General features: G+C 42.9%; 3 long non-coding RNA genes across 5 annotated transcripts; 2 read left to right on the top strand and 1 right to left on the bottom strand.

Annotated features, from left to right (window-relative positions):
* Positions 1–22,870: 22,870 nt before the first annotated feature.
* Positions 22,871–23,954, bottom strand: LOC122153347. Its single transcript, XR_006165237.1, has 2 exons — positions 23,804–23,954; positions 22,871–23,702 (listed from the first exon to the last, which is right to left on the bottom strand). It is a non-coding gene; the product is annotated as an uncharacterized LOC122153347 (long non-coding RNA).
* A 3,237-nt stretch (positions 23,955–27,191) lies between these two features.
* On the top strand, positions 27,192–60,559 carry LOC116964325. Of its 3 annotated transcripts, XR_006165233.1 has the most exons (5): positions 27,192–28,362; positions 31,392–31,455; positions 47,866–47,941; positions 56,461–56,467; positions 60,549–60,559. It is a non-coding gene; the product is annotated as an uncharacterized LOC116964325 (long non-coding RNA). The 3 variants fall into 3 exon arrangements; XR_006165234.1 differs by lacking the exons at positions 27,192–28,362; positions 31,392–31,455 and adding an exon at positions 33,361–35,903; XR_006165235.1 differs by lacking the exons at positions 27,192–28,362; positions 31,392–31,455 and adding an exon at positions 46,863–47,061.
* On the top strand, positions 39,618–40,943 carry LOC116964329. Its single transcript, XR_004408710.2, has 2 exons — positions 39,618–40,361; positions 40,451–40,943. It is a non-coding gene; the product is annotated as an uncharacterized LOC116964329 (long non-coding RNA).
* Positions 60,560–71,586: the final 11,027 nt, after the last annotated feature.

Raw genomic sequence — 71,586 nt, 5'->3', positions numbered from 1 at the left:
TGCTCGTCTTGCAAGCGGTACCCGAGCCTCAACGTGACGACCTGTAAACAGTAGAGGCAGAGCGGGTGAGTATGTAAATGAAGGGGGAGGGAGATGGTTATAGGTATGGGTGGGGTGCAGTTTTGGGCAGCATCTTGGCAAGTGCTGCTACTTTGTTTTTTTGTAGGTGACGCATGTAGCCTCGGAAGGGTGAAGGAGCATGCCGATGAGCCATCCGAGAAGGTGAGGTGGTCGTCAGCCAGGTCTGAGTCTAATAGCGCAGTTTTATATGGCCACTCGGTTAAACAATTACCTTGGTTTTGCAGGTGCCAAGTGAGCCACCTTTGGGATCATCTGAGCATCCGAAAGCAGCCAGGGTAGTAGCAAGGACGAGCACGGGGTCGGTGACTTGTCCCAAGTGCAACGGTAACTTTGACTCTCGGTAAGTTAGGTACCGCAGGAGGCAACGGCTGTAGTATCGGAGTCCAAAACGAGCAGGTGAGCGGAACACCGCGCTGCTTCTGAGGATGGGGGTGGGTTGCAGAAGAGGTAAGCGGGGAGCAGCATGATACTGACCAGCAGATGTGCTCTTCTTGCTTTCTTGCAGGCAATAAAGGAATCTGGCCACCGCAGGAACATGCTAGTCAGCTGCTGTGCTGCTTTTGTCGAAGATGGAATCGGACCTCCGGTCCTCTGAAAGCTGAGTCGAGCGAACGGGGCCGAGAGGAGGGGACGAGGTTGGGAATTGCAGGGAAGTGTTTGAAAGTTAGGATAGGGGAGAAGGCTGTACAGGAGCGGGGCCCTACGGTCAGGTAAAGGGAACAGATTACTTTTCCCCTCGATGTTAGCGTGTCCCAGGCAGGGCAGTTCTAGCCTCTGCGTGTGTTATCATGTAGTATGTTTTTTTTGTCTGCCGTGTCTTTCCCCTTCCTCGGATCTCTATGTTCTCAAATCTCTTTGTGCTCGAGGAGCACGGCACGCGTCTCAGGGGCCATCCCTAAGGTGTCGAACGCCCATCTTCATCGGCACGCTGCCGATCGGGTGCTTTTTTATTCTTGCGTTATGAGCTTAAAGCGTGGGTAGGTCTTGGAAGTTTCCGGTCGGGAGTCTTTTGCGCAGCATCGTCGCAGGCTCTGGCGTCAGCTCTGCTATTTAGGCATCCGTTGTTCCTGCCGGTGACTTCTTTCCCGTATCCTGACGTTCTTAGGTCTTGAAGCCCATCTTCTTGCGTACCCATCGTCTCGGTTTTGACGGTAGCTTCTCGTAAGGGGCCGTTCCACTTAGTGCTTCTTGTAGGCTGCCATATAGCCTCCTCACGTCGCCATCGTGGCCCTCTGAGTCTTCTCGCCTTATGGCATACCCTTCTGGGTGTCCTTATCGCTTAGCGTTTAGTCATCTTTGAATCGTGTCATTTGTAGTATTTTGTGTGTGTCTGTGTGGCTCGGAGCTGCTCTGCCTGGGGGTGTGGAGTCTCAGGGATAGGTGGAATAGAGTTCACGGGCACACTGTATGGGTTTGTTTTAAATAAGAAAACAAATCCTCCAACCGGGTGACATCTTTGTCTCCCCGGTGGGGTTTATTTTCACCCAGTCGCAGATGCTCTCTGAGGGTGACGGTCGCGGTCAGCGTCTGGGTGAAGGTCAGGTTTGGGCCGGGATTTCCTCAGGCTAGGCGCTCGAGTCCCCCAGGAACGGTATTCAGGGGGTGACTGCCCGTCGTGACGGTTGGGCGGAAGGATGGGCCGGTGGAGAGCGGGGGTTGGTTTTGGCGGTAGGTAGAATAGCGGCATGTTTAGAATGTGTCTAGCTGTGTAAGAGTATTTGTCGTCTCTTTTCTTCCAGGATGTAGGCGGGGCTCAATTTGACTACGTAGACTGGATTTAATGAAAACCTCTGTCAGGGGAATAAACTTCTGTTTTTCCTGTCTCCTGGCTGGGTAGTTTTTCCCTGGTCCCGGCCGGTGTGCGATGCAAGGATCGTTATCTGGATTTGGGTGCAGGTCAGGCTCAGGCTGGAGTTTTTTCAGGCAGGCTGATTTTTTGAGGCCCCCGTACCTGGTGTTTCTGAGGATCACGGAGGGTGATGGCTTGTGGCGGTTTTGGTGGTAGGGTGGCCGAGGGGAGAGCGGGTGGTGGTTTGAGTGGTAGCTGGCTGTGTGGTGTTTAAAATGTGTGTAGCAGTGCCTGAATGGTTGATGTTTTGTTTTTTCCTTACGGGCTGTAGGTTGTGTAGCTTTTGTTTAGAGGCAGTAGACAGACAAAATAGAAATTAAAAACAAACAAACAAACAAACAAAAAAAACCAAAACAAAAAAAAACCCCAAACCACACAAAACCAAAAATCCAAAAAAGCCAAAAGAGCTGGGGGACAAGAAATTTTTTCTCTTCCTGTCCCCTGGCTGGGTTTTTACTCCCCGTTCCTGGCCGGTCTGCGAGGCGACTGTTGTCGCCTATGTTTGGGCGCAGGTCTGTCTCAGGCTGGTGTTTTTAAGGCAGTGAAACAAAAAAGGGCCGAACAATAGGCCTCAAACCAAGGTTGACTTCTGAGTGAATCCCCCGACCAGCAACCAGCATCTTATCAGCGTGAAAATGCACCCCTGGGAAGGATCCCTGGGAACAATCAGTAAACGACAGGAAGTAACTATAAATCCCAAATGTACCGAAAAAGAGGAACTCCTCAGACATGCCCGGATCCTGGCCAGATCCGGACGTGCCCGAGTGAGGCATATCAACCTCCCAGATATCTCCAGTGCATTTTGTATAGACTTGTTTGTTAAACTGTATAAAAGCCGGACCCTCTCGCAGCAAAGACGGAGACCTTACCTACGAGTGGACGCACTGCGTGGGACTTCCCAATTGCCGGGAAAGGCTCTCCGACCCTTCGCTGTGACGGGGCTCCCCAGCTGATGCACGGATCTGGATGATGGTAAAGTAGGAGGGCAATTGGTGATGTATCTTTCTTAATCACTAGAGCTAGCTTTATGTAGTAATGACTAGATGCGTTACCTCGCTTATTCTTTCTGCTGCTTTAAACCAAAGTGAAATAAGCCTATTTCTTTAGCTTGGTGTCTGTGTCCTTTGTGTTAACCCCGTCAACTGGCAAAACAGGCAGGCAGAAATTTTTTCGTGTGGCCTCCCCGGGAAGAGCCGGTTGTGTTTTCTCCCGTTTGTTTTTTCTTGCAGGTGAAGAGGAAGGCGTCAACTGCAGGAACGTGCTAGTTAGCTGCCGCGCTGCTTTTGTCGAGGATGGAATCGGACCTCCGGCCCTGTGAAAGCTAAGTCGACCGAACGGGGCCGCGAGGAGGGGCCGAGGTTGGGAATTGCAGGGAAGTGTTTGAAAGTTAGCACGGGGGAGAAGGCTGTACGGGAGCGGGGCCCTCCGGTCAGGTAAAGGGAACGGATTACTTTTCCCCTCGATGTTAGCGTGTCCCGGGCAGGGCAGTTCCGGCCTCTGCGTGTGTCATCGTGTAGTTTGTTTCTTCTGTCTGCCGTGTCTTTGCCCTTCCTCGGCTCTAAACGTCCTCGCGTCTCTTTGTGCTCGGGGAGCACGGCACGTGCCTGAGGCGCCATCCCTAGGGTATCGAACGCCCATCTTCATCGGCACGCTGCCGATCGGGTGCTTTTTTTATTCTTGCGTTATGAGCTTAAAGCGTGGGTAGGTCTTGGAAGTTTCCGGTCGGGAGTCTTTTGCGCAGCATCGTCGCAGGCTCTGGCGTCAGCTCTGCTATTTAGGCGTCCGTTGTTCCTGCCGGTGACTTCTTTCCCGTATCCTGACGTTCTTAGGTCTTGAAGCCCATCTTCTTGCGTACCCATCGTCTCGGTTTTGACGGTAGCTTCTCGTAAGGGGCCGTTCCACTTAGTGCTTCTTGTAGGCTGCCGTATAGCCTCCTCACGTCGCCATCGTGGCCCTCCGAGTCTTCTCGCCTTATGGCATACCCTTCTGGGTGTCCTTATCGCTTAGCGTTTAGTCATCTTTGAATCGTGTCATTTGTAGTATTTTGTGTGTGTCTGTGTGGCTCGGAGCTGCTCTGCCTGGGGGTGTGGAGTCTCAGGGATAGGTGGAATAGAGTTCACGGGCACACTGTATGGGTTTGTTTTAAATAAGAAAACAAATCCTCCAACCGGGTGACATCTTTGTCTCCCCGGTGGGGTTTATTTTCACCCAGTCGCAGATGCTCTCTGAGGGTGACGGTCGCGGTCAGCGTCTGGGTGAAGGTCAGGTTTGGGCCGGGATTTCCTCAGGCTAGGCGCTCGAGTCCCCCAGGAACGGTATTCAGGGGGTGACTGCCCGTCGTGACGGTTGGGCGGAAGGATGGGCCGGTGGAGAGTGGGGGTTGGTTTTGGCGGTAGGTAGAATAGCGGCATGTTTAGAATGTGTCTAGCTGTGTAAGAGTATTTGTCGTCTCTTTTCTTCCAGGATGTAGGCGGGGCTCAATTTGACTACGTAGACTGGATTGAATGAAAACCTCTGTCAGGGGAATAAACTTCTGTTTTTCCTGTCTCCTGGCTGGGTAGTTTTTCCCTGGTCCCGGCCGGTGTGCGATGCAAGGATCGTTATCTGGATTTGGGTGCAGGTCAGGCTCAGGCTGGAGTTTTTTCAGGCAGGCTGATTTTTTGAGGCCCCCGTACCTGGTGTTTCTGAGGATCACGGAGGGTGATGGCTTGTGGCGGTTTTGGTGGTAGGGTGGCCGAGGGGAGAGCGGGTGGTGGTTTGAGTGGTAGCTGGCTGTGTGGTGTTTAAAATGTGTGTAGCAGTGCCTGAATGGTTGATGTTTTGTTTTTTCCTTACGGGCTGTAGGTTGTGTAGCTTTTGTTTAGAGGCAGTAGACAGACAAAATAGAAATTAAAAACAAACAAACAAACAAAAAAAAAAACCAAAACAAAAAAAAAACCCCAAACCACACAAAACCAAAAATCCAAAAAAGCCAAAAGAGCTGGGGGACAAGAAATTTTTTCTCTTCCTGTCCCCTGGCTGGGTTTTTACTCCCCGTTCCTGGCCGGTCTGCGAGGCGACTGTTGTCGCCTATGTTTGGGCGCAGGTCTGTCTCAGGCTGGTGTTTTTAAGGCAGTGAAACAAAAAAGGGCCGAACAATAGGCCTCAAACCAAGGTTGACTTCTGAGTGAATCCCCCGACCAGCAACCAGCATCTTATCAGCGTGAAAATGCACCCCTGGGAAGGATCCCTGGGAACAATCAGTAAACGACAGGAAGTAACTATAAATCCCAAATGTACCGAAAAAGAGGAACTCCTCAGACATGCCCGGATCCTGGCCAGATCCGGACGTGCCCGAGTGAGGCATATCAACCTCCCAGATATCTCCAGTGCATTTTGTATAGACTTGTTTGTTAAACTGTATAAAAGCCGGACCCTCTCGCAGCAAAGACGGAGACCTTACCTACGAGTGGACGCACTGCGTGGGACTTCCCAATTGCCGGGAAAGGCTCTCCGACCCTTCGCTGTGACGGGGCTCCCCAGCTGATGCACGGATCTGGATGATGGTAAAGTAGGAGGGCAATTGGTGATGTATCTTTCTTAATCACTAGAGCTAGCTTTATGTAGTAATGACTAGATGCGTTACCTCGCTTATTCTTTCTGCTGCTTTAAACCAAAGTGAAATAAGCCTATTTCTTTAGCTTGGTGTCTGTGTCCTTTGTGTTAACCCCGTCAACTGGCAAAACAGGCAGGCAGAAATTTTTTCGTGTGGCCTCCCCGGGAAGAGCCGGTTGTGTTTTCTCCCGTTTGTTTTTTCTTGCAGGTGAAGAGGAAGGCGTCAACTGCAGGAACGTGCTAGTTAGCTGCCGCGCTGCTTTTGTCGAGGATGGAATCGGACCTCCGGCCCTGTGAAAGCTAAGTCGACCGAACGGGGCCGCGAGGAGGGGCCGAGGTTGGGAATTGCAGGGAAGTGTTTGAAAGTTAGCACGGGGGAGAAGGCTGTACAGGGAGCGGGGCCCTACGGTCAGGTAAAGGGAACGGATTACTTTTCCCCTCGATGTTAGCGTGTCCCGGGCAGGGCAGTTCCGGCCTCTGCGTGTGTCATCGTGTAGTTTGTTTCTTCTGTCTGCCGTGTCTTTGCCCTTCCTCGGCTCTAAACGTCCTCGCGTCTCTTTGTGCTCGGGGAGCACGGCACGCGTCTCAGGGGCCATCCCTAGGGTATCGAACGCCCATCTTCATCGGCACGCTGCCGATCGGGTGCTTTTTTTATTCTTGCGTTATGAGCTTAAAGCGTGGGTAGGTCTTGGAAGTTTCCGGTCGGGAGTCTTTTGCGCAGCATCGTCGCAGGCTCTGGCGTCAGCTCTGCTATTTAGGCATCCGTTGTTCCTGCCGGTGACTTCTTTCCCGTATCCTGACGTTCTTAGGTCTTGAAGCCCATCTTCTTGCGTACCCATCGTCTCGGTTTTGACGGTAGCTTCTCGTAAGGGGCCGTTCCACTTAGTGCTTCTTGTAGGCTGCCATATAGCCTCCTCACGTCGCCATCGTGGCCCTCCGAGTCTTCTCGCCTTATGGCATACCCTTCTGGGTGTCCTTATCGCTTAGCGTTTAGTCATCTTTGAATCGTGTCATTTGTAGTATTTTGTGTGTGTCTGTGTGGCTCGGAGCTGCTCTGCCTGGGGGTGTGGAGTCTCAGGGATAGGTGGAATAGAGTTCACGGGCACACTGTATGGGTTTGTTTTAAATAAGAAGACAAATCCTCCAACCGGGTGACATCTTTGTCTCCCCGGTGGGGTTTATTTTCACCCGGTCGCAGATGCTCTCTGAGGGTGACGGTCGCGGTCAGCGTCTGGGTGAAGGTCAGGTTTGGGCCGGGATTTCCTCAGGCTAGGCGCTCGAGTCCCCCAGGAACGGTATTCAGGGGGTGACTGCCCGTCGTGACGGTTGGGCGGAAGGATGGGCCGGTGGAGAGTGGGGGTTGGTTTTGGCGGTAGGTAGAATAGCGGCATGTTTAGAATGTGTCTAGCTGTGTAAGAGTATTTGTCGTCTCTTTTCTTCCAGGATGTAGGCGGGGCTCAATTTGACTACGTAGACTGGATTGAATGAAAACCTCTGTCAGGGGAATAAACTTCTGTTTTTCCTGTCTCCTGGCTGGGTAGTTTTTCCCTGGTCCCGGCCGGTGTGCGATGCAAGGATCGTTATCTGGATTTGGGTGCAGGTCAGGCTCAGGCTGGAGTTTTTTCAGGCAGGCTGATTTTTTGAGGCCCCCGTACCTGGTGTTTCTGAGGATCACGGAGGGTGATGGCTTGTGGCGGTTTTGGTGGTAGGGTGGCCGAGGGGAGAGCGGGTGGTGGTTTGAGTGGTAGCTGGCTGTGTGGTGTTTAAAATGTGTGTAGCAGTGCCTGAATGGTTGATGTTTTGTTTTTTCCTTACGGGCTGTAGGTTGTGTAGCTTTTGTTTAGAGGCAGTAGACAGACAAAATAGAAATTAAAAACAAACAAACAAACAAAAAAAAAAAACAAAACAAAAAAAAACCCCAAACCACACAAAACCAAAAATCCAAAAAAGCCAAAAGAGCTGGGGGACAAGAAATTTTTTCTCTTCCTGTCCCCTGGCTGGGTTTTTACTCCCCGTTCCTGGCCGGTCTGCGAGGCGACTGTTGTCGCCTATGTTTGGGCGCAGGTCTGTCTCAGGCTGGTGTTTTTAAGGCAGTGAAACAAAAAAGGGCCGAACAATAGGCCTCAAACCAAGGTTGACTTCTGAGTGAATCCCCCGACCAGCAACCAGCATCTTATCAGCGTGAAAATGCAACCCTGGGAAGGATCCCTGGGAACAATCAGTAAACGACAGGAAGTAACTATAAATCCCAAATGTACCGAAAAAGAGGAACTCCTCAGACATGCCCGGATCCTGGCCAGATCCGGACGTGCCCGAGTGAGGCATATCAACCTCCCAGATATCTCCAGTGCATTTTGTATAGACTTGTTTGTTAAACTGTATAAAAGCCGGACCCTCTCGCAGCAAAGACGGAGACCTTACCTACGAGTGGACGCACTGCGTGGGACTTCCCAATTGCCGGGAAAGGCTCTCCGACCCTTCGCTGTGACGGGGCTCCCCAGCTGATGCACGGATCTGGATGATGGTAAAGTAGGAGGGCAATTGGTGATGTATCTTTCTTAATCACTAGAGCTAGCTTTATGTAGTAATGACTAGATGCGTTACCTCGCTTATTCTTTCTGCTGCTTTAAACCAAAGTGAAATAAGCCTATTTCTTTAGCTTGGTGTCTGTGTCCTTTGTGTTAACCCCGTCAACTGGCAAAACAGGCAGGCAGAAATTTTTTCGTGTGGCCTCCCCGGGAAGAGCCGGTTGTGTTTTCTCCCGTTTGTTTTTTCTTGCAGGTGAAGAGGAAGGCGTCAACTGCAGGAACGTGCTAGTTAGCTGCCGCGCTGCTTTTGTCGAGGATGGAATCGGACCTCCGGCCCTGTGAAAGCTGAGTCGACCGAACGGGGCCGCGAGGAGGGGCCGAGGTTGGGAATTGCAGGGAAGTGTTTTAAAGTTAGCACGGGGGAGAAGGCTGTACGGGAGCGGGGCCCTCCGGTCAGGTAAAGGGAACGGGTTACTTTTCCCCTCGATGTTAGCGTGTCCCGGGCAGGGCAGTTCCGGCCTCTGCGTGTGTCATCGTGTAGTTTGTTTCTTCTGTCTGCCGTGTCTTTGCCCTTCCTCGGCTCTAAACGTCCTCGCGTCTCTTTGTGCTCGAGGAGCACGGCACGCGTCTCAGGGGCCATCCCTAAGGTGATCGAACGCCCATCTTCATCGGCACGCTGCCGATCGGGTGCTTTTTTTTATTCTTGCGTTATGAGCTTAAAGCTGTGGGTAGGTCTTGGAAGTTTCCGGTCGGGAGTCTTTTGCGCAGCATCGTCGCAGGCTCTGGCGTCAGCTCTGCTATTTAGGCATCCGTTGTTCCTGCCGGTGACTTCTTTCCCGTATCCTGACGTTCTTAGGTCTTGAAGCCCATCTTCTTGCGTACCCATCGTCTCGGTTTTGACGGTAGCTTCTCGTAAGGGGCCGTTCCACTTAGTGCTTCTTGTAGGCTGCCATATAGCCTCCTCACGTCGCCATCGTGGCCCTCCGAGTCTTCTCGCCTTATGGCATAGCCTTCTGGGTGTCCTTATCGCTTAGCGTTTAGTCATCTTTGAATCGTGTCATTTGTAGTACTTTGTGTGTGTCTGTGTGGCTCGGAGCTGCTCTGCCTGGGGGTGTGGAGTCTCAGGGATAGGTGGAATAGAGTTCACGGGCACACTGTATGGGTTTGTTTTAAATAAGAAGACAAATCCTCCAACCGGGTGACATCTTTGTCTCCCCGGTGGGGTTTATTTTCACCCGGTCGCAGATGCTCTCTGAGGGTGACGGTCGCGGTCAGCGTCTGGGTGAAGGTCAGGTTTGGGCCGGGATTTCCTCAGGCTAGGCGCTCGAGTCCCCCAGGAACGGTATTCAGGGGGTGACTGCCCGTCGTGACGGTTGGGCGGAAGGATGGGCCGGTGGAGAGTGGGGGTTGGTTTTGGCGGTAGGTGGAATAGCGGCATGTTTAGAACGTGTCTAGCTGTGTAAGAGTATTTGTCGTCTCTTTTCTTCCAGGATGTAGGCAGGGGCTCAATTTGACTACGTAGACTGGATTTAATGAAAACTTCTGTCAGGGGAATAAACTTCTGTTTTTCCTGTCTCCTGGCTGGGTAGTTTTTCCCTGGTCCCGGCCGGTGTGCGATGCAAGGATCGTTATCTGGATTTGGGTGCAGGTCAGGCTCAGGCTGGAGTTTTTTCAGGCAGGCTGATTTTTTGAGGCCCCCGTACCTGGTGTTTCTGAGGATCACGGAGGGTGATGGCTTGTGGCGGTTTTGGTGGTAGGGTGGCCAAGGGGAGAGCGGGTGGTGGTTTGAGTGGTAGCTGGCTGCATGGCGTTTAAAATGTGTGTAGCAGTGCCTGAATGGTTGATGTTTTGTTTTTTCCTTACGGGCTGTAGGTTGTGTAGCTTTTGTTTAGAGGCAGTAGACAGACAAAATAGAAATTAAAAAAAAAACAACAAAAAAAAAAACCCAAACCACGCAAAACCAAAAATCCAAAAAAGCCAAAAGAGCTGGGGGACAAGAAATTTTTTCTCTTCCTGTCCCCTGGCTGGGTTTTTACTCCCCGTTCCTGGCCGGTCTGCGAGGCGACTGTTGTCGCCTATGTTTGGGCGCAGGTCTGTCTCAGGCTGGTGTTTTTAAGGCAGTGAAACAAAAAAGGGCCGAACAATAGGCCTCAAACCAAGGTTGACTTCTGAGTGAATCCCCCGACCAGCAACCAGCATCTTATCAGCAGCATGAAGCAACCAGCATCTTATCAGCGTGAAAATGCAACCCTGGGAACGATCCCTGGAACCAATCAGTAAACGACAGGAAGTAACTATAAATCCCAAATGTACAGAAAAAGAGGAACTCCTCAGACATGCCCGGATCCTGGCCAGATCTGTACGTGTCCGAGTGAGGCATATCAGCCTACCAGATATCTCCTGTGCATTTTGTATAGACTTGTTTGCTAAACTGTTGTTTTGCCAATTGACGGGGTTAACACAAAGGACACAGACACCAAGCTAAAGAAATAGGCTTATTTTACTTTAGTTTAAAGCAGCAGAAAGAATAAGCGAGGTAATGCATCTAGTCATTACTACATAAAGCTAGCTCTAGTGATTAAGAAAGATACATCACCTATTGCCTTCCTACTTTACCATCATCCAGATCCATGTATCAGCTGGGGAGCCCCGTCACAGCGAAGGGTCGGAGAGCCTTTCCCGGCAATTGGGAAGTCCCACGCAGTGCGTCCACTCGTAGGTGAGGTCTCCGTCTTTGCTGTGAGAGGGTCCGGCTTTTATACAGTTTAACAAACAAGTCTATACAAAATGCCCAGGATATATCTGGTAGATTGATATGACTCACTCAGGCATGTCTGGATCTGGCTAGTATCCGGGCATGTCTGAGGAGTTTTTTTTTTTTTTTTTACATTTGGGATTTATAGTTACTTCCTATTGTTTACTTATAGTTCCCTGGGATTGTTCCCAGGGTTACATTTTCATGCTGATAAGATGCTGGTTGCTTTATGCTGTTGATAAGATGCTGATTGCTGGTTGGGGAATTCACTCAGAAGTCAACCTTGGTTTGAGGCCTATTGTTTTGGCACCTTTTTATTTCTATTGGTCCTTTGACTTATGAGTGAAGATCACAACCGTTTTGGAAGAGCCCAATATGTTCGCTCTATCTGTTTGATACGATACCATACATAACTATTATTTAAAGTAATAATAATAATGATAAACTAACAATATTACAAGAGGATGTATTAAGAAATTCAACACTTGGGTTGCAGAGGATGAATATCCAGTAAAGATGTCCCACCTGTGGTGTGCAGTCTCCTTCTCCATTTGGCTAGCTAGCGACATAAGTTGATTCTTTGTCATTACAGTCTCTATCACAGAGTCTGACAGAGTTTTATTTCGTCGTTCTAGGTGTCGTCGCAAATGTTCTGATTGTTCCATGATGGTTTTCTGTGGAGTCAGGGATAAGCTGATTCCATTAAGTCCTAAGCTTTGGGGATGCCAGTACACGTTTAGTTGTTCTTCATGCGTTGAATAAAAAGTATACATCTGTCCGTGCCAGATGAGATAGAATACATTTCTGAGGCATCCCGAAAATGGAGCACTTAGATTATACATTTCTATAATATTTTTATCATTTGTTACTATACAAACATGCTTAGCACTAATTTCTACTAACATATCAAAGCTTTTGGGCAAAATTGTTCATTTACACAGATTCACTGAATGTTCCAATAAACACGGTTCATATAACCACGAGCTTTGTCCACACAATAAACCATTTGCTGTGGACATACACAAATCTAATTTACGGGTTCGATTCCTAGAGTCTATATAATCTCCCTCCAAGTGGGGCAGCCAATATTCCGGTTCAAAGGGTGGTTTTTCCCCAAAAATTACAGGCAGTACTAGAAATTTACACGTAACTTCAGGTTGGCTAACATCGTAGTGGACTATTGACCAGCACAGAATAAATCTGTGCACTGCACTGTCTGTGGAGATAATTTGACCCAATGGGTTTGAGGAATCCATTTCTTAAATATGTTTCTCCGTAACAGCTCATTATTAGCCATTAAGTCACTCTGAGCTTTGTTTCGTTGCATAAGGACATGTAAAGTCTGCAGGGTACATGTTGTCCAATTCATAATCCGGCTAAAGTTGTGGTCAACACGCCACTGATTAATTTGAGTCCTATTGAAGAACTTTAAAAATTCTGTATCGTAGTTCAGTGACCCAATTTGTGGGGTAATGGTAGTTGGAAGCCACCGAGCCTGCAACCTAATTCCTTCCGCCACATCATAACCAGCATTCTTTACTTTGTTTGTTAAGGTTTCGATATCAATAGAATTTAAAACTCCCATTCCTGCCCCAGTTCCTCCTAACAGGGTATCATAACATGCCCTTTTCCATATACACGATGGTAGCAGGGGGAAAGAAATATTGAAATTAATAACATGTTTCTGATATCGTTGAGCTACCTGAACACAAGTAGACGGAATGCGGTACAAACGATCAACAGAAATATGAGGTTTAGATTTTAACATAGTAAAGAAGTCTCCCCAGTGTAACTGATCTTTCATTACTGAATTATTAAGGCATATTAGTGTTTCTATTTCTTCCACGGGAAGGGTTATCGCATGAGCAGCATTCACCTCATGACCATCTGTTCGATTAACACATTTATAATAATCTTTCGAACCGGGCAGACCTGATACATTACAACATTTAAGAGATACTTTGCTAGATATAGTGACATTTGAATTATCTGTAGGACAGGTTACAAAAGGACGTCCACGATCTCTCCATCTTGATGCCGGTCCTGAAGGCCAGCAGTATGTGCACGTTTCGTTATACTGAGTACTGAAAGTAAGATTGGCTATAATACAGGCAGAATTGGCTTTGCGTCGGAAATCATCCCGTTGTCTCGTCTCTGTTGCATTTTTCCGTTGCCACCTAAGCGGTGTCTCTCGTGGACCTTTCAATGGCCATCCTGGTGTAAAAGCCTTTCCCAAATGGACCATGACGATACACAGGCAAATCCATCTTAGCAGGATCTAAAAGATAGAATCTTAAGACATCTAGTTCTTCTCGCAGATAACATTTAGTTGCAGGAACATATTCCCGTTTTTCCTGTCCAAGTTTCACGATTAAAACAGTATTGTCTTTTCCTGTGGCTATTACTTCAGCTGGTTCAGGAGGTCCGCTCGAACTCTGGACCCATACTTTAGCTCCGTTATTGAAATTAGTTGATCCAAACCCTTTATCTCCAAGAACAGCGGTGACTCGAGGTGGATCCCCTTTTTTCACAATTGCTTTCAAAACCGGCAATATAAATAGTTGTGCTATTCTGTCACAGGGATGAATAATCAAATCTCGTTCACCACTGTTTAACAGAATTAGTTTAATTTCTCCCTGATAATCCGCATCAATCAGTCCTTCCATGACGTGAATACTTTTCAAGGCTAGGCTCGAACGGGCAGTTATCAAACCAAAGCGTCCCGGAGGAATTTTAATTCCTATCCCAGTATTGATAACTTTCATCTGTTTTTGATTTATCCCGATCAATTCCAATGCATAGAGATCTAGCCCCGCAGCCTCTGGAGCGGCCCGGTAGGGGGCCATCGCACCCGGAACAATTTCCCAGTAAGTCAAAGTCTCACTTACCGTCAGAGGTTTTATTTGTAAATTGGGTGTAGTCATGCGCATCAAAGGGGTTTCCATTTCCCCAATGGGCCTATCGTTAAGAATACGTAGCGCATCTGTGAGATGAGTTTTCCATCGGGATAGATTCCCATCTCCTAACTTCTTCAGCCGCTCTTTCAACAACCCATTCATTCGTTCGATCAATCCCGCAGCTTGTGGATAGTACGGTATATGAAAAAACCCACCGAGTATTTTGCTGCACAGCATACTGTTGAACAAATTCGTTTCGAAAATGAGACCCATTGTCACTTTGAATCTGCAATGGAATTCCATAGTACAAAATGATTATGCCTATAGTACAGATAGTACTATGATGAGTAGCTTTCTTATGAGGATGGGCAATCAAATATCCAGAATATGTATCTACAGCAGTGCAGACATATTTACACCCTAGGTTCTGGGGTAAAGGTCTGATATAATCCATTTGCCAAGTTTGTCCGGGCAATTTTCCTCTTCCCAGTTGTCCTTTCACAATATTAGGCACTGGACGTTTGCGAGTATGTTGGCACACGGGGCACTGGGCGATTATAGTTTTGATCATATCACGTGACATTGTTATGCCACGCTCTTGGACCCACCCGTAAGTGGCTTTCTTTCCAAGGTGCCCACACTTTTGGAGTGCCCTTTTTGCCAAGCCTTCACGATCATCCTTCCGAGGGAATTCTAATCCAGCTTGGGAAATCTTTGCCCCGTTGTCTACGACAGAGTTATAAAGTCATTCTAAAGTATCCACATTACTATGAGCATCAACATGAAACACAGACACCTTAGTCCTCTATACAATTTCCCAAATATCCTTCTACAATTCCTTTCCCCAGACTTCTTTGGAGTATATTTTCCAATCTTTGGCTACCCACGTTGTCAGCCAAGTAGCTAACCCATTAGCTACCGACCAGGAGTCAGTATATAAATGACATTCTCCTAGGTCTTCTCATTTCAAGGCCACATAAGCTGCATATAATTCAGCATACCGGCCTGCTTTTCCCTTCTCCTGTAGTTTCTAAAAATTTTTCTAGATGGGGATAGTAAGCTACTGCTTTCCAAAACCTCTTCCCTCCTATATACTTAGCAGATCCATCAGCGAACCAAGCATGTTCCTTTTCAGAGGGTGACGATCGGTCGAAAGCTTTTCCCCATCGTACTGGGGCTTCCCGTTCAACTGTGAAATCAGGGTTCATTACTCGATCACCTGTGGGGGCAGTAGCTACTGTCTCGTGGAGGGTAGGTACTCCACCAACCCCTACCTCGGCCCTATCCCGAATATACCATTTCCACTTTACGATACTCGATTCTCGAGCGTGCCCAATTCTATGGGTTTTAGGAGAGCTTTTAACCCATTGCACGATGGGAATTTCAGGGCGAAGGGACACTTCACGTCCTATCGTAAGCCGCTCTGTTTCTACCAACGTCCAATAACATGCCAATAGTCGTCTCTCAAAAGGCGTATAATTATTTCCTGCTTCTGGCAGCTTTCGTCCCCAAAAACCTAAGGGAACCTTTTTCTTTCCCTGTTTTTGCCATAGGCTCCAATTGGCATGTAATCCATTTACAAACACATTTAACTCCACTCGTCCCTCCTGCAGCGGCCACAAATCTAGGGCCTTTTGAATAGCTTCCTTTGCTGACTCAAAAGCAGCTCGCTGTTCATTTCCCCATTCAAACTCATATTTTTTCCTTGTTACTTTATGCAAAGGAGTCAGAATCTGTCCTAAATGGGGAATAAGCTCCCACCAAAAGCCAAACAATCCAGTAAATCTCCGTGCCTCATTTTTACTTTGCGGTACTGCAAAATCCAAATTTTTTTGTCGAGCTTTGGGTAATATTTCCCCATGCCCACAATGCCATTGAATTCCTAAAAATTTTACCATTTGGGATGGTTCTTGCATCTCGTTAGGATTATTTTCCCAACCTTTCTGTCTCATACGATCTACCACCCGTTCAAGTATTTGTTGCGCATCCTTCTCATCGTTTCCCTGAATTAGGATATCATCAATATAATGCACTATTTGCATACGAGGAGGCAATTTTATCTTATCCAGATGCTCAGCCGCTGTCCGATGGCAAACGGTTGGACTACGCAGCCATCCCTGAGGCAATCTGGTAAAGGTAAACCGTCGTCCTCGCCAGGCGAAGGCAAATTGGTCCCAATGCTCCTCTGCCATTGGGATAGTGAAAAAGGCGTTAGCTAAATCTATTACAGCATACCAAGTCCCTGAATGCTTTTGAACCTTTTATATTAAAGTAATAGTATCTGGTACAGCTGCTGTAAGCGGTGGGGTGCGTTTACTGAATTCCCTAAAATCTACCGTCATTCTCCATGACCCATCACTTTTCTCGACAGGCCATACCGGATTGTTCCAAGCTGCGGTAACTGGTTTCAACACTCCTGCATCTAATAAATCTTTAACTGTCTGCGATATCTCCTCACGCCCTCCTGGAATTCTATATTGTTTCATAGTCACTAATTTAGTAGCAGCAGGAATCTGTACGGGAGGCATTTTCACTTTTCCTACTAAAATCGTTCTAATACCGCTATGATTTTTCACGCCAAACTGGTACTGACCGTCTGGGAGATTCAAAGTTAGTCCCTTCAGAACGTCTATTCCGATTACGTATTCAGGAACGGGGACAATCATGAATGAATACAGTCGTTTTGGGAGGTTTCCTATTTTCATTTCAATTTGAGTTTGTACAGCTTCAATTTGTTTCCCTCCCAGACCTGTTATAATTACGGGTTGTCCTTTAAATTTCTTTGGATTCCCATATATCAAGGAGGCGTCCGCTCCTGTGTCAATTAAGGCTTTTACTGTTTGTGAGGACTGTTTTTTCCAAAATATTTGGACCTCCGCATGGGGCCGTCGGTCCTTCCGTGCCCATCGCACCAGAGCTCGGCCATAATTTAATTCCCGTTTACTATGCTGGACAATTTCCCTAGTCTCCTTCCACGGGTATAAATCAGAATACAGCTCCCAATCCCCCTTTTCCCCCGGAACAATCGATCTGCCCGCGGAGGGCCCACCGTGCGCAGATGGGAAGTCCCGTCGAGGCTCAGGAGGAGGTGTTATAGGCCGAGTTACCCCCGGCTTCTTCGTTTCAGAACTCTGCACTCTCCTGCTAGGCTTATTCAGCCCTCTTTGTTTGTATATTCGCCACAGCTCGTTAGTTGGAACACCATCAATCTTTTCACGAGACAGGCCATCCTTCAATAAAGCTGTAAACGTTTCTTTGCGAGAAACTGTGTTGTCATTTTCTTTAGGGCTGTCCCGAGTATCTCGGTTTCCTGCACTTCCTCGGGGGCCCCATTCTCCAAGATCACCTAGCTGCTGTATTTTTTCAATTATTTCATCAATGGGATTTCCCGTCTCATTAATTAAGAGAGTCATTATTACATTTTTATATGCTGGCGGGGCAGTTTTAATCAATCTGTTTCTACGAGTCAAAGACAAGGCAGCTTGCATCATTCTGTCAGGGTCTTCTGTAAAGACAGCAATTTCGTACCTTCCTCCTTCATCCGCCGTATACGATCTCGCAAAGTATACCAGGGACGTTCCCCACCTGGCCAATCGTTCTCCGTGGGGTATTTATTATTACATCCCCGGGCAGCCAAGGTTAACAAATTTGTATCCCGAGGATTATTTCGGAATGCATCTTGCACAAAGGAGTCAGAACTCAAAACTAAAAACTTCCTAGAGTCCTCTGGATCTAGGGTTACCCCTGCTGCTCCCAGATCGTGCAAACGCACCATCCAAGAGAGCAGGGGTTTCCCCAGTCTCTGCTTAAATCTTTCAATTATATCATTTATTTCACGCCGAGTATAATCTTCAATCACATCCTTCCTTACTTGTTGCCCGTTAGTATCCAATTCTATTTTCTGTCTCCACACTGGTTTTACATCCACAGGTTCATTTGAGGAACCAGCCTCATCAGAACCCGTAGAATCCCAAATATCTCCATCCCATCTGTCAGGATCCCACCCTACCCCTGCTTCTGCAATCACAGCACGCACTGTCCTAAGGTTTACTCGTCCCCTTCTTTTCTTATACCGTGCAACTCTTACCGCAGCTCTTTCAGATACAGTCTGATTAGTATCCAACTTATCGGCAAGCAACTTGTTTTGACACTGTAACATTACAATTTTATTCTGCAAATCACACATCTGTCGCTCCACGTGGGAGCGCTCTAACAACAGTTTTTCTTTCTGTCGGTGGTGTTTCCGATATGCTATTAACAAAACCCATCCCCGTCTTCCCGAACACGCAATTTCTTTTCCTTTTTCGATAGATAACTTTTGGATAAATTTTAATACATCCAGCGGTTCAGCTTCTTTTAGCTGACTTTCCCACTGTTCACACGGTCCTCCGAACTTAGCCCACTCAAGAGCCAGTGAACTATAAGGAAGGTCTTCCCATCCAGGAATTTCAGATGGAGCCGATTCATTACGTTTAGGTTTAAAAAATGACATTTTGTTCTAATCCTGTCCGTGAGGCCAAATTTGTTTTGCCAGTCGACGGGGTTTAACACAAAGGACACAGACACCGAGCTAAAGAAATAGGCTTATTTTACTTTAGTTTAAAACAGCAGAAAGAATAAGCGAGGTAACGCACCTAGTCATTACTACATAAAGCTAAGTAATATATAGTATAACTAATATATAAGCGATATAATATACAGAAATATATATTACTTATATAAGTAGGATTAGGCATTATATATAAGCAACACACATCATCGGCAGCGCATTCTATATGCAATACATCGGCAACGATACATCAGCAGCGATACGTCGGCAGCGCATTCTATACTCCATACGTCGGCAGTGAATTCTATAGGCCATACGTCGGCAGCGCATTCTATAGGCCATACGGACCACGGACGGAAGAATTGGAAACAGCTTTTATGTCCATGAAGACTGCCTCGGTAAATGCTTCAGCTCTTGGGTTACCAGATTACAAAAAACCTTTTAAATTATACGTAACAGAGAACAGAGGAATTGCAAAGGGAGTATTAATTCAGAAGCACGGACCCTATGAACGTCCCGTAGCATATTATTCTGTCACCTTGGACCCAGTTATCAGAGGATCTCCGTACCGTCTGCGGTCTATCGCCGCAGCTGCCGAGCTGGTGGAAAAGGCAAAGAATATTGTGCTAGGCCATTATCTCATAGTCGCTGTTCCCCGTGAGGTTGAACTTTTACTAACTAAATATGCAGAAAAAGCACTTTCTGCACAAAGGACGCACAGATATCAAATTATCCTGTCGCTAACGGAGAATGTCAAGCTCGAGAGATCAAAGACTCTTAACCCTGCTACCTTACTCCCAGTGACTGAACCTGAAAGATCGCACGACTGCGTAGCTGTCTTGAAAACTATAAGTAAGACTAGAGAAGATTTGAGGGACACTCCGGTGGAACACCCTGACTCGAATCTCTTTACTGACGGATCTTCCTTTTATCTTCACGGTAAGAGATTTACGAGCTTTGCAATAGCTACCGAAAACTTTGTTCTCATCGCCGAACCCTCGCCACCGACGTTAGGAGCTCAAGCTGCAGAATTGATAGCACTAACCAAAGCGGCATCGTACGCTAAGAATAAACTAGTTAATATTTACACTGACTCGAAGTACGCCTACGGCATTTGTCACGCAGTCGGTGCATTGTGGAAAGAAAGAGGCTTTCTAACATCTGCAGGTAAAACCATTGCACAGGGGTCTTTGATTAATGACTTATTGTCGGCGATACAAGAGCCGAAGGAAGTTGCGGTAATTTATATACCCGCTCCTACGAAGCGCACCGATCAGCTTGCAACAGGTAATTTTCTTGCAGATGCCGCAGCACGAGCCGCCGCTACTAAAAATTACCCCACGACTGAAGTCGCGGTTGCTAATTTCTTTTCTATCCCAAACCCCGATAGCATTTATCGCAATGTCCCGACCACCGAAATGGAAGAACGGAAGAAGACGCAAGCCGTGCAAGATAAAGGGACCTGGACCCTGAACGGTAAACCTCTATTGCCCGGAAGGTATGTGCTGCCGCTTGCGCGTCGGTATCATGAGAAGGGGCACGGAGGTCCCGAAGCAGTAGCCTCAAAGGTAACCCAGCTACGGGCAGCACCAGGAATCTTTTCAGCAGCTAAGAAACTGACCGAAGGATGTTCTTTGTGTAAGAGATATGGAGATATAAGGCCAAAAGTAACGCCAGGGAAGAGGCCGCCAGCAGTCTATCCTTTTCAGAAACTTCAGATTGATTTTGCGGAAATGCCAGCCGCTCTCGGATATAAATATTTGCTGGTAATAGTAGATCAACTCTCCGGGTGGGTAGAAGCTTTCCCTACCCAGAAGAACGATTCAAAAATAGTTGTAAAAATCTCGCTTAAGGAAATCATTCCTCGATACGGCGTACCTGAGGTGATAGACTCTGACCGTGGACCGCATTTTACAGCGGCTATTTTATTACAAGTTTATGTAACCCTAGACATCAAAGGACAGTTTCATACTCCGTATCACCCACCTCCATCAGGGCAAGTAGAAAGAATGAATAGAACAATTAAGGAGAAATTAGCGAAAGTATGCAGCGAAACTGGACTAAAGCGGCCAGAGGCATTAAATTTAGTTTTATGGGATCTTAGAACTACTCCAAAGCAGCCGCTAGGAATTAGCCCAGCAGAGGTCCTATTTGGACGAACTTTAGCTGTACCCGGTTCGTATATTTCAGCAAAAACTGCACTACTGGATGGAGATGAGAACGTCACTCAATATTTATTATATTTACAAGATTCCTTTCAGAAAATTAGAAAATATGTATATTGGTACCAAGGTGTGACACCAGAAGTACAGGTTCACGATTATAAGGTGGGAGATGAAGCGTCGGTAAAAACATTTAAACGGAAGAATCAGATGTTGCCAAAATGGGAAGTAAGCCATACGATGCAAGTTGCGCAACGAGACAATGTATCACGGGGCGTTAGTGATTTATGGCAATGGGCTACTTCTTGGATTCCTGATTTTCCAACTTTAATCAAGAAGATTCTAACGGTAGTTGTTTTAGTCATAATCATTTTGATCACGGTAACGTTTGCGTGTCAGCGTTGCGTCTCGCGTTTATCTCGAAGTCCCACCATACCCTATCGTATTCGATAGGATAGCGAGTATCCTAAAAGAAAATGGGGGCCCGTTGGGAAAACGTTTCAATGCAGTGCTGCTGCACAAGGTGTTCTATCGGCTCTGTCCCTTGTATAGCCCCAGCCCAGGGCTGCAAGCGCAGTCAACCGAATAGAGCATCGATAAAATGTTGTAACAAAGGTAACGATGGGCCTGACAGTTCAAAGGATGTTGATGTATGAGAAACTGACCTCTAGCTACCGAAGCGATGGGAGATCTATCATTGTGATCGCTAAGAACCGATACGTACAGAACTGGAGGTAATTGTCCTTGAAGACTAAAGAAAGAAGAAACAAAACAACGAAGCGGTCGGACTCCAGAACAAGATGTGAAACCCACTGTCAAGATAATAATGACCGATAAAGTATATTTCTGTGTATTTTGGATTAGGTAATGCTTTGTAGGTGCATAAATACACGTATGCAAACTCACGTAAGCTGTCACTCTCTGTGGAGGTGACCCAACGCCGCTGGACCTGAATAAAATCTAGAGTAACCCACGACAGAGTTCGAGTCTCCTTTAACAGCCACTTCTCTCGATCTTCTAAAACGTACAGCGGCCACCAACGATTACAATAGTCAATTAATTGTTTCCCAGATAAGGGGTTCGCTTCCCACGTCCCTCCAATATTTTAATATACATTCCAGAGGTGAATTTTTGAAAAGACCGCTCTCAGACCCTTAGACCTGTCAGGAACCCACATTAAACAAAATAAACAATTACGTACACAAAACTATGACACCGCCTAACAGACTAAACAAGGCTGTTATACAAGATAATAATTAGACATGTACAATGGCCAATGCCCCGCGATACCCTAGCCTGCATCTTACGCGCAATCGAGGCTTTCTTCTGACCCCAGGCGACACTCCAGGCACGTCACCAGTAATAACGTGTAATCTCGCCTTTCTTCCCGGGTTTCCCTTAATAGCAGAGTCCTGTGGGAATTTCTTGCGTCCAGTCTTACGGACAGGCTTTTCCAGTCTGTGTTACCATTGGTAATGCCTGAAAAAAAACACAAACAAACCAACCAACCAAAACAACCAAAAAAAAAACCCCACCAGGGCTCTTACTCCAAACTCACCGGATCAGGGGATCAGAGGATCTCCCCGAAAAACCACTTAGGCGATGCCAGTCTTCACCATCCCGTGGGTTCGTCAAGTTTCCGAGGCAGCATCCCATCCGGGTCGCCGAAATTCTCTACTGAAATCAGGAACGAAACCTCCTTAACTCCAGGTTTAGCGTTAACGCATGGGGATTACTTTATCCGGCTGGGTACGCGAGGGAATCGTTCTGCCTAACTCGCCTGTCGTACATAACCATAGCCAAAGCTCACATCATCCCGTTATGTGCCTATTCATTAACTCATTATCGTCGTTATATTACTATTATCCTGTGCGATTTAGGTCCCTGAGGGGCTTCCACGGAGGTCCTCGGCAGGTCTATAGCAGTTTCTGGAGAGGATCCTTTCTCGAACTTTGTCTAGGTTTTAGAATGGGCCTTTCTTCGGTTTACATCTGCGCTTTCTTACATCCGCCTGCCTTCAGATAGTTTGTTCTTTTTCAGAGGGCCTTGACATTGAAGGACAAGGGCTTCCGATTAGGAGTCTCTCAATGAGACACGGAGCCTCTCCACATACGCGTTTCCGGGGAGGCGTTTATCACGCTCACCTAGCCGATGGATCTCCGTGTGACAGATGACACGTCATAGGCGTTTGACCGATCGCTTAAGTTTTTACGCTACGCTAAGCAATTATTTTTGCTCGGCCATTTTGCAACAGCGGTGTTTCGGTTTGCCATCGGTATTTTTTAATTCTTTCGTCTCTTCATCCCTGGGCTTTTACAATTGGCTAGTATCTCGGTCACCGCATTTGTTTTTAAATTATTTTGTCTCAGTTTTCCCCGTTGCTGACCTCTTAAATTTTATTTCTACATCTCCCCTGTAATTTGCCATCAATATTTCTTATTTATTTCATTATTTCTTTATTAACCATCGCTTTTAATGTACCCTGTCTACCTGTATTCCATTCGCGTTTTTTTCAAATTATTTTTTGTCCTTTGTTTGTCTCCACACCCACGTTCCCTCCGCTCCCCGGAGCCCTCTCATTCTCGTCATGATGTCTTTCGAGACAATCCTCGTATCTGACAGCACCGTTTGAGCTCCACGGCTCTCCGCGTACATCTCTTACGCGGACAGATCCCTTCCTCGGGCTTTGTCCACACCCCAGAGCTGTCTTACTTAATCACCGCCATTTCGGATGCATCCGTTTGGTTGATTGTCCCCCGAGAACCTCCGTACGTCGCGGGGATGCCTTCTCGAGTTAAGCATCCTGTGCGAGAGCCGTCTTTTATGTTTGACTCTTCTCCCGATGTCAGCGTGCCTCCCGAGGCCATGCTCGTGCTCCGCTGCCCTTTATCGGCTCTGCTGTCAAAGTACCGAGGCCTGAACGACAGGTCTCGAGCCAAAGTCACCCTCTGGACGAATCTCACGACCAAACGTGTTATATACTGACTGTATCCAATCGTTACTGACATACGTAGCTTGGATAGAACATCTCATTATTGAGATATGTAACTTAGATAAAACAGTACAGGAATATACCGACATTTCCTAGTTTAGGAGCCAATTATTGAGGTTGATTACGCAAACTCCCTCGGTTCCTCTTATGTTGACATTTCCTCGTTTAGAAGCCCATTATCGAGGTCGAATTCCTCGGTTTGTCCTCAAGCCTCGGCCAGGCTCGGGAAAGAATCTCAAAGGAGGACGACGAGTCGACTCAATCCACCCGATGTCTTGCGTGCATTTTGTCAATTCTACACATTTACAGATTTGTTCGTTAACCCATCTAAAACCGGAACCCTCGCACAGCAGACGGAGACCTCGTCCATGAGCGGACGCACCATGTAGGACTCACCAGTTGCCGGGAAAGTCTCTCCGATCCTTCGTCGTGACGGGGCTCCCCGGCTGAAGCACGGATCCAGGCGATGGTTAAGCACCAGGACGATCGGCGATGTATCTTTCTTAATTGCTACGACTCACCTGGTATAGTAAGGACTGGACAAATCGCCTTATTTTTTAAAGCACCTCGTTTCTTACCTATCGCTTATTACCTTGAGACAGCCAGCAAAATAAGCCTATCTCTTTAGCTCAGCTTTTGCGCCCTTTGCTTTAACCCCATTGATCGGCAAAACGGTGGCGCGCTTTGTGCCCTCCGTGTGCCAAGAGGACCTTTCTGGACGCTATAGTTTGTCTGCAGAAAGTTCACTTCTTCCTCTACAGTAGCTAGGAGGCGTCTGTTCCATCCCCGGTGCTCAGAGAGCACACGTAGTCCATTCAGATCCCCTCCAGACTTCCCAGAGGAGGGATTCTCGTAGGATCTACCCCCACTTTCTCATTCAGTTTCATCCACAGCATAATTCCAGTAGAAGCTAGCTCGCGTGCGGAGTCTCGGTAGAAACGAAGCGTAACCCTATAGCATTTTGGTTGTTTTCTTGGAAACTAAAGCACATCGTTGTCGATAAGAGTATCACTATTGCCTTTATTCAACTCTTTTGTTACAGAGCCTAATCAAATACCCATCTTTTTCTACGTATACCCTGGAAAAATTAAGCAGAACTCCCTACCGGGTCGCATCGCCGACACAACAGGCCCAGTAAAAGAGCGGGTATCGTCATTTCTGGTACAAGTCGCTTTCTCCACAGAGTGCTACGCGTGTTATAAACTTTAGGTAGAGGAGAAAAATCCCCTCTGCTCCTCTGGCTGACTTTATACCTGCTGGGGGTTGGCCCCTGCCCCTTTCCCAGGGGATTGTGGGCAGGCTGGTGGGTGGGGCCCGGGGTATATAAAGCCCCAGCCGCTCGACAGGAAGCTCATTCCGCTCCTGGGTTTCTTAGGAGTCAGGGATCTCTCAGTTCTGCAGTCAGGAGCAGCTTTTGAGCCATTTAAGCTTATGAGACAGATGTGTTTTGATGTCTCGAGGGACAGAGTCATCTGAGGTAAGATTTTCTGGACCGGTCAAGGTTCAGGCAACATATGTAGTAGATAGAATGTTTATATGTAGCTTGGTTTTTTGTTTTTTTTTTTTTTTTTTGTTTTTTTTTACTTTAGATTAGTTATTTTGTTTGGGAGGGTAAGAAAGTTTAATAAAGCGTATTGTATAATTTAATTTCTAGGAAGAAGCACGGATCCTTCATCAGCAATTGAGGAGAAGAGGATTTTGTACGGTTTTGAGATGGGGTGAGAGGAAATCTATTGTTGTTTCTGATGAGGAGGGTGTGGCAGATGAGGTGCACATCAATAGGTAAGGTCCTTACGGCTCACCGTGTTTTTATGCAGATGGCAAAGAGGAACCTAGCAACTGTCTGAATAACCCGGTTACTCAGCGCGTTGTTTTTTCAACAATGGATTCAGACTCCCAGCACCGTAAAAGATAAGTCGAGGGACCGGTGCTTGGGAGAATGCTCTGGGGGGCAGCCCAAGGTTGGGAATTGCAGGGAGAAGTTTTAAAGTTAATTTACGGGAGAGGGCCGTCCAGGAACGGTGCTCTTTGGGCAGCTGAAGCGGGGGTGGAAGGGGTTCCTTTTCAGCATGAGGTTAGCACGTGCCAGGCAGCACAGTTCCGACCTGTGTCTGTTGTCATGTAGTGTGTGTTGTCTGTCTCGTGTGTCTTTAGACCTTTCTTGGGTCTCGATGTCGTCGTGGCTCTTTGAGCTCAAGGAGCACAGTAGTTGCCTCGGACATCTTCCCTTGGGCCCGGAACACCCATCCTCATCGGCACAGTGCCAACCAGGCAGTTCTTGTTTTTGCTGTACTAGCCTAAAGTGTGGCTAGGTCTCAGAAGTTTCTAGTCAGGCTGCGTTTGCAATGTCGTTCCGGGCTGCATTAGCATCTCTTACGTACAGCGATCCATTTTCACAAATATCTTTTCTGGGAGATCTTTCCAGCATCTTGACGTTCTTAGGTCTTGAAGCAATGTTACTTGTGCGTGCCTTACCCCTGTGGAGGCTATAAGGTTTTCTCTCAGGCCATAACACTTGACTCTTCTCAGCCTGCCGCTCATTCTTCCTCACGGCCCTGTAGGTCTTCTTGTCTGAGAGCATCTCCGATCTGAGTCTTTCCTCTTAAAGAGCTTATTTTATGTCTCTCATCTTGTCTGTGTGCCGTGTCGGTCTGTGCATGTTTGTTTGTGTCGGAGCTGCTCTGCCTGGGCATCTTGGCAAGTGCTGCTACTTGTTTTTTTGCAGGTGACACACGTAGCCTCAGAAGGGTGAAGGAGCATGCCGCTGAGCAATCTGAGAAGGTGAGGCGGTCATCAGCCAGGTCCGAGCCTAATAGTGCAGTCTTATATGGCCACTCGGTTAAGTGAAGAGGGTCCCAATACGGAGAGTGGCCCGAGTAACGACAATCACCCTGATGCGACTACATGTCGTCCCACTTTATTGCCCGAATCTCTTTGTTATATACTTTGCAAAGCAAGCACCCACCGTTCACGCGCCCCATACCCCTTGATTATTGGTCATAAGCAACTTATCACGCACCCAAAGGGAAACTGTGATCGGCAAGCATCTTGCGGTTTGCTGCATACTTGTGCTTAGCTTAGCCAGATACATAGCTGAGAAAATTCCTCGTTAACAGATACAGTTCCTCACAACACAGCCCTTCAAGGTCATTCTCATAACACAGCTGTTGTTAGCAGTCTGATCTCAGGCCTGGATTGTCCAAACCTTGCAACAAAATATCGTGGCCATTCTCTGTCAGAAATTCTACTACAGTTAAGCATTTACCTTGGTTTTGCAGGTGCCAAGTGAGCCACCTTTGGGATCATCTGAGCATCCGAAAGCAGCCGGGGTAGTAGCAAGGACGAGCACGGAGTCGGTGACTTCTCACAAGCACAACGGTAAATTTGTCTCTCGGTAAGTAAGGTAACGAAAGCTACAACGGCTGCGGCATCTGAATCCAAAAGGAGCAGGTGAGCGGAACACCGCAATGCTTCTGAGGATGGGGGGGTGTTGCGGATAGAGGTAAGCGGGGAGCAGCGTGATACTGACCAGCAGTTGAGCTCTTCAGTGCTTTTTTGCAGGCGATAAAGGAATCTGGCCACCGCAGGAACGTGCTAGTTAGCTGCTGTGCTGTTTTTTGTTGAGGATGGAATCGGACCTCTGGCCCTCTGAAAGCTAAGTCGAGGGAACAGGGCCGAGAGGAGGGGGACGAGGTTGGGAATTGCAGGGAAGTGTTTGAAAGTTAGGATAGGGGAGAAGGCTGTACAGGAGCGGGGCCCTACGGTCAGGTAAAGGGAACGGGTTACTTTTCCCCTCGATGTTCGTGTGTCCCTGGGCAGGGCAGTTCCAGCCTCTGCGTGTGTCAACGTGTAGTTTTGTTTCTTCTGTCTGCCGTGTCTTTGCCCTTCCTCGGCTCTAAATGTCCTCGCATCTCTTTGAGCTCGAGGAGCACGGCACGTGCCTGAGGCGCCATCCGTAGGGTATCGAACGCCCATCTTCATCGGCACGCTGCCGATCGGGTGCTTTTTATTCTTGCGTTATAAGCTTGAAGCGTGGGTAGGTCTTGGAAGTTTCCGGTCGGGAGTCTTTTGCGCAGCATCGTCGCAGGCTCTGGCGTCAGCTCTGCTATTTAGGCGTCCGTTGTTCCTGCCGGTGACTTCTTTCCCGTATCCTGACGTTCTTAGGTCTGGAAGCCCATCTTCTCGCATACCCATCGTCTCCGTTTTGACGGTAGCTTCTCGTAAGGGGCCGTTCCACTTGGTGCTTCTTGCGGGCTGCCATATAGCCTCCTCGCGTCACCATCGTGGCCCTCCGAGTCTTCTCGCCTTATGGCATAGCCTTCTGGGTGTCCTTATCGCTTACTGTTCAGTCATCTTTGAATCGTGTCATTTGTAGTATTTTGTGTGTGTCTGTGTGGCTTGGAGCTGCTCTGCCTGGGGGTGTGGAGTCTCAGGGATAGGTGGAACAGAGTTCACGGGCATACTGTATGGGTTTGTTTTAAATAAGAAAACAAATCCTCCAACTGGGCGACGTCTTTGTCTCCCCGGTGGGGTTTATTTTCACCCGGTCGCAGATGCTCTCTGAGGGTGACGGTCACAGTCAGCGTCTGGGTGAAGGTCAGGTTTGGGCCGGGATTTCCTCAGGCTAGGCGCTCGAGTCCCCCAGGAACAGTATTCAGGGGGTGACTGCCCGTCGTGACGGTTGGGCGGAAGGGTGGGCCGGTGGAGAGCGGGGGTTGGTTTTGGCGGTAGGTGGAATAGCGGCATGTTTAGAATGTGTCTAGCTGTGTAAGAGCGTTTGTCGTCTCTTTTCTTGCAGGATGTAGGCGGGGCTCAATTTGACTACGTAGACTGGATTTAATGAAAACTTCTGTCAGGGGAATAAACTTCTGTTTTCCCTGTCTCCTGGCTGGGTAGTCTTTCCCTGGTCCCGGCCGGTGTGCAGTGCAAGGATCGTTATCTGGATTTGGGTGCAGGTCAGGCTCAGGCTGGAGTTTTTTCGGGCAGGATGATTTTTTGAGGCCCCCGTACCTGGTGTTTCTGAGGATCACGGAGGGTGATGGCTTGTGGCGGTTTTGGTGGTAGGGTGGCCAAGGGGAGAGCGGGTGGTGGTTTGAGTGGTAGCTGGCTGTGTGGCGTTTAAAATGTGTGTAGCAGTGCCTGAATGGTTGATGTTTTGTTTTTTCCTTACGGGCTGTAGGTTGTGTAGCTTTGTTTAGAGGCAGTAGACAGACAAAATAGAAATTAAAAAAAAAAAAAAAAAAAAAACCAACAAAACAAAAAACAAAGAAAAAAAAAAAACACACAAAACCAAAATCCAAAAAACCCAAAACAGCTGGGGGACAAAAAATTTTTTCTTTTCCTGTCCCCTGGCTGGGTTTTTACCCCCCGGTCCCGGCCGGTCTGCGAGGCGACTGTTGTCGCCTATGTTTGGGCGCAGGTCTGTCTCAGGCTGGCGTTTTTAAGGCAGTGAAACAAAAAAGGGCCAAACAATCGGCCTCAAACCAAGGTTGACTTCTGAGTGAATCCCCCGACCAGCAACCAGCATCTTATCAGCAGCATGAAGCAACCAGCATCTTATCAGCGTGAAAATGCAACCCTGGGAACGAGCCCTGGAAACAATCAGTAAACGACAGGAAGTAACTATAAATTCCAAATGTACAGAAAAATAGTAACTCCTCAGACATGCCCGGATCCTGGCCAGATCTGGACGTGCCCGAGTGAGGTATATCAACCTCCCAGATATCTCCTGTGCTCTGTAGGAGTAAATTGCATTCATGTGTGTCTTGAAAATTTAAACTCTGAGTGAAGACGATGTAGTATCAAAGTGATTAATAACTGAAAGGTACCACACAAATTCAGGTGGAGGATTAAATGCTGGGAAATGAGCTCTGATTCTGACTAGCTTGCTCTACAACCTTAAGAATACTAGAACATAGCTAACTTGAAAAGAGAGTGTTAAGGCTTTTCTGGGTATTACAGCCACCACTGAGCTTTTCTAATATTTGTGGGTTTAGTAGTTGTATTTTAAATTTATTTATATTTTATATATCTATGAGACATTTGAGAGGAAGCTGTAATAAAAACACCCAAAATGCTGGTTAGATTTTTTTTTTTTTCTGTTCTTTGATAATTCTAAAATTACTGCTTATCAGAACAGCATAAAAGAGACAGGTTTCCCATTGTATGAGGAAAAAATGAAATTTGATGTCTGTTTCTAACTTAGCTGTTTCATTTCCATCATTGGCAATGGAAAGCTGTTACAAGAATTACATTGATGGTACAAAGCACCATAAAGGACATGCCTTCAAAATCCCTACAATAATAATAGTATTATAAACACAAATAGGTCATAAAGCAAAAGTAAACATGATATAAAGATGGCTAATGTGTCAGAGCTGGGAATAATCAAAGGGAAACCTTGAGCTGTAAGAAAACTACCTGGTAAAAGGAAGTGTAAAATTTCAGTAGGCAGTCATATAGATTGAAACGCCAAATGATATGGCACAAATGCAACTGTACTATATACTCAGAAGTTTTACTTCATGAGGCTTGGAAACTGGGTTATTATACCTTTTTTTGGTTTTCCTTGTGATGGCGGCATTGGTGAGTTCACTCTCAGTTGCTTTTGTGCAACTTTAGGACCTTGGGTGAAAGTAAGATGTGAACAGATCGGCAAAAAATTAGAAAACAACCTAAATCATTACGATAATGTGATTTCCTTATGAAATGTCTAGCTAAAGTATCTCTGCAGGGTGGAGGGTATTCAGTATTAGTTCTTAACTTTAAGGGGTCTTTAATGATAGAGAGAAACTTTTTCCGGTGCTGGCAACAGAAACCTAGCAGTGATGCATATTTATAGTATGCTGATCACTGGGGGATTTTGAGCCTTGTGTAAAGGAATTCTTCTTTGGCTGATCATAGAGACTGTTTCAGTATTTCAAATTTGCAAGGCATTCCTGTATAAAAGAAAAAAGATTCTGGCTACTTGCTTCTTATAGTCAAATTTACAGTCTCAGGAGGCTGAGGGCACTAAGAACCTCGCAGCTCTGCAGAAATTCCACTGAGATCCTGTCACTTCATGTTTCAGAAACTTGGCTCATAAACTTTATGAAATAGTAAAATGTGTTTATACGGAGCTTGGCAAGCTGTTTGATAAAATGCTTGTAAAAAAAGTGGTTGAATTGCTTAGATCTCCATGAATGGCTTGGGTATAAAAGCAGTTTTTTTAAAAAGTAGCAGCTTAGTTTGCCTGTTTCAGTTTAGAGTAGAGTATCATTTGGGCATGTTCCTAGTGAGCTGATTGATTTCTATGACAGTTGAGAGAGGTATTTTTTTTTTTTTTTAAATAGGCAGTCAGCTTTGAACAATGTTGGTGTGACATTTGCGTGCACTACCTGAGAGTATTTTTAATGATGTTGAGCACCTGCAGCTTCCACTTAGTTTAGTAGTGTTTAGTAGTGTGCTCTGGTGAGATTTAGTGGTATTACCTGCATTATGCATTTAGCTAAATTAGGCACCTGGGTTTACAAAACTTTCATTAATATCGTTCTAGTCCAGAAAGGCTAGAAAATATGGGTCTTCATATAAGCTGTCTAGTGGTTTATTTCGGTGTACACAACAACTGGACCAGTGGCTTTGAGGGGGGGAAATAGTGATGTGTGTGAGTTTTTTTTTTTTTTTTGATGCTTGTTCACATTTGTCCAGTAAAACAAAGAATGCAATTTTACTGATCATGGCTAGGTAAGTGTGATTTTGTTTTGTGCCTTACCTCTCCTCATTACATTCCTCGATGCTTCTTTCATCACAGTTTAAGTCTGGATGTTGTGCTTAGTTGTTTCACTTCTTGTACCTCCTTATCGTATGGGAGGCAATTTTCAGGATGAAGCGAGGGTTGGAAATCCTGTTTGTTGTTCTGTGTGCCTGGATTATTTCCCTTTTACTCTCTGGGAAAGATCAGTCTATCAGTCCGGGCGACTACAGAGTATTTCTGTTCCTTCACCAGGTTGTCAGTTCGCCTGCAGGAGGATGTTTGGACAAGTCAGCAAGCTGGAAAGATACTGCTGCTGGTTAGTCACGAGTATGCAAGGAATAACGGGATGCAGGAGTCAAGGAGAAAATAGGCCACTGTGCTTCGTTCTGTAGCAGCGACAGCAGATGTAACACTCGCAGAAGCTGAAATCTTAGTGTGAATAAAACCTTTCTAGTTATTGCTGCTTCTGCTCACCTTTAAACAAACAACTGAGCTGGCTGCTTTCTCTCGTGCTGTGGCTATGTCACTTTTCTTTGACTCACTAATGGGTTTGGGCAACAGGAGGTTGTTAAAATAAAATTACAAACATATTTTTTTCCTTCCAGTTAACTATGTAGGTAATATTTTTAATCTGTATATTTCAAAATACAGCTTAAAAAGCAGGCATGTGCTTTTTAACATTGTTACAAAGGGAATGACAGAAATACAGAGTAATCCGCTTCTGAGCCGATGGCATCAGAAGGGCCAGGAGCTGTACCCCGGGCAGCTCCCAGGCTCTCTGCCGGCTCGGTAGCTGGTCCTGCCATGGCAGACCCTCCTGCCATCTTACCCTTTGGCTACTGTAAAAGATGTCACACTGCCAGGTGCTGTACAATGCATCAGCTGAATGAAACATGTAGATTTATATGCTAATTAGTAATACTTTTTTTTTTTAATTAAAAAAAGAAAGTCACTGTTTGTAGCTTGCCATATTATAAAATTCTTAGTGTGAATCTGAAGTGCTTACATCATCCAAGTCCACACAAGAGTCGAGTGAAAGTTAGGGCATGGGAAGAGAAAGGAAGATGAAGTACACAGCCAAGGCAAGTGTACCATCTAATCTAGTGATGCTGGCTGTGGTCCTGTACATGCAACATTTTGTTTTAGTTTTTTTATTTAATGAATCTTATTTTTTTTTGAAGCAGAAGTGGAAAAATATTGACTGAGAGAGGAAAAAATAGCATGCTGTGAGGCATGGCTCTATTGGAAAAAACAGGCTTTCTCTTGGGGCAGCTTGCTGTGGTTGGGATTCCTGCTAATATCGTTATGTTGTTCAGAGGTTGCATCTGGTCACACTTATGACTGAAATCACTGTAGCGGTAGAACACTTTCAAGTGTAGAAGAGGCAAAGGTAATCTGCTTATTCTCTTTAATCAGTATTCATATAGCAGTAATTTGTGTACTCTTCTCCCCATACTGCTATTCTGCAGAATTTAAATTACTGAAGTCGTATAGCACGAGTGTGTCAGGAAATGAAACTTGCACTCAAGTTGACTAAATGCTGCAAATGAACAATGCTGGCAGTAAAATCATGGGGGAATGGGTATGTGTGTACTGCAGTTACATTTGCTGCTAAGAGAGAGGCACCTCATCTATGTGGCAAGGATTATAGTCTTGAATGTGAAACTGGAGTGTTATGTGCCAATGCAAGTTCATACTTGTAATATATTTGAGAGTCTGTAATAATTTATGTATTTCTATCTTAGTATTGCCTCTGACATTGTATTGAATGTAAGTAATTTGAGTTTTCAGCTGTAGGTGCTGTTTACTAATGTAATCCTGTGACAGAGTAAATCACAGAAATACTGATCCAAGTCAGAAAGCAACGTGTTTCATCCTGAACAACTACCTTTCTCTGCAGCAAAATCTCTACCAGTGATGGTATCTGAAAAGCTGTGTTTTGCTCTTCACTTTAATTATTTTTTTTTCTTGATGAAACTTATTATTTTGAGGAAAATAGAATGGCTGAAGGTGTTCATGCCTCACTATAATCTCTTAATAGCTAAGTAAGCCTCAATACTAGATTTACCTGTGAATCCTGAAAATACTTGTTACCACTGAGTGCTCTTAATATGTGTGAAAAGGAGCAGCAGCACTAAACCAAACCTGCCTAACTAGTTGCCTGCAATGCATTCTAATAAAAACACCCCAATCTAGGAAGAGATGGTTAGTATTTCATAACTGTGCCTCACTGAGAGCTGCTAGCGCGACTATACCGTGGCTTTGCTTCCTGCCCAAGTGGATAGTGCAAGTGGTGATGAGTAATTTTTAGTGTTTCCCACAGGCTCCTCTGTATAGTCTCTCCCATGGCTCTTTTGTCCTTTCTTTTGTGTCTGTCCCTGAAACCAGGTGCAGAAATGACTTGTACAGCCCACAGCCCTTCAGAAAGTAAATAACATCCAGGTGGTGTTTCATTTGCTACTATGGCAAGCACAAAGGTATTGCGGTGATGGTGGTAGGAGCTGGAGGAAGAAAGGAGGTCAGTGTGGGTGATGAGGTCTAGAAGAGGTTGCATTTGAAAGAGAAACAGATGAAGATTTTTGCCAAGCTTGTAGAGGAAGACTCGTGCATAAATTAGCCCATAATAATCTGTGAAGAAAAACCTCTCAAGATTTAGAGGTGTGGGTTTTCAAAGAGATGAAGAGGATAAGGAGTTTTCTGTTACAGAGTGAAGGTGGTTAAGAGTTTTCCAATAGTGCTGCAGAAAAAAGAAGAGCTTGAGGAGGAAGATGAGATTGCTTTCTGCCCCCCACTTGGTAAGAGGGTACAGAGCAAAGTAGGATGGGGGTTACGCCGGAAGCTAAATATTTCTCATGTGAACTACTTGACACAGAAATTCTGTATGTTGGTGTATTTCTGGGTCATCCAGTCTAATCTGTTGTAGGTAGAAGTGTTGTAGAGTTTCATAAACTTTCTTTCAACATGAGTATTTTCAAATCATGCATGAACAAAACAAAACGAAAAAAAAAAAAACCAAAACCAAAAACAAACAACAAAAAACCTCAAGCCCCAGGAGTTGCCCTGTTTCAGAATGCTACTGATATGTTTGCACAAGTAACCAGAATTTCTGTGGAACATGCTAAGCAGATTTCACTAGAGATTTATTAGTAACGTGAAATTTTCCCGTATCTTTTGAAAATAGCTACTGAGAGGCTGTGTTTGCCTCTTCTGTGGCCTTATTCGAGATCATGATTTGCATAGATGCCTTGTGACCTAAGTCTGTCTTTTCTGTTTTTAACTGATGAGTTCCACGTTGTGAAGGAAGACTGTTTGCATGTGCTCACTGCTGCTTAGCTTATGGTTCAGGAGATGATACTGTCTGTGTGTATGACCGAGGAAGGGATTGTTAGCAGAAGTGATGGGCAGCTCTGACATCCTGCTTCCAAAGATACGTCATTTCTTGGCCTTCTTTGCTGGCATCCGAGAACTGACACAAACTGGAATTTTTATTCTCTTCTACTGAAACAAAGCATTAGAACTTAAAAAAGATTTGTTTCAATAACAGCGTGTTAGCCTTAAGGAATGCTGAAACTGGTCTAGGACAACTGCTTTTAGAATAAATTGGCTAACTCAGCATGTGACTTTAGGAAATGAACAGTTTCTATTTGTATAGCAAATACAAGAACTTCACTGTTTTGACTTGAGTTATGAATGTCATGTATCTAACAAGACCTCCCAGCTCTTGTGACTTGGTTTACATGGATCACTTGACTGTAAGTTAGATGACTGACAGATAAAAATGCTAGTTGTGATGATATTAGAAATTATTATACCTCTTGAACTTCAGCTTTCTCAGCAGATTCAAGAAGAAAAAAAGTACAGAAACCTTTTAAATCAAAACTAGTTGTTAAGAAAATCCTGTGAAAGTCTTCAAATCAACTGGTACTTCTGTATCTGAATTTCTTAATACTGTTTTGTTACACTTTTATGAGCACAGTTCTTTCACTGAGCAGTGATTTTTTTTTTTTTTTTTTTGTGTGTGTGTGTGTTTTTTCTTTAGAATTTATGAAATATTTATGTATCTAATAAGATTGTCTGAAAGGGATGGAATGTTATAGTGTTAACTGACCTTTGCAAAATTGGTGTCAGTAGGTGAGTTGGGTTTTTTGATTGGTGTGGATTTTATTGTTTTAGTTTTTTAAATTTTACTTTATTTTATTGGAAAGCAGAACTGACTTTTCTGGTTGTAAGAGAGATTGGAGGAGCTGAGGTTGCTGAAATAGTGGATCTCTGAAGGGCATTATTCACGTTTGCTTCTGTCTTTCCTGCGATTAGCAGTTTCCAAATAAATATTTTCAGATGAGGCTACTGCACAATTGCTTTTTTCTCCCTCAGTTGTCATCTGCTTTCTACAAAGTTCCTGATCTTGCAGTACTCTAGGGTCATTTATCTTGGAGATGAAACCACACTGAGGTCAGGCTTTCCAATAGGCAAAGCAACAGCTCTAGTGCTGGGAGTGTTCGGTCGCTCACTTCAGGATAAGGGTTCTGGGCTATATAAGAGCACAGATACAAACTAGGGAGAGTCTCGGCCAGTATGGCTTTAAACATGTATTCCCATAAACTGGGCCTCACGTGTGCTACGATTATTTTTTTTGTTCATTCCCTGCTGACTTAAGTAGAAGATGCTATTGATTGCTTTTTGCAGTCAAGTGAAAATAAATGTTGTATGCAGTTGATTTGGGGGCAGAAGATGGATCTGCTGGAATGGAAACTACATCTGGAGGTATGTTTTGCTATTTTAAAGCAGCATATCTGGTTTCCTTGTGCATTAACTGCAGGAAGAGTCAATCGTTTTTAAATGGCCAGAAGGTTATCTGCTGCTTCTGTCTCTCCTTTCTTTCCCTGTCTTTACTGGGGCACTTGGAAGTATTTACACAGGTAATGCTGGGACTCTGCTCTGACTGCGATTGTCCTTGACTCTCCCACCCCTTCCATACGCCGTGGGGTCTGAGAGCCTGAAGAAATCTGATGATACAAAGGCCACTCATGCATGAAATGCTAGCAGAACAAGATTAACTGTTTGACTCCTAAGTAGATTGGAGAGATGACTCTTATCTTATGGCTCATGAATTCTGCAAATTTAAAGCAGTTTAGAGAAAATTCTCACCATTATTAATACTTCCATGGATTATCACAGATTCATGCTAAGATTTAACACCTTGCTTATTCAAAAATGCCATGTTCCTTGCTTTGATTCATTATTGTTAGTGCAGCTGACAGTGGGTTTCAGCCTGTGTCTTTGAATATGTCTATTCCTGAAACAGAGTTTCTGTATGAGTTGTTGCCATGTTATCAAGGACACTGCAGACTTCAAAGTTAGCTTAATGTTCATACCTTTTGATTAAAACCAGTCACTGTGCAGGGTAAACCAGTTGTTCCTTTGCCCAATTCTGTCATGCTCCAAATGAGAAACAGAGGTAGACAAATTACCAAATTTAATTTGACCTTCAGTTCAGAACAGCCACGAGACAGTTACAAGTTGAATGCCATTTATTCTACCTTTAGTGTGATTTCAGTGGTGGGGAAAAAAATGTCCGTAAAACTTTTTCTAAGTGATGCTTTTAAGCTACAGAAAGAGCGTGAGAGAAGCTTATACTGGCTAGGGGATGTGCGGTTTGAAAGTTCAAAGGAAGCAGAATATGGCTCACATTCCCCAGGAACAGAGATGATGATTGCTGACTGAAGACCTTGTTTATTGTTGGGAAGTAGCAAGACACTCTTAGTGGCTGGAATAAAGACTTTGTGATATCCTAATTGCCTGACATTGAAGTGAGGAAAAAAAAAAATGGAGATGTTCTATTAGCAATGTTGTTTTTTTGTTTGTTTTTTGTTTTTTTTCCATTTCAGACTGAATTAAATTAGACCTTGTAGTGACTTTGTAGAATTTCATTCCGGTCCTTATACCTTCTTGTGAGGGTGTTCTTTCAACTCGGCAGCTTTCCAACTGTAACAAATGTGCTCTGTCTCTGCCCATACAGAATGTTGGGTCTTGCTTCTTACTCATTATTTGGGTGGCAAGCTTTTGTATGTAAAGGCTAGTTTACTAACTAAGAATTACATCTACATTATGTTAGTAAGCTTTTATGGAGGTCTGGCTATAAGAATTGAAGATTTCACACTAGGTCATTTGAGTTGGGAAGTCTGAAGGAAAAGAAGAAATTGTGTGACAGATCTCTCTGATAAATCTGGCCTTTCTATATGCTTTAGAGGAAGCATTTGATTGTGTCATGAGCTAGAAAAGGAAAACTGAATAACTGTGGTTTTTAGGCCATTGTGCTTCTGATAGGTTTTATATTGAATCAATTTTTTTTTTTCTTCTGCTAGAGGTGAACCTAATGCATTATAGTGATTTAGGAAAAAATCTGCATTTGGTGTTTCAAGCAGTTTCTCACCAAAGAGACCGAAAAGAAATACAGGCTTCCTAATATTTGGTGATTTAATAGTAATTTCCCACCTATCAAAGATGCAGTATTTAGCCACGTGTAGCACTCCAGAGAAAGAGACCTGATACACAATAAGCTGGACTGTGTAGTTGCAGTGTGCTTTTATGCTGTGGCTTTAGGACCCATACTTAAAGAACGACCGAAAACAGGCAGCTAATGTTCTTGATGTATATAGTCACAAACGTTCTTCTTGTAAGTGATTTTATGAAACAAATGGCAGATTCTTTTGTGGCGTAGTTTACAGGACTCTGTGTCTGTGGCCTTGGTACATAATTCACTGATAAACAAAAGTTTGTTTCCTCTTTACTTTAGATATATTTTTCTCCTTGCTGCTGCCATTCCTTATATTAAGCTAACAAATCCTCACATGCGGTATCCTTTCTGGAAGGGAGGTATTTCCTAAATCTGTTCATTATCTGTAATCAAGCCTGTCTATAAAGAAATAAGATCAGGTAAAGCTCTATTCCCTGCTTTAATATAGCAAACGCTGGAAGAAATTACCTGGAACAGCAGAATAATTTTACAGCTTTCAAGGTTTAATGTGAACACTTCAGTTTTTACCTTTATAAACAGGCTGTCAAGTCTGCTTATGTCAATCTGTTATAAAATAAGCCTACTCATATGAAATTCACAGTTCTCAGTCACTCAAGATGTTTTGGAGCCAGTTTAATTTTAGCAATGGCAACAACCCTGTAGCTGGTTGAGGTCTCTGTGAATCTTCATCAGTAGATTTAGAGCGAGGGTGGCAGTGACTAAAGTTGTGCTCTCTTTCCTTAAAAAGTTTTATCGTTATAGTATAAAGACTACCTTTTAATAAGATTAACGGTAGTAAGATTTCCAATGCTCCATTATTAGAGCCATCTTAAAAAATCTGTCTGTGGCTGACTGAAATAGTCTGAAACAGTTAGAAGGTATCTATGCTACAGAAATTTGCTTTTAACTGTCTGAATTAGAAACTACTGTGAAAAAATTAAGAGGCTATAGTTAGGTTATGTGTAATGGTGCTGGAATAGTTCCAGTCTCCTCGTGTTGGTGTTAAGAGATCTCTACTCCCCACTTAGTCTAGTGAAATTATAGCTACGTAAAGGAATTTTTTTATAACAGAAAATCTTATCAGTGCTCAGATTTACCATTTTGCCATCTTAATTAGCTGTCATCTCGTACACGAAGAACACATCACCTATGGTATGTGAAGATTTGGGTTATTTTAGTAGGTATTTAGCATCTTTTGTGAGACTTTGTGGAAGCACACAATATAAGGGTGTTGTGTTTAAGGGTAAGTATCTTAGCATCACTTTAAAAACTTGCCTTGTTCTTTAACATGCAGATTTCCTTCAGAGTTCATAGACTGGTTTACAGAGGAATAAGCAAAAAGAAGGGTAGCCATATCAACAGCACCTTTAGAGGTACATCTGGAGGTATTCTATACGTAATAAAATCTGGGTGTAGTTCAGTTTCTGATAGGGTACTGTGATAACACTGAGCGTCTATTCATAATTTGATGCCAGTGGTGCTTTTAATATGGTCTCTTCTATAGGGCTGGAACATGCCAGATTTTCCAGCAGGCTAAGCTCTATGTAACTGTTCTGTTGCACGTTTCTCATAAAGTATGTAGAGAAAGTCAGATATTTTTTTAATAAAGGCCAATTGTTGTAATCAGTTGCTCTATATTTGAATGTCTGCTAACTTATAAACATTTATAGTAGACTGAACTTTAGAATGCTGATTTCAACAAACAAAATAAAGAAGTTCTTTTTTGTTGGAAGATTGATTTTTTTTTTTTTTTTTTTGGTTGGTTTAAAAAATTGTTTTAAAAATTCACAGATTGTAATAGAGATCCTGAGTTAGCCTTCTTTTGAGCATGCATTTGTGCAAGTACTTGACATTGATAATTTTACAGACTTGCCAGAAAATAGAGTAGGAAATTATGCTTAGTGTTCAGGAATTTGGTACTGTTGCATTTTGAGAAGAGTAAGCATCTAAAATGACACAAACTTCTGCCTTTTATTTCTGCTGTGTTCATAGATTCCAGAAGGACTTAATGTATGGACTTCAAGTCACGGAGGTAGCAGTAGAGAAGTGCTGCTTTATGGTGTTATTGTATGTATGTGCTGAGGTAGCTGGTGTCATCTGGGATGTTTGGAGGGAGACCTAGCAGAGTTTAGTGGGTGTCATCGGGCAGTGACACCAATGAGCTGTGGGATTTAGGCCCCTTTTTGAAAATTGAGATTTTAAGGACTTTGAGACAAAAGATGCAGAAGTGAAGTTTGAAGTGTAGCATGTTGTTTCCATTCTGAAAAGTGTTTTCCTTGTGTGTACCTGGATCAGCCTTGGAGTCTCTTTCACTCTAGCTCTTTTTATATTGCATCGTAAAGACTGTCCTGTCTGGTGTAGGCTTGTTGCATTGCTCCCACCGCACAAGTTTATTTTGAGATGTTGTTCCAGACAAGATGCAAGATCAACTTTTAAAGATTGTGCAGTCACTGCCTGCTGGGGAGGTTGACTGCCTCCCCTGCCACTAAGAGGAAAGTACAGGCCCAGGTTCAAGCAGATGAAGTGACTTATATGTCTACTCTTTCTGCATGAGGAGTCCTTTCCTGTGCCCTACGCACGTGTGTCCTTCTGTTTGCAACACCGAGAAGGTTCCCACCAAACCTCCAAGGGATGCATCAGGCAGGCCAGCTACACAGTCGACAGACCTTACTGAAATGGTAAACTTTTCACTGTGATGGAATGAGGTAAGAGTCTGCTGGTTTCATGCATTCTTTTAATGGCCAAAACCAGCCAAATGTAACTCGGGTATCCATGTCGTATTGAACTTTTCTAGGACTGGGCTATAGGAACAACCTGGAGCTGCTGTGAAGTTTAGTAGAGCAGCAGACAGCAGACAAATATTTTAAAGGGCTGTTGTGGTCATAGATTTCATATTCTGCTTACTATCCTTACTGTATCACATTTTGAGTTTCTTATGTAGCTCTCAAAATGAACTAATACATATGCATTGAAATTCAGCATGTGTACTATCCTCTAGAAATAAATCAAGATCAACCTGTAAATTCCCGGTTTCTGTCATTTGTGGCTGGTTGCCATGTGGATGAAAAGGAGCTGGCTGAGCTGCTGACTGCATAAGGCTTGATACGGTTTGAGGATAACGATAAAAGAAAATTACTTTCCTAGTCTGTTGAAGAACATGTACCCCAGTGACACCATGTGTGGATTTTTTTGCTCTTGTTATTCTTTTGGCTTAGTGGCTATTTCTATATGCATAAAAAAAAAAAAAAAAAACAAAAAAACAAAAAAAAAAAAACCAAAACACTAAAGCGTAAGAACTCATGACTTTTTAGGAAGGATTAGGTCCATTTTTCCAGTCCGTCATAGACACTTTCACTCGTTCCTCTGTCTTTGTAAAGGGCTATGGCCATGTGCTATGTATAGAGCTAAATCTGTAAGCAGCTTGCATAAGGTAACCAGTGCTGAATGTGATGGATTTAGTGGCTTTGCTGCCATGTTGCAGATAGCACGGAGTGTTCTTCAGTTAACTTCTAGGTGCACTTCAGTGTCCTGGTGGTTCTTTATTTTAGGGGTGGTGGGGAAAGTTTGTAACTCCTGTTGGTGATCTCCCCCTGAGTGATTAACTTGATGCTGTATGGCAGCAATTAAACAAAATGATTAGAGTGTAACAAGATACCTGTATGAATGTTGTGTTCTGGCTGGTGCTGTGTTTGAAGGACAGTAAACTCCGCAGTGTTCCCAGGCTTTGTCCTACAAAGTCACAAATGCTTAAATTCCATTAGTGTTGCTTAAAAGGGTGTATTGTTGTTTTCCATTAGTTTTTTCTAGCTAGGTCTTGGAATGTTTTTATGGTGCACTTAAATTAAGAAAATGTGCACTTCATTATTTATGATTTTGTGCACTTAAGAAAGCTATTATTAGTATATACTGTAATGTTAGTATCTGTATTAACTGATGGGGTAGTTACAGTTGTAGCTTCAGTGTGATTGCTGTCTTTCAAGCCGGTTTCTTGATGTGGGTAATTCTGAAGTTGGGATGCATGTTAAATCTGTGAATTCAAGAGGGACCATCATTAAAAGTTTAAAAATTTGAATAATAGGGATAAAACAATAGTTTGAACCAAGCCCTATTTTCGAATCCTCCTGTTTTTCTTATGCTCTTGGGCAAGTCCTTTCTAGCTTTCCATTGGCCTGTTTGTGAAGTAGATTCTCATATGATGGGAGCACTCTGAAGTACAATTGAAATAGTTAAGACAGTTTAACTTCTTTGAAATGTTTTAATTATTCCAAGTCTTCTGAACTGCACCCTTCCAAAGTGAATTTGGTGCTTTGTTCTTTTCAAAGCATTTGGAAAAGGGAAACTGAAAGTGTTACCCAGAAGAAGTAGTAATCATATTTTCCTTTTCTGCGTTGAATACTGCAGTTGTGGACACAAGCTAGCTCAGTACAATCTTTTGGGGCAAGAGGGCAAAATTTTCATTTCCACTATACAAATGAAATTGTTAACATTAACCTTAAGGACTGAAGAATGGGATATTTATTGGTGAGGGAGAAAAGCTTAATCTCAAAGACCAAGTTACAGCCTTACGCTGGTATGGATTTTCATAAGAGGGATGTTCTCTATTGCTGGTAGGCGTGAGGACCCTTGCATTTGGATGCTGCCTATGGCAATCTGAAATACTGAGTCAGGAAGTCTCATATCAGCAGTTTCATTTTTGTAAAAAGATAATCTCTCTTAAAATAGCATGAATTGTAATGATTCTGAAACAAAAAAGTGTTGCTTTTAACGGTTACCCCTGGTTTTGGATTAGGGAGCTTGAAGGATGGAGAAGCTTGGTGGTGGTATGATGTGGCATTCGTTTTATCAGGCAATTTTTTCTGGATCTCTTTTGAAAAGCTTTAATAAAAACCGTGAAGTCACAGCCTATTAAGGAATTGAGTTCCCTTTCAGTTCTGTTTTGCCATGTTTTTTCGCTCAGATTCAGTGAGCACACTGCTACCCTTAGCCTGGGGTGGTTTTTTAATAGAACTTTCTTGATTAAACCTTGATCTAGGCCACTTGCTCTCTGCCCTCAGACAAATCCCTACACAGCAGGACCTTCAAGTTAGTTCCTGCTCCGAAGACAGTGTTTCTGTGGACCAGATGAAAATCATTATGGACAGACTTTGCTTCTGCTTGGCTGTCCTGAGCATGGGTGCTTTTTGCCTCACACCAGAGCTGTGTAGTTTGTTGTTGTTGGGGTTTGTTTTTTAAATTTAATCACACCTTGATCTGCTCTCTAGTGAAAAAGGTACTGATACAGGATCTGTCAGAAAAGGATTTATGAAAACTTTCCTACTGTATAAATCTGTATAAGCTCTTGAAATGCGTTCAGAGTTCACTAGACTTTTTCAATATAATCAACATGAGGTAGAAATACTTGTCACAGCTTCAAGTGTTTCATGAAAGCATAGGTCTTTAGGGAGTTGAACAGGTACACTGTAAGGTATACTTATCTATCACACACACCATTTGACATTGAATCCCTACAAGTGGGGAAATAATTGTGTATTTCATCAGATTTCACTGGCTGACTTGGTATTGAAGTTTTAAATGTCCCTCTCCTCCTCCCTCTCCTCCTCCCTCTCCTCCTCCCTCTCCTCCTCCCTCTCCTCCTCCCTCTCCTCCTCCCTCTCCTCCTCCCTCTCCTCCTCCCTCTCCTCCTCCCTCTCCTCCTCCCTCTCCTCCCTCCTCCTCCCTCTCCTCCCTCTCCTCCTCCCTCTCCTCCTCCCTCTCCTCCTCCCTCTCCTCCTCCCTCTCCTCCTCCCTCTCCTCCTCCCTCTCCTCCTCCCTCTCCTCCTCCCTCTCCTCCTCCCTCTCCTCCTCCATTACTATTAAGTGGGAAATACTATTAGTTAAAATACCACTTGGTGGAGAACTTTTGGAAAGTGCTTTAATCAGCTATTATGCTTGCATAATAAGAACGGTTAGCTTTGGAAAAGTATTCATATAGACTTGTGTTTCTGCCAAAGGAAGTAAATGGTATTTATGTATTTAAAGGAGGCTGTGTTTAAAATTCTGAAGCTGTTGGTAAAAAAAATATTTTGTCAGATCTAGAATATGTTATCTTTGGAGTTCTTTATCCTTGATACCTATTTATTTTAGGTAAGTATTTCACTATCCCCATTTTTGCTCCATGTTCACAAAACCCGGTGTCCTAGAAATATCTTGTTTGCAGCTCAGTAAGATTACCTCCTTTTCCCACATGCTATGATACCATAGGTTGTTGGGTTGTTTATTTATTTTAAACATCTTTCATGATTTCTCATTTGTGTCTTAAAATCCAATGCAGAGTGGCTGGCTGTTAAGTGATGACAGGCTTGCAGTGGCGATAAGCAGTGCTGTTGAAGGCAGTGTGCACCAAATGGCATGCCCAGTCTCAGCAGTGACCTTCAATCTGTGAAGGTCTGAGCAACTGAACGCAATGCTTGCATCTGTAGGAGTAGTTCAAGGGTGGCCGTATCAGTGGGGTGTTGTTCTCGGTTAAGCAGACCTGCCAAAAGAAGGGTGTACAGCAGTGTTGCAATGGCTACAGCGTTTTGGGATTCAATGAGTGCACAGGGTTGTTCTGTACCATGTAGTTCAAACATGACCATAGTTTAAAAGCCACGACCAATTTTAAATGTCCAGAATTGGTTTTGGTTCTGCAGACAATATAATTTTGTCTTCACAGTCTAAGTAAGCAATCTGAGTTATGGCGGTAATACTTTGCAATTTACATAAATCTTCTGCATAGATAGCAGAACCATGCATGAGAAGGGATGGGCATTTATTACTCTTTAAAATGTAGACTAATTAGTGAAATCAAAAGCAATTTCTGTGAGATAAGGTATGAATTTATTAGCTGTTAAGTTACACATTTCTTTGTTCTGCATCTGCATATTGAGCCAAGTTCTTGTAAATAATACATGAAAATAAAGGGCTGTTCAGTGGAGAGCAAAGGAGGAATCTGACTTCTCATGTCAGTAGATCCTGGTGAATCCTTCTGCTTAGGAAGCAGACACGTCCACCTCTGAAGTTATTCCTGAAAGTGTATTTGGTGAACAGCTCTTAGGAGCTGTTAAGGCAGTATTTGTCCTAATTTTAGTAACAGTAACATCTTAGGCTTGCTTTTGCTCTTGAAAAGTTTGGGGAGTTTCTCCCCCACCCCATGTACAGAGTCAGAAGTTGTATGTTTAAAATATTGTGATATGAGGCTATTTCATTTTAATAGCATAGAGGGATAAAGTTTGTTTTAGAAGAGGAGGGTCCAGTTTTGTTATGCTTGTTTGTCATGTGTTGGTGGTTAAGACTGGCATCTAAGTGTCTGAATGGATGAATATTTTGGGGGTAGTTGCAAGGCAAGCTGTAAGTTCCTGTCCTTCCTGTATTTCCACAGAAAATCTGTGCAGAATGAGAATGTATTTCTCTCTTTGGCAGTTCCAAAATCATTTAGGTCATCTCAGAGTAACCCATTCCTTTAGTTTTCAGCTGCAGAAGAATCTTCTGTTACTCCAAATCTATCTGGAGAAAGGCCCTTCAAACCTATAGCCTAATATGCTTAGTCTTGCTTTCTTAGAGATCAGTGTTACACCAAATCACACACACACTGAAACACTCTGTGTTGTGGCTTGAGCTCAGAGGGCAACTGAGCACCACACAGCTGTTCATGCCCCCTTTCCCCCCCCCCCAGCGCTGAGAAGGATCAAAAAAGCCAAGGCTTGGGATTCAGGATAGGACAGAGAGGGGTAAATCACCCGTTATGGTCACAGGTAAAAGGCAGACTTGTTCGGGGAAGAAAAAAAGAACATACATTTATTACAGACACTAACAACACATAACAGAGCAGGACAGTGAGAAGCATTGCCACAGTCTTGAGAACACCTTCCCCCCACCCCTCCCTTCTTCCCGGGCTCAGCTCTGCTCCCGATATCTCTACCTCCTCCCCCAGGGGCGCAGGGGCAGGGAATGGGGGGTGCAGGCAGCGCTGCCACTTTCTCCATCTTCAGTGGGGGGAGCTTCTGGAACTTCTTCCCCCTGCTCCAGCATGGTCCCCCTCTCACAGGAGACAGTCCTCCACAAACTTTCTCCAACTTGAATTCCTCCCACGGGCCGCAGCGTTCCCCACACTGCTCCGTCATGGGTCACTAACTTCCTCCGACTGGATTCCCTCCCACGGCTGCAGCCCTTCCCGAGCTGCTCCGGCGTGGGACTCCCCCGCATGCTGCAATCCTCCCAGCGCTGAATTACAGCAGCGGGGCTGCCTTTTCCCATGAGACCCCGGCCTTCTTCGGGCACAGAACCTTGATCAACCAGGCAAAAAACACAGGCCATAAATCAATGTCTGCTCCACCGTCGATCTCCATGGGTGGCAGGGGGGGCCGCCCTGCTGTCTCCCCACAGGATACAGGGGGGTCTCTGCTCCGGCACACCTCCCCCCTCCTTTCTTCCTCCGTTCCCCCACTGACCTTGGTGTTCATGCAGCTGCCCCAACTCCTCCTCACCAGTCCCACTGCCCATCACCACGTCCCTTCTTAAATACGTTATCGCAGAGGCGCAGCTGATGGGCTCAGTTTTGGTGCAGAGGTGGAGCTGACGTGGAGCTGGGGGAGCTTCGAGAAGCTTCTCCCAGGGGGTTCGCCCCTATAGCCCCCTCCCCTGCCACCAAAAAACTCCACCACTCACACAAACCCAGGACAACCTGCTTGAAGTACATCAGACTGTAATTCCATTACAACTGAATTTCTCTGTTTTTTAATTTGGAGGTAATATATTTTCAAAGATTTCCAAAGATTTAATGTAAGTGCGTGTTTGAGAGAGGAATAACAACTATTTCTGAGTTAAGGTGCAGCACCAGAACTTGGGTTTCCTACTTGGGTCAGCTGCAGAGTGACTCCTACTTCAGAGGTGGATTTACTTTTGCAAAACTTGTAGCACATTGAGTTTTCATGTGTAGTCAGAATACGTCTGCAATTTTTCTTGTCATATTTTTGCTTCAAATAACGTAGTGCAAAATGGAAGGCAAGTACAGTGAAAACTGTAGATACACACTGTGGGTTTAACTGCTACTGAAAATTACTGACTACTAATTGTTACTAAAAGTTACTAATATGTGTAGGCAGTTATAATTTTTGGTTGATCTCATCCTCTCCCCACATTCCTCTACTCAGCCACTTCTCATCCCATGACTTTCAGGGATGAGGGATCTGGAGGAGGGTGAGGAGGAGACTGGAGTTGGGTAGGACACAAGCCTGGAGTTAAAAGCCAGAGAGGCTGAAACTAATTCAAGTTACTTTGTCAGTGTAGCAAAAGAAAATGGTTTGGGCCCGGAAGAAGGGGAAACTGAAGTCTACCAGAAGTATCACGTGGAATTTGGATGGGGGCTTGTGTGTTGTTGAATTGTAACTGGTGAGTCTGCAGAAGTGCATCAGCACTGTGGGTATCGGTGCTTACCATCATCTGTCGATGACATCTGAATTGTGCAAAACTTTACTGTAAGCAGTAAGCTGGCTATGCTGTATCGCGAGGGCTTCATGATACTACTTCATTTTCGAGTTCTGTTGGTCAGCCCTCTAAATCACTTCAAACTGTGGTTACTTAAAATAATAGTACTGTGTTCAGGCTGAACATTTTCACATTCTTCACCTTTGTTCTTCAGAGCACAGTTTCATATGCTGTGTATGGGTCTGTCAGTAGCCAGTACTTACTATAAATGTAATTAGTTTAAAATCATTTTAGTTCAGAAGTAAAAGTGGATTGACAGTAGCTTGTAAAATCAAGTAAGAGCTTGCGTGGTTTCTAGGTATTTCTAGGAGACCTTTCCAGGCATGGGATATGACTGCAGCTTTTTCATGGTAGTAGACATTATCCTGGAAATTCGGGAAAAACATCCTCTAAAATTCTCTGTAGACATATTTGCAGTTATCTGTATGGTTTCAGAAAGAAATGGACATAGGTTAACAAAACTTCTTTATGCAGGAGTTTTTGTTTGGAATATTTGAAGTCTGTATTCAAAGGAAACGTGCTTTTAGTATCTAAGTGTAATTTATGCATAAAAACAGATTGGCCTTTCAGCTTCTTGATCCAGACCAAATTAAAATAAGTCATTATACTTGTATTGATTGGTATAATATAAGTTGGAGCTAAAAATGTTCCTCTCTGTGTTTTTTTTTTGTTTGTTTGTTTGTTTTTTTTTTTTTTTTTTGTGTACAGAAAAGATGAAAAGGAATATGCACTGAAGCAAATTGAAGGTACAGGGATATCCATGTCGGCCTGTAGAGAGATTGCAGTAAGTGTACATCGATGAAAGTATTTTTCTGACACACTATTCAACAGATTTTATTTTCTCTGGATTAAGTAGCATGAAGATTATCTAAATGTTTTCTTTAAAGTATGCAAGCATGAAAATTATTCAAACATGAGCTCTTCTGAAAATGCTTTCTAAATAATACCTTTTTTTTTTTTGTGGAAAGAGATGTTCGTGCTAGGTAATAACAATGCCTCTTTCTGGTGTGATTTTGTTTTATCTGCTTATATGTTTTTAGATGGAAATACATGTGAACCACTTAATGAAGATTTATTTTAAAAAGGGATGTTTTCAAACTGACTTGAAGGAAAAAGGTTCTGAAAGATTACAACTGCCATTACAAGTCTGCTTGCTAGTGTTGTGTTTTACTTCTGACTAATGGTAGCTTACTCTTCTTTAGTACCCGAGAACAGTTTGTTTCCTCATTCCTTATTTGCTTTAAGTACAGAGAAATTTCATAGCAAAATAAAAAAAACAGCTTTCATTTTTATTAAATTTTATTACTTTTATTACATGTGTTTGGAGAGGAAATGGATTCGGAAATTGCACACTTTGGAGCATAGTAGTGCTCATTATTCCTTCAAAGTTGATAAAAAATAGGTGTTTGTATATGATGGTAGAATTTGATATTTAAATGTTTTCTTTATGAATGAAAATGTGCATTACTGTCAGTGCTGGATAGCGAGTAAGATTTTTGTAGTGCCAGAAATTCTCGCATTGCAAAAGTGCACATAGCTGATAAAATATTTACCTTGTGTTAATACTGTCACTATGCTGAAAGTTGTTGAAATGTCTGTTAGAATTGTGCCTGAAGCTTTTTATAATCTAGTGGTGTTGCACTGAAATACAACATTCAAGTGTGCAATGCACTGGGAGGCATTAGAAACTCATGATGTTCATGAACTGAACAAACCATGGTATTGTGTTTACTGTAGTGCCCACAGTAATTCTGTATCAAGAGATGGAGCAGATAAAACTACTATTCTTTTGAAGTGATTGTCACTGTGAGGTCAGGGTCACTCAGGGTTTTGAGAGGTGCCTACATTGCTGTCAGTCACTTAACACAGAATCTACCCAGCGACCTTCTTACTAATATTTCTGCCTTTGGAGGAAATAAGAAATCCTTTTTTAACAATGGTACAAGATTATATTCTTGTTACTACAAAGTCAGTTTTGACAGCCTTGAGGGATTTTTTTTCGTTGTTGTTTCTTTGATTCTTGACCTTTGTTTTAAATTGTACTACTGTGGAGATGATTTGTGGAATAGTCTGAAGGAGACTTGCCTGTTGTCATGATAGCACTGTGGTATGGAGATAGTTCTGTCATACCTGAACACAACATCATGAGGAAGTAGAGTGTGTCAAATTATTTTTTTCCTCTGATGATACATCACCATTTCAGTCTTGATTTTTTTAAAAGTTTTTTTTTCATTGATGAAGCTTTGTGCAAAGCTCAGTACAACCTGGGAAATTTCACAACTACTGTGTAAGTTGCTTGAATCCTCTCAGTGGTTTTTCCTGTAATTCTTCTTCAAAAGGTATTTTACTCTTTTTCAGACTTTATTGTAAAACTGTATAACCTGAGATAATATATCAAATCACTGTTTGCTTCAGTGAAATTTTGGGTTGGTGAAATACTAGAAATGTGAAAAAGATAAAGGTGAAATAGTTGAAAAAGAAATATGAACTTTTTGTCACACAGAAGTAAGCAGAATCAAGTTCATTTTTCATAAAGAGAATCAGACATTCATAATTCATTCATGAATAGATTCTTAGTTCATATTGTATTTAAAGGCTTAGATAGGTAACAAAGAGGGTAATGTTTACTGGTGTTGTGGTTTGAGCTCAGAGGGCAACTGAGCACCACACAGCTTCTTGCTCTTCCCTTCTCTCCCAGCAATGAGAAGGGACAGATGAGCCAGGCTTGGGATTCAGGATAGGACCAGGAGGAGAAGATCACCCATTATGATCACGAGCAAAAGGCAGACTCGTTAGGGGAAGAAAAAAAGAACATACATTTATTACAGACACTAACAACACTTAACAGAGTAGGACAGTGAGAAGCATTGCCACATCTTGAGAACACCTTCCCCCCACCCCTCCCTTCCTTCCCGGGCTCAGCTCTGCTCCCGATATCTCTACCTCTTCCCCCAGTGGGGCAGGGGCAGGGAATGGGGGGTGCAGGCAGTGCTGCTGCTTCTGCCATCTGCGGTGGGGGGAGCTTCTGGAACTTGTTCCCTCTTCTCCATCATGGTCCCCCTCTCACAGCAGACAGTCCTCCACAACGTTTCTCCGACTTGAATTCCTCCAGCTGGAGTCCCTCCCATGAGCTGCAGCGTTTTGCTGTGCAGCTCTGGTGTGGGACAGCCCCGCATGCTGCAATCCTCCCAGTGCCCAACTACAGCAGTGGGGGCTGCTTCTTCCCACAGGGTCCTGGTCTTTTCTGGGTACAGTCGCCTTGGTCAGCCATGTGAAACGCCTCACAGGCCATAAATCAATGTCTGCTCCACCGTAGCTCTCCATGGGTGGCAGGGGGGGGCAGCCCTGCCGTCTCCCCACAGGATACAGGGGGGTCTCTGCTCCGGCACACCTCCCCCCTCCTTTCTTCCTCCGTTCCTCCACTGACCTTGGTGTTCACTGCAGCTGCAGCAACTCCTCCTCACCAGTCCCACTGCCCGTCACCACGTCCCTTCTTAAATACGTTATCGCAGAGGCGCAGCTGATGGGCTCAATTTCCCAAACAGAAGTGGAGCTGACGTGGAGCTGGGGGAGCTTTGAGAAGCTTCTCACAGGGGGCCGCCCCGATAGCCCCCTCCCCTGCCACCAAAAAACTCCACCAGTCACTCAACCCAGGACACAGGTCTATTTCTAGTAAGCAGATAAACATTTTGTACTACTGAAGTAGTATTATATACTACTTGGCAGTGAAATACACTGAAGAAACACTGATTTGCTAAATCTCAGTAGAAGCTGCAAGTCCCTCATATATCCTGAGTTGCTCCTCTGAGGTTCGTGACTGGTCACTGAAATTAGTTATCTCACACGAAGTTTTTGGAAAATTTCTTAAGGGTCTGAAATTTATTCCCAAATTCTTTTTTTTTGGGACTGTTTGTCACCAGAACACACATTTAATCTAGTACTTAGATCAGTTCCCAGGTATGAGTTCTGCATATTTTCAAAAAATTCAATGACAAGTGAAAAATAAGTTCAGCTTTTCTCTGAAAGACAGCCACTGTTTTTAGTGTATTCTAGCTGTTCTCCTCCTGAGACAGTTCCATGTTAAGTATATTAAATATAGTAGTACAAATGTCCTGGCAACCAATGAAGTATTTGTAACAGTTGCTTGTACTGCAGTCAATACAGTCTTGCTTTGAAATTTTTAACCTGGAAGAGGATAGTTTTAAGAATGTCTTTTTACAAGATCATTCTTTCTTCCCCCTAAAGCACAGCGTGCAGACAAAGATAACTTCTACTAAAGGCTTTGTCATGGTTAGAGCCTGGTCAAACCATGGTTTGAGCTTCGAGAAGCTTCTCACAGGGGGCCACCCCTATAGCCCCCTCCCCTGCTACCAAAAAACCCCACCACTCACTCAAACCCAGGACAGGCTTCATGTGAACCAGTGACTTGAGTTAGGTCCTAGGAGACTCTTCTGGCAACTCCTGCTACTTTCCAGCTTTTCTCCTTATGCCAACACTGAGAGCTTCCCCCCTTTCTAAGGATAAATTACCAAGTGTAGCCATCTACTCTGTAAACAGTGATCTTAATTCTAAACGTCATTGAATTGAGATAGATATATATATATATTTATATATAGCTCAGTAGCCTTTTTTCTGTGGGGAAAAATAATTAGACTAGGCTGTTACAGATTATTTAAACGGGGAAGGTAGAGCCACAAACCAGCAGCATTTCTCTCCTAGCCTTGCTTAGGAGTGTCCTGAATTGCTACAGTTTTGCCCTGCCTGAATGTTGGGTCTGGGACATGCAACCGTTTCAGTTGCCACATCCTGTGCCTGGGTGTTGTTAGTGAAGCTGCTAGAGGCTGCTCCTTCTGGGAGACCCTGAAACGTTGCCAGTACACTGTGGGACACTAGTGGGATCATTAGTTGGCCTTTGTGTTCATACTTGCATTTATGGGTACAGGCTAAAATAATTCTGACTGTAATGTTAAATGAGTTACTGAAAGCTCATTCAAACAGTTCAGCACACACAAATTATCCTCAGGCCTTTTGCCTCTTGATGCAATATATGTTCCGAAGTGCTGGAGGGTACAGATATTGTGGCATCCTCAGTTTCCGAGGGTGGGCAGGGTTTTGGAAGCCTCACGGGTTAAACGACAGGTTTTTGTAGCCTTTTCGTGTCTGTCAGCTCTCCCGAGCCAGGCTCTGTCTCCCTGTATTTACGGTGTTTTCCACCTCCCCGCTGTCTGGCCCTGCTTTGTGCGTGGCAGCTCCTCTGGGGCTGCGTCTCCGGCCCCTTGGCGTTGGCGGTCCGTGGCGGTGTGGTGCTGGTGCTGGAGCTGGTGCTGGTGCTGGTGCTGAGCCAGGGCGGCCCGCCTGGGCTGCCTGGCTGTCCTGAAGCACTTTGTGCCTTTGCCCTGCCAGCAGCGTGGTGCGGGGACACCCAGGGGGACACGTTGTGCCTCGTTTGCAGCTAGTAAAGTGTCTTTGCTTTCACCTCTGTCAGGTGCTGCACATCACAAGCTGCTCTCACCTCCCTGGCTGGAAGCTGCTTAGGCAAATGAACCAAACGGGGAGCTACTTCATTTGGGACGGTGGAGCGGTCTGGCCTTATAATCTGTTTGACCTGTCTCTGCATCTCTTAAGAATGCAGAAAAGGTCAGCTGTACAGGAATAACCGTAACTTTTCAGTATTAATAATACACTTGGAAGATTTATAATGCCATTGGCTCTCTTCAAGTACAGTTACATAGAATTTCATAATAGGTAGAAGTGCTGTCCTCTGCTTTGGCTGTCTTGACCTTTTCTTTGACCTTGACTATAGCAGCAGCTTGCAGTATTTACTGTTACGTAGAAAAATAGCTTTCTGACCTTGGTCCCTGGCTTTGTTTAAGGCAAGGTTAGGTAAAAGAAAGCTTTAAAATAAAATCTGTGTCCCTGAGTACATTTGCTGTAGGAGATTCCTTCTGAATGTCAGAACTTCTTTTCCCTTTCCAAGATAATATAAATGTGTAGAATATTTGGCAATGTAAAATCTCCCCTTAAATTCTCTACTACCTAATTAGAAAAGATTGTTAGACTTGTTTGTGGAAACTTTGAAACTCCACTCCCTATTTCAATAGCTGGAGGTAGTGAAATAAGTATAAGTTTAAAAAAAATTTTTGTTGAAGGGATTTTTATTAGAGAGTTAATGCATGTGTTGGCTAGAAGTGTCTATGCATTGTGATTTTATAAGTATGAATCAGCTGGAAGGAGGCTTTTGGTTCAGCTACATGACAACTCATGTTTTGCGTGCCATAGGAAGAATAAGAGCTCTCTGCATTACATGGCCTAATCTTGTATAATCTGTGTAATTTAGATGCTTTTTGTGTAAGGGAGTACTTAAATTCTGGCTTTGGTTATTCAGAAGGATTCTGTGGACATTTTTGTCTTCTATTGTATCTGAATGAACAACTGACTTTATTAAAGAAGTACCCAGGTACTAAATCTGTGGAATAAAAAGAAATTTTTGGTTTAATCAGTTAAGTTGCCTTTTTTCTTATCGGCCCATAAATGTACTGCAATGTTTAGGAAAAGATTTGCAGCCATCTGAATTATAATTTTTTTGTCAAGTAATTGTAATGAACGTTAGAGCATCGTCTGAAGCAGCTAATTTGCTTCATTGTCTAACTACAGCCACCTCCTTCACCAATTTAACAACAGAAAAGAGCATGCACAGGAGAAAGGAAAAGGGAAACACTACATTTAGCAACTGTTGCTTTCTGAATACAAAATTTAAAACTTTTTTTTTTTTCATACAGAGATTACTTGCCTTTTCTTGAAGTTGTATCTCTGCTCAAAGCAGGAGAGCAATATCAAGAAATCTATGCAAGTATGTTAAAAAGAAGAAAAAGAAAGATTTTACCCCATTCTAACAGTGTTACCTGAAAAAGCTTATCTATGAATGTTGTACTTGACATCAGTTAGGATATAATCCAAGTTCCCAGTGCAGCTGACTAGGGAAAATGGGCATTCAGGGTTCTTCAGGCTCAGTTGTTTTCACTTTGAATTTGCTTTTCACTTCCGATGCTGAATATTCTCAGAACACACAAATGCAAAACCAACTGATGGTGCCTTCAACAGAAATGAACAAAAAAAATGAAGCCAAACCTCTTCAGGTTAAGCTGTCAGCAGCAGTGCACTGGAAGCAAATAGCTACTTTATCACTCAGATAAAGAACAGAGTTGCACGTAATGCAGGAAAGACATTTTTAAATACTTATTTGCCAAACTTAAATACTCCATGCAAGATTGCATGTGTGTGCGCACACATGAACATACACTTATATGTTTTAAAGCTTCAGTTGGAAAGTTTTGTAAAGTTTGGGTTCGTTTCTGAGTTGGTGTCAAACCTTTCTTTTTCTCATCTGTTTCTCCTTCTCTCTCATTACATGCTTTTCTTATGTTCCTTCATTTGTACTTTCTCTGTAGTCCAGCAGAATTAGTTTATACGTGTTTTCAGTTTATTCTGTGTGGAATTGTAAAATTGTTTGTATGGTATATTGACTTTACATAAATCTAGAATGTGCCTTTCTCTAATTTAACATATGTGACTGTTTTTGGTGCCTCAGACTGAGAGGTGATAGCATGGGTTTTCAGATTATGGATTCTTTTGAGGTTAGGACTTCTATTTTCAGATACTGTTACTAAATTGCTTACTTCATTCAGCAATAGGCTCTCATTTTCTTGTTCAGCCTTTCACAATTAATGTCCTAGCAGAAGCTGCTCTTGTTGCCCTCAGGATTCTTTGCAAGTGTCAATTCAAGGTGAGCTTTGGCTTTCCTGACACCATCTCTACGTGCCTGTTCAGTGTGTCTAAACTCCTCCTATGTAGCCTGTCCCTGTTTGTACCCCTCCGTGTACTGCTGCTCTTGCATTGGAGCTCTGGCAATCTGCTTTGCCAAGCTGGTCTCCTGATACTTATATTTTTGAGTAGACCTGCCAGCTTTCCTGAGCTGCTTTGGTCCTCAGAGCTGCTTCCCATGGCCACCTACCATTTCCTTCAATAAGCTGAAGTCTGCTCTCCCAAAATTCTAGGTCTGTGTTCTACTGTTTGCCTTTTTCATTCCACTCGGGATCTTGAACTGCACTAGTTGATGGTTGCTACAGCCAAATCTGCCTTTGATTTGTCACATCTCCAACCAGTTCTTTATGGTTGGAGAACAGGTGTATGCCACCAATGTTGGCCCATGCAGTATGTATATCAAGAAGTTGTCCTTGATATCCTCCAAAAATTACCTGGGTTGCTCGTGCTCTGCTTTGTTGTACTTCCAGTGGATGTCAGGGAGGTTAAGGTCTCTTGTAAGAACCAGGGGTTGTGGTGCAGTGACTTCTCTGAGTTGTAGAGAAGGCTTCGTCTGGTTCCCCATTCTTATCAGGTGGTTCTGTAACTGATACTGTCACCACAGTGTCATCCTTGCTGGTGGCTCTGCTGGTCCTGACCTGCAAGCTGTCTGAGGCTTCCCTGCACCCGTTAGGTCTGGGAGGCAGAAATAAAATGTTATTAGTGCTTAAACTGGGTGAATTAATACAGAACAGAGATGGCTGGATTGAAAATGGAACATCAGTGGAAAAATCTTTAGGCTTGATCAAATGTTAATGAAAAAGTTGCTTTTTTCAATACATTGTTTGGCATTGGTTTCAGCCCTGTGTATGGCTCGGTGGATAGTGTTTTTTACTCTGTAGGCTTTTGTTTGTAAGTTGTAATCAACTTTGTTATTGAAGGCAGAATGTCTTGTTACATTCTACTAAAACTTTATTCACCTCATTGAATTTCATTGTGTTAAAAGTTTCAGTGTGGTGTTTGTTTTCTTGTGAACTTCTGTGTCTATTTCCGTGGTAAGCTAAAAAAGAGCTGTTTTAAATACAGCTTCCACTGTATCTTACTGAGATTTTTCTTGTCTTTATGAGTTGATGCATTATTATTGTATGGGGATTCTGAGGCACAGGGAGGTGTTCCTGTTTCCAGACTGTAGTTAACAGTACAATAGTCATTAAATGGATAGTCTGGATGTCTTTAATTCTGTGATTATTCTTGTCCACAGACTTACAGGGTGAGGTTGTTACTCAGTACAGTTTGCTTAGTTTGCCTTTTGACAAGAAAGATGTGAGCGTCACTGTTTTGTTCTCTGCTTCATTTGGCCACCTGACGGGCAAAATGCTTCTGCCTTGTAGAAGGGACATCATGCTCATCCCAGGATGCTTCCTTAAACCTGCCTGTTGCTTGTATGTAGCGCATGTACTAAGTTGTGGGTATATGTAGATGCTCTATATACTTGATCTTGAGCTTTTTCGTATGCAGCCACCTGAGGATACTGAAGTTAGGGTAGACCTGACAGGCTATACTCTTGGAAAAAGTAATAAGATTTTTAAATACGTGAACAGAATATGGAAAGGAGCTATCAGCAGAATAATTCTGATTATAGACAGTTATGAAATATGAAATCTGCTGCCAGTTCTTGAAGACATTTGAGGAAGCCTCAGCCTTTTCTTTCCGTGTTAATGGATTTATCCCATCCCATGGCCCCTGCAGAGTTTGTTTCTCAACCCTCATTGTCTTTCCATATTTTTACTTGTCTATTAGATTACTCTAGTTTCTTTTTTACCTCAGTTGCCTTTTGTATTATTTTCCTTGCTTTATTCTCCCTTTATCTCCACATGTCTTTAATATTTAGAATCAATACAGTGGTTTCCTGTCCACTAGCTCTGACTTGGATCCATTTTGGTTTGACTTTTCTAAACTTCTACTCTAAAAAAGCTTCTTATTATTGTGATTAATGATCTCTCTCTGACCAAACTCCAAGGTTTGTTCAGTATCCTCATCTGCCTTAGTATCTGTCACGTTGCAATTTCTCGGGACAGCGACTTGGATTTGCTGATTCCCAGGTCAGGATTAAGGTGAAACAACACCAGGAATTCTTCAGTTAAAAAAACCCTTGACTTTTATTTGTTCACAACAGATACTGGCATGAAACTTTGTCAGTAAGCCTTGCAACCTCTGCAACAACCAGTAAACCCCACAACTTACACCTACAAGCCACAAATCTTAAACATACACAGGCATGCCACAAAGTAAACGTGTCCTGACAAGACATAAAACATGTCCGGACAAGCCTGGCTGTATATGCATGGGTTATAGGGATAGAGAATGGGAGAGAAAATAAGAGAGAAAGAGGAGAAATGGGTGAGAGGAGTGGAGAGATACCAAAAGGAAAGATTTGACCAGTTCCCATTCCGGTGTTGGTCCAGCCCGCCTAAAGGTCCAGTTCTAGAGGGATGCTGCCACGTGGGGCTTCAATTTGCATCCTTTTAGAATCCCTTGTTCTTCTTCTGGGTGGGCACTTGGACTTATTAGGCTAATTGTCATGTGCAGTCTATGCTTCTAGAGTTCTCTTGGTTTTGGTTCATGCTGTAGTTTGTACCTTCAGAGTCTTCTGGAAATGGGTTGGTGGGCTTGGGGGTCGTTGGAGAGTTACTTCCCCCTCCCTGCAGGTATGACCGGTGTCTGACCTTTCTTCGCAGTGCATATGTCATGAAAATGGCTTCTCGATTTGAAAATGGCTCTTTCCGGAGTTGCTCAAGATAGGGAAGTCCAGCCTCAGAAAAGTGCGGTCCCACCTGCGTGGGACCCTCTCTTCTTACCGCATCCCTCCCATCATTACACGGGACAGCCCTGGCATTTCCATGGAGACCGTTTCCTTTACCAAAGTTCTCTACTGGATGTTTGAGACAGTAACTGTGATGTCGTTGGACCACCACAATCATTCCTTCTTTTTTGTCATGTTGTTTTTGTTATGTATTAGTGATTTTGTTCTTCTAGGTTTTATCTAGTCTGTTTTATTTTTTGGAGGATGGGTGATACTTGCAGCTTTATGTTTTATCTCTAAGTATTTATTATATGTGTGGCCTGAAAAATATTTTACCACTACTAATCTGTCTTTTGTACTGTTCCACATCTCAAATTCACTGAACTTGCTTGAAGCCTTGTATTCTAAATAAAGAATTCTGCTGTGATTTTAAGTTTTAATAATTTTCAGCTGTGATTTTAAGTTTTAATAATTTTCAGCTATTTCCATTGTTCATTTTTTCAGTCTGAGGCAGATGGATTATTTCATTTTTCTTCCTTCTGGGTATCTCAAATCCAGACCATTTTCAAGCTCTTGTTTTCATTTTTTGGTACTTCCAGCACTCATAGGTTTTTTCAACACAGATAGGCCTGAAAAACAGATCTATACTCCTATCCCACTGAGATTATTGTAAATGTTATCTTTCTCTTATGAAACACTGCTGTATAAGGTGCTGCTATAGAAGCCTTCCTTTAAACCATTTAATTTCTGTCTTATCAAATTTAAGTAGCCTTGAAGTCCCCTCTAAAAATTCAGAATCTTCAAAACAAATAAAACCCCACGCTTATCTTCTGTGGTTAAACTTAATACTCCTGGTTACTCTAGTTAATGCTCAAAATGGCACCTCCTTGCTTATCAGATGTTCATATAATTATTTCTGTGTTGTTCTGCATACTAGTAGAAACATACCTTGTCAGATCATTCCCATAAAAGTACCCGTCATGTTTGTATTAATGAAGTCCTAAAGCATTTGGTTCTCCTGTGTGGTCTGTGGTGAACTGATTGTTTATATTTTGGTTTTCTCCTTTCCTTGCTTGGCGTTTTCTGCTGCTATTAACTTGTACTGACTGACTAACTTGAAACTTTTAAGTACACAGCCAGGGCATGATTGCTATTGCATGTGCAAAAGAAATGCATAAAGGCCATAGCGGTTTTCCTCCAGAAGTTTCCCCCACAGCAGGGAAGGCAGCATCAGATGCATTTGAGGATAGACAGTGGTTCCTCCTCTTCTCCCAGCCAAGAAGAAAGGAAGAAAGTGAAGGAGGAGGAAAAATCAGTTTAAGGTGTTGTCAGAAGGAAGATGAAGTGGGATGAATTTAGGGTGATAGTTGAGTGGTGGGGTTGGTCTGCAGGTTCTTCTGCCCCAGTGAGCTCTCTTTTCCTTTCTGAGTGTTTCATCTTTAGGTTTCACACTCCATCACGTGCACACAGAAAAAAACCCTTACCTATCCCTCTAACTAAAGCACACAGAGGAGTTTGTCACCTGGTGCACTTAATTATTGTTAATATTTCATCAATATTTATAAAATTGTGGTGAGCTTCCTAAGGCAACAGAAGGCATCTTCTAAAGGTTAATATGCTGCTACTCTTCTTAATTTGGCTGGAGGGCACTAGTGAAGGCTGGTATGGGGTGAGTCCCTGTAGCACTTGAGTATCTCCAGTAATCCAGGGGCATGATGGTAGAGGTAACAGTTTCTGCACCACATTCAGGGGGACCAAGCTGAGATTTCTAGTTTTGGTAGAACTTGCTCTGAGTGCTCATGAGCTGCAGCATTTTCAGTTTGACCACTTGGCAGTTATGGTGGCGGAAAGTGGCCGGATACAAAACCTCAAAGTGTCTGTTGCTTGGCCAGAGGACAGTAATGCATCTTTTACATTTCATGCATTCGAGAGTGGGCCTGAGTGTGTGATCTGATAAATATGGGCTTAATGTTAAAAAGTCACAGTATTTGGTTGCATTAATGGTGATAAGGGAGCAGTGGGGGGAACAAATATGAAGTGTGACTTGGGTTAAATACTGCCCTTTTATAGTGTGTGATGCTCGGAAGGATTCTGTTGTCTAGGTAACAGGGTCTGTACTTCATTTCTTAGGAAAGATGGAACAGATGTTCTTGCAAGAAGCAACCAATTATCACCAGTGAGAATATTGGCAGTATTTAAACTAATTGCTCTGTTGTTACATACAGGCCAATTCATATGCTATGAATAGTAAAGAAAATGTAAAGGAAGGAATCTTCCTTGCGTGGCTTTTCCTGAATGAGGTTTTAAAAAAATATTTGAGGTTTATAATGTAGCACTTATCAGTGTGTCTTTTCACACTCACATTTATCATTGTCTTTTCTTCAATATCATTCAGTCTTTATTTGATTTGGTATTTGTAACGTGTCTTTCATGATTGTTGAGTCCCGTTGCTCTAGCAAATTTGTGTCATGTCACGTTATTTTATTGTGTTCATTTAAAATACCTAAAAATCCAAAGGCAGTGGGATAAAAAGATGCTCACAGTAGAATAAGAGACAGAGGGACCTTTCTAAGTCATGTAAAGATGTTCAGAGATATTTTTTTTTTGGGGGGAGGGTGTCAAAATCCAGGCACAGCCACTCAAATAGGGACTGTGCCATAAAAAGCTGGGGCAAAATGGAAGCCATATAGACATGTATATACTTGAAACCCTGTTACGTGCTGCTTAGGTGGGGACATAGTGTATGTGTGGTAGTATAATCAGGTGGTGACAGTGGCAAGAAAGAGAGGAGAGCTGAAGGGGACAGTGTAGAACAAGGAGTGCCTGAGCTCTCTAACTGCAGCACTCATTGACAGTGTGCCTTATTTTTATGAAAGGTTTTGCTAAAGTAACTTCATGTATGAATTAAAGCTTTATCCATATGCAAAATAAATACTTTGTCTTCTTGGGAGATTACTGTAGTCTTTTTTACAACCTAGGATATGCTCTTGTCTTTTATAAGAGATTTGGGGGGAGGTATGTATGTAAACACATTTTCATAACCTTGGAATAAAATCTGATATTGGGTATTAAGTAAGAAGAGAGGGCATTGGGACCAGATTCTCAGTTTTGTGGGTCCTCAGCAAAGCTAAGCCATATCGTTATGCATTTTAACAAAACATCTGGCCCCTTGCCTGAACTTTTCCATGCTTCTTGCCAAATATAAATGTTCTATGTTTTTTAGGTAGGGCATTGCAAAAACATGTTTTCTGTCTTGGCAATAATACAATAAAGGAAGAATCCTTGACCTACTCTCTTTTTAGCGGCTCTGATAAAGGACGTGCTGTTTTGATTTTTATCTAACTGTGGAAAATGTCTTAATGAGTGGAAACAAAGTGCATGTTGCACTTCTTAGATTATTTGGCTGAGTTATCCTATTGTATAGTACTGACATGTTGATTGGGACAAAATGTCTTATTACATTCAGTTATTTCAATAACCATTGTAAAACATTCGCGGTCTGAGTAGGAAAAAAACCACTGTCTGTAGGGTTTTTTAATCCCTTTTACCAGGCTACTCGCATGTAACTTCTAATCTTTTGCTTGTCGTCCTTCCTCTGGCTCCTGGCTCTCTTTCTGTGAACTCTGCATTCATCCTCTGTAATTTAATGCAGATGATGCATCTGGTCGCTTAGCTGTATGTATTAGCTTGTGTTTGCCTCTTCAGTCAGGGACAACACTACCTAAACATTGTGTTCACTAGCAGAGCTGCTCTTTTGTTGTCCTTTCAAAGACTGTTGTCTCTAATTCCTCTTCTAAACCTTTTCTTTGTCGTCTAGTTTCTTTTCTGTATAGTGTCCTTCACATTCTGTTGCTTAGACTTCCTTATGATATCTGATGTGTAAGTATTCGTGACTTACCCTAGCCTCTTGTTCCTGCTTGCTTTTCTTCTGTTGATACACTCTGTGATTCTCCTCGCGTCTCCCTGTTCTGTCACAGCGTCTGTCAGCAGCAATATTTACTACTTTTGCTGCTTCTTTTGTATGCTAGAGTGCTTATAATAAAATTTTACAATTGGCTTCTGCAGATTTTTCACCTGCTTTCATGAGAGTCTTCTCCATTTTCACAGTTTAATTGTGTCACATATTGCCAGTCCCAGGTTCTTTTCACCACCCTTGACATACTCTTTCAGCCCTCCTCTTTTTCTGCCTTCCCTTTTCATACAAATCTGACTGATTTTTATTCCTGAAGACTATGCTGAAATGAAAAAAGAATTTGACAGGTACTATGTATTTTCCCATTTTATATCCTTGGAAAGAAAAGCTTCTTCCTTGTGACTCTTCTTTTCTCTGCAATGGTTGCATTCCCTTAAGCTTCATTTTCTCTTCTTTCTGACCTTCTGCTCACAACACAGACATTAGTCTGCTGTCTCAAGTAACCTCACTTTCACAGGAATTAATACTTAGGAGAAGAGGAGGGCACTTCTGCCAGAGGGTTGGTGGGCCTCTGGACTTTGTGCCAAGGTTAGGAGGGGTGTTTGCTGTGTTGGACACTTTTCTGTGCATCGCTTCCCCGTTGACATTTTCTGTATTTGCCCTTTGCTTTGCACTCCACTAGTCTTTTTGCCTCAGTCTTGTTTTTCCTACCTAGCTCATTCCTTTTTATACTTTGTCCCATTTCCCACTCCTTGCCTCACCAATGCTGTTCCTTCCCTCTTCAGCTTTGCTAGTGTCCCCTGCTTTTTTTTCCCCCGCCTCTTCTCTTCTTTTTCCACAGCCGGTCGCATCCCTCACCACTGATACACTATTGTACTCCATGTATCCTTCTGCCTCGGTCTAGTCTTTTTTACAGTGTCCTTCTCCGAGGTCTCCCGTGTCTCCTCACTGTTGATTCCAGCTCTGCCGTTCCTCCCGGTCCTGGTGTTGCTGAGCAGAGCAACCCGTAGGCTGCAGCCCGTGTCCCTCTGCTCCCGCTGGCCGCCGTGCTGGCTTCCTTCTCCCGGGGTGGTTCTCCGGGCTGACTCTTCCTTCACCTTCTTCCTACCTCTCCTCTTTCTGGAGTGAGTTGCATGTCTCTTGCCCCAGAAGAAGTCAGCCTTTTCCTCAGGAACTGAATTAAGCAGGGGAAAAATGAGGGAAACTTTCTCCTTATTTTTAGTGCCAGAGCTGCCTCCGATGCTTGTCATTTAACAGCTCTAAAGGTCTCATAAGTCCATTTCTACAGAGTATGCTCAAATAACGTCTATTTTCCCCAAGGGAGAGTGAAGCATCAGATGACAGTTTGATACAAAATTGCTTAGCCTGGTTTTGTTTCTTTGCTAACCTGTGCAGAAGTGCAAAATATCTCATAATACCGAGCAGCTTGTGTGCTAAAATTATGTTTGCGTCTGTCAGCGTTGAATTTTAATGTAGTGGAAATGGGAGAGAAACAACCCTAGCTAAATACAGGCAGTGGTGGCTTCTTGAATGATCATTATTCTGGTGCAGGTTGAGGGTAGAGGGAGAATTCCTTGAATATTCTTCTGGAAACAATCCCAATTTTTGGAGCAGCTAAAAAGCAAATTCAAAGTCACTAGAATGACTTTAAAGTAAATTACTGAAGTAAAGACCTGAGAGCAAACCAGACCTGGTCAGCCTCATAAATCCCTGCTGCATTCAGATGTTGAGTGCCTTTGTGCCACCTCAGAAAGGATACAGTAGTGCTAGAAAAGGTCAGGAGAAGGGGAGTCAACAATGCTGGTCATACAAAACCACTTCTGTATGAACAGAGACAAAACAGGCTGGGAACCTCTGAGCTGGAAGGAGGGGAAATCCATAAGAAGATGCGGGAGGTCTAAAACCAGACCTATATGGAAAAGTTATTTAGGTAATTGTTTTTCAGTGTTTATCAGAACAGAAGAACTAGGGCAACTGAAGGAAGATAGCTGATCTCTCCCCGATACAACTTGATTTTGAAACATAGCTCCCCCTCTTGTAGAAACCAGGGATTAGGACTAAGTTGGGGAGGAGGAACGTGGTTGGGGGCTAATCGAGCAAATGCACAAAACCAGTGAAGAGCCTCGGTTAAGTTCTCGAGTCCTTAATCTGGTGGCTGACTGTTTACACCAGGAAAGCCTTGTACTGTCTGTGCACTGCTCAGCGTGTTCTTTTCCTTGGTGCTTGCCTCAGCAGGGTAGTAAGCTGATTTAAAATGAATCTCGAGTACGGATCAAGTACAGCAGCTCTTACTTCTTTGAGTAGGAACATAAATCTATTGCATGTTTTGTTTACAGTGGTGTTCTTGTAAATGGCTAAATGGTTTATGTGAACAATCAGATGTTCACTAGTGCTCAGACTGGAAAATCTCAGCCCAAACAATTAGTTTGGCAAAGTTAAGAGCAACAAACATGCAGGAGGCTTGCTGTAGTCTCAGGGATTCTTAGTAGTGGTTGATGGCATAATTGTGTAAGAAATTTTCCTAAATTCTGAAAGATGTATTTCTTTTTCTCCAGGCAGTCTGAAGTTGCTATTCCAGAAGGAATATGCACATAAAGGAACTCTGTCATTTTGGCTGGGATTATAAAAATGTTGTTTTCTACTGCTAATTGCATGCTTAATGAGATATACCAGATCTGGAAGAGTTCTGTTGCAGGTCTTGAGAATGACATTCAGTTACTCATTTCTGCATAGTATCTGGGACAGTATCTGCACTCAGTTCTCAGGAAGAAAGTCTAATGTAAGTGTTCATGGTATGTTGCTTTCAGGGCCACATGGCTTTTGCTGCCTTGGGCAAAAAGTCTGTTCAGTACCCTTTTGCTTGCAGTAAAAGTTAGTTGAGAGGAAGGTTATAATCAGTGGAAGATGAAATGTCACGTGCCTAATCTCTCGTGGTGGTAAATATTAACCAGTTACTAGTTTCGACTAGTTACTATTTTCTTCATCTTATTACCTTACTGTTGTTTCAAAATCTCTCTTACAGAACTGATGTTGTTCTGAGTCCTTATGGGTTGCCATAAGAGCATATTTGCCACACCTTGCTTATATTTTTATCTCTTTGCTCACCAAATTCTGTGAATTATATTAAGCCACCTTTTGAGCCTTCCCAAACCATATTGGTCCTTACTGGGGGAAATACTGGTTTTGCTGCGTTCATTGCTTAATTGAAGAATTTTTCATATTTAATGGAAGAACGAGGAAATAATAGGCTTTAGATTACAAACTGACTTTTTTATCCAGTTGTAGTCTGATCCTGAGAGTATGAGAGGAATCTTGTGGTAGGCGTTTAATGACTTGGGAGGCCGCCAATGAGCATCTTGTTTTAGCTTGTTTCACGCATTAGATTTGTCTAACGTGTGGCTAAAAAGATTGCAGAAAATTTGGGTAAAAAGTAAAAACCTATGAGCAAAAGCAGAATAAATTTAACAGGTAATTGTGTTAATAAACACTAAGAATGTTCTAGCCTTGTGCTTCCAGAATGAAATGCTGAATTTGTTGTAAATAACTGTCAACAGACTAATTACTTTTATAGCTCTTGAGTAAAAGCTCTAAAATAATAATAATATTATTAAATTGATCTTATCCTGAAACAGTAAACAAGAAACCTGATTGTAAAACTATGTGCAAAACTTTTGCCTTTTTAAACAGACCCAAGTTAATGAAAAGGAAGGCTAATAACCAAAAAATAATCGCATTCTCTCCTCCAGTCTGCAGGCGTGTTTCTCACTTGGAGTATGGAGTTAGACTCAATTTATACTTGCAACTATAGGTTCGTCTGTTAGCTTGTTTAACTAGAGGTAAGACATTAAAGCAGATCAGCTGAAATACATCAAACTTTAATGAATGCTGTCATTCAGAACTAGGGCAGCTTTAACATGTTTCCCATAAGGAACAGAGGTTTAATGTGCTTAGGATTTTTTGAATTTCGTACCTCTGATTTGATTTTAGTTTTCTGTTTAAAGAAGGCTTGAACTATAAATTTTATACCTAAACTCCTGCCTCCCAGTCTGGAATAAGTCGAATGAGTACATATGAAGAATAATCATTAGTTTTTTTTTTTTTTTTTTTTCTTTAACTATATGAAGATAATTTTTTCTTTTAATCCCGAAACCCTAAAATACATACAGTTTATGCCACATGGTACTGTCACTGAAAACTTAGTGTGAACTACAAGATTGTATCATTCTTCCCTAAAAAAAATCTATTATTTCTGTGATTCACCAACCTGGAAACAGGACCTACAGGATTGTATTGTGACTGAAGGTGGTTGTTGTGTTGCTGGATCAGGCATCAGTGTTTGGTCCAGATTAGGTCACAGGCACTTGATTTAATTTCTTTTGAGCTTCTCAGAGTATGGACTTCATGCTGGCTTTAGGCTGACTGCAGGATAGCTGATACTTGATCTAGCATACAGCCAGTGGATATAAAGTAAAGCCATCACTGATTTTTTTTTCTAACAGCTTTGAATCGCGGGAGAGTGTTGGATTAATACTTCATATTATGAGAGGAGTGCCTATTTAATATGCTATTGGAAATTCTAAATTATTGTTAGACTGTTACCTAATTTCTAACACTTGATTTATATTACTGTGTATTTTTGTATTGGAGAAATAATTGTGTGCAAGTTGAGGACTTGGATGTGACAGTACTCGGCAGCAGCATATTCCTCAACCTTGAAGAATACGCCAAATCCTTTACAAAACAGGGGTAGAATTAAATTCTGGAGTTGGATTTGTAACATTCAGCATGTGCACTTGAGAAGCTGTGTAGAATTTTAAGTTATATGATGTATGCAGCAATTCTTGGCTCTTGCCAGGGCTGGGATACCTTCCTTCAGGCTGCAGGGAGTCACCTCTATTTACTTGGAATATTGTCCTTGAAGTCTTATTTTCCTGAGCTGTGTCCTTTCAGGCACTGTGCCCCTTCCATTCCGCAGGTCAGAGCAGTGGAGAAGGCTGAAGCCAGGTTTGCCACTCGATGGGAGCACTTTGGTTATTGAGCTGTCAGATTAGGAGGAGATGCTGGCAGTTTCCCAGCCAATTTGTTGCAGAGCCAAATGTGGTTTATATCGTCTGAGAGAACCCCTTGCCGACTGAATTTTACAGGTGGTTTTGGCAAAGATTTTGAATCTTGGGTGTTGTAGGTGCGAGAGGGGTGTTGAGCAGCTCGGCACTGCTGGCTTGATGTGCTCTGGGTCTATATAGAAGCAAACCCAGGAAATCTTAGTATTGTATGATAGCAAACTTCAGGATCAAAAGCACAGAGTTGTACTTTTCTCCGAGTCCTATAGATGTATTTACCAAATTGGAAGTCTGGTCATTATCACTAGTATGATACAAGAAGCTGTTGGATAGAAGTTTTTTCAAGATCTGGATTTTATTTTCATGGTAACTCTCAAATAATTTGTATTATAATTTGTGTTGTGTAGTTTGTAATGTATAAACTGGAAAATGGAGAGTATCACAAAAATGAAAATCTGACTTAATAATTAAAACAATCAAAAAGTAGAGGAAATAATAAGGGAACTTTAGGAATAAAGGGAAAAACAGGCTGTAAAAATATTTTCTATGGAAATTCTTTTCAGGGTAGCGTTGCAATCACTGCCTAATCCTTTGCATAGGTCAGAAATTTATTACCTTTTGAGACGTGCATCACTATGGTGCCATAATTAATTATGCTGAGGTTGGAAAAACATACTTTTTGGCCATTCTTTTGCTAAAATGCTATTCCTCTTACTCTGGTTCATATAATATTTACCTTACTGAAGTCTTTTTGAGAGGAAAACCTACTTTGCAAAATGGATGTTTGCTCAGAATTAATGTCTAGTCTTGTTAGTTGCCCTTCTACAAGGGTTTTGGAATACCTCAGTTGCTATCACAGTCTATTCTCTGTGAGATACAGTGCAAGAGCAAGGTGGTAACTGCTTGCTAGGAAATCAGAAAAGTGCAGAAATGTTAGAATAAGCACTGCAAGATAAAACTAGTTGGAGTTTAAAAACCCAGGACGGAATGTGTAGGTTTGTGGAATTATGTGATGCTACTTCTGAATTTTAAAGATACACTAGCAAAGCGGTATGTCCTCCCTCCCTGCCCCATTGTGAAGGCTGTTCTAATACAGTTTTAGGTTTAAGAGTCTCTGGTAGCTTGATGGGAAACTTCTTTATCTTCTCAGTAACAGTAGCAGTTTATTTTCTAGTCAACCAAAAGGTGAATTCAGGGTACCTTAAATATCTTCAGAAATTACAAACATCTGTGTTGCTTGTTAGTAGGTTACTTTCTGTAGTTGTTTTCAATTTAGTTGATGGTGTTACCTGAGTGGATGAATGTTGTTTTATTTTATTGTAGGCCAAATAAGGAGAAAAATACCTGTTGAGAGAGGCAGAGCATAAACTTCTCTATACCTTTCAATTGGGAGGAAAATGGTTATTGTTAATTCTGTCAGACTGACCAAATTTTACTACGGAGCTACTTTTAACAGAAGAACATAGAATTCAATTGTCTTAAAGGAAGATGCAGAAATTTAAAAATAATTCAGATCTATTTTATAGAAAATATATGAAAATAAACGATATATCTAGTATGTGCACTGGAGATAAGTTGATATTGTATGATCTTAATTTCAGTATTTCCTTACATGCTTATATTGAAAATTAACAATTTTCTTGTTTTGGAAGTAATTTTACAGTAGTTCTTTCTATTTAAAAGTCTATGCCATGGTATACCATAGTGGTAACTAAGAAATGGAAAGAGTCATCATACTTGTATTTCTGTCTATGTTCTTCAAGAAAAATACTAAAGTTACTATTTTTGGTTGGGTTTTTTTTTTTTTTTTTTTTTTTTTTTTTTTTGCTAGAGTCCTCAAGAATTAAAAATGCAGTTACCCTAGTTTCTATTCCTTTATTTTAGTTAAAATGTAATACTTATGAAAAGTCTTTTGCCAAGCTTTTGTTTCAGGATAATAATGTTATTTAGCAATGCCGGACCGTTTTCAGCTCCTGAAATTAAAATATTTATAGAATAAATACTTTCTTAATTCTTGTCATAGGAGGAGGGTGGGGCAGGTTTTAGTCTCTTCCTGTCCTGACATTTGGCAGTTAACCAGCTAGATTCTGTTCAGTGTCTTTTTGCTTATTTTTTCGAACATACTTTATCTTGCTTTTGTGGGAGTTTGGAGCTCTCGCAGTTTGGGGGCTGTGTGCTTTAGAGAGATGGAAGAGTAAAGAAGGAATAAAGTTGCAGGATGTGTGGAGCAGACTTGGAGGGGTGTTTCAATATGAAGGAATGCTTGGGATAAAACTGGTGAAAATTGGGTGCCTGTATAGGAAAACTAGAGGAAAGAAGAGAGTCTGCTTGGACTCAAGCTTTTAAACTATTTTGGCTTGTTAATTTTAATATGGAGTGTGCCTTGTAAACAGAGGCAGCACTCCTAGCAGTTCATGTAAGAATGTCAGTTGTTAATTTTTGGCATTTGAGTCTGCCTCTCCTACTTGGATTTGTGTGCCAAAGGCTGTCCAAGGACGGGGCTTGACCAGACCAGTGTACAAAGAGTATGTCCTCTCTGGAGCAGAGCTTCAGCTGCCATTTCAACTTTTACCTTCTTAGGTTCTTTGGACAGTTTTTTTGTTTGTTTGTGGTGGTTTTTTGGTTTTGTGTGTGTGTGTATGCATGTCCATTTTTATGTTGCCTACATCTTTTTGAGACTTCTTATACATGTGCCAGCCACAGACAGTTTAGAGCTGGAAGGACTGATAAATGAACCCTCCATCCCTGCTCAGTCTGAAGCTATTACTAGGTGAAGACTCTTTTTTTTTTTTTTTTTTTTTCTTAAACTTCAGTTATGCAGGAACTCTGTGAGGGGAATTTCTCCAACTAGAAAAGGAAATCCAAACTGGAAAATCCCAAACTCAAGAGTCAGTTGGATTGTTAAACAAAGCTGAACTTTGAGCAGTACTTTAATGTGGTATGCTTTCAGTTCTCTTTTCTTCTTCTTCCTGATAACTTTGAGACCTGTAGCACAGCTGCCTGTTTTTATTTTTTGAGAGGCCCATATATACCTCCCTGAGCATAAAGCTGCAGCATGAGCTCGGTATGGTAACAGGCAGCAGAGGGTCTATGTGGAAAAGATAATAAAACAGCAGAGAGGATCTAGTCTTGATTAATAACCTCTAAATAAGCTTGGAATTTTCAAAGAGCTTCCGAAGGAGTAAAATTATGATCTTCACGTTCCTTTGAAAACTCCAGCTTCAATTTAAAACTGACTTCAGTGACCCTAGAGGCTTTGAATATATTAATCACACACGAGGCGGCTTTAAAATTCTACACTGTACAATTACTTTTATGAGAAATCAGGCTCGTGCTTTGGTCTTTCCTATGACTTCTTGTGATCCACATCTCTGCCTGTTAAAGATTTTGGTTCTAACCTCATAAATGGTTAAATGCATTATAGGGTACGTTTCCATCAAAGAAACTACCAAGATTATTCCAGATCAGTTTAACTATGTAGATCATAAGACTGGAGTAAACTGTGTGAAAGATAGGAACACCTCTTAGATGACACTGTCTTCAGAATAAATTTCTTAAGGAGATGATGGGTTTTGTCATTGCTGACAAAGAAATACATGTTTACTACAGGTTTTACTAATTTAAGTCACGAGAGCAGTGTTTGTGTATTTTCTCTATAATTTTTCTTAGGTTTCCTTCACAGCAAGATGAATGTCTGTCCTCACCCTGCTTTTGTAGGTGGTACCTATAAAGTATTATTCATCCTATGGTGAAAAAGTATTTCTGTGGAAGTCATTTATTTGAAGAATGTACTGTCTGACTATTCTTACATGTGCTAAACACCTTCATAATTGATCATGTTTACATTAGTAGTAGCGTAACACTAGTCCTTCTGTCTCACAAAAGTTGCCTTTTTCCTTGGGGAGAAAAAGGCAGAACTTTCCGTACCTTAAAAGATCAAGAGGCTTCGTAGTTGCTAGTCTACTTCACATAGAAATAACTTGTGTTATATATAGTGGTAGACAATTTGTAGGCTAAGTTCAAAGAGTTTAAATCAAAGTACTGTAGGAGCTGGCTGTCAGTCAGTACATGAACTTTTTAATCTGCTGGAAATAATCAATAAAACCTCACCAAACCCACCTTTCATGAAGGCTTCTATAAAAGCACATACTACGTAGACATTGCATCACTGAATCTAGTGGCAGATGGTTATATTGATTTCATCAAGTAATTTTTTTTTTTCCACTGATGATCAAGCTGCAAATGAGATATGCTGTTTTCCCTGCTACCGAGAAGCTGCTCCCTGAACCTTCCTATTCACGAGATGCCATCTTGCAGGTTAAATTTATTTCTTGCCAGTTGTATCTGTTCGTTCTTGAACCATGATTGTCATTTGGTGTAATTATCTTTTATCTTTGGTGCTCACGCCTTTGTATTTTAGTGGATATGAATCTTATTTCCTTTCAATATTTGATCAGTTACAGTAATTGAGCAAGCTTTTTCTTCCCTGTTGAGAGTTTGCTCGTTCCTTTGGTCACCCTTTGCCTCTTTCAGGGTGAGTTCCGTGTTTTTTTGTGTGTGTGGAGGCGGGAGGTGTTTGAGCATAGGTAAAGATAATTGCATAATAGAATTTTTGAAAGGTATCACAGAAGCCTTTTATGTATTGTTATCAATACATCCCTTTCTCTCCTCTAAATACCTCAACTAGTGTATCTAGTATCAGATTTACCCTCTTAATTTTCTTTATTTTATAGTAATCCAATTATACCTTTGTTACTTGCATCTGCTGACTTCTCAGACTGCAGTAGAAATTCTTGGTTAGTTTTGAAGTGCATGAATTCAGATTTTGTGCTGTTAATTTAATCCCATTTCTG

Source organism: Tyto alba, unplaced genomic scaffold, assembly GCF_018691265.1.
Source record: "Tyto alba isolate M040663 unplaced genomic scaffold, T.alba_DEE_v4.0 Super-Scaffold_19, whole genome shotgun sequence".
Taxonomy (NCBI): Eukaryota; Metazoa; Chordata; class Aves; order Strigiformes; family Tytonidae; genus Tyto; species Tyto alba.
Note: the sequence above shows the minus strand (reverse complement) of the source record. Positions and strands in the feature narration are given on the sequence as shown.